Source organism: Macaca mulatta, chromosome 13 (assembly GCF_049350105.2).
Source record: "Macaca mulatta isolate MMU2019108-1 chromosome 13, T2T-MMU8v2.0, whole genome shotgun sequence".
Taxonomy (NCBI): domain Eukaryota; kingdom Metazoa; phylum Chordata; class Mammalia; order Primates; family Cercopithecidae; genus Macaca; species Macaca mulatta.
This window is the reverse complement of record NC_133418.1, coordinates 17,050,834-17,122,467: the sequence shown is the minus strand read 5'-3', so window position 1 is coordinate 17,122,467 and position 71,634 is coordinate 17,050,834. Positions and strand designations below refer to the sequence as shown.

The 71,634-nt window shown below is 48.8% G+C and overlaps 1 long non-coding RNA gene and 3 pseudogenes across 2 annotated transcripts; 1 reads left to right on the top strand and 3 right to left on the bottom strand.

The window, feature by feature from the left end:
* LOC144333636 (uncharacterized) overlaps window positions 1-6,363 on the bottom strand; it is a 7,293-nt pseudogene extending 930 nt beyond the window's left edge.
* A 21,643-nt stretch (window positions 6,364-28,006) lies between these two features.
* Window positions 28,007-61,192, top strand: LOC106995686 (SH3 domain and tetratricopeptide repeat-containing protein 1-like; annotated as a pseudogene). Its single transcript, XR_013402564.1, has 10 exons — window positions 28,007-28,014; window positions 28,136-28,173; window positions 38,460-38,501; window positions 40,232-41,888; window positions 51,205-51,386; window positions 52,586-52,732; window positions 55,630-55,752; window positions 56,459-56,614; window positions 57,569-57,765; window positions 60,814-61,192. The product of XR_013402564.1 is annotated as an SH3 domain and tetratricopeptide repeat-containing protein 1-like (transcript).
* Window positions 43,892-44,574, bottom strand: LOC106996047 (uncharacterized). The gene is made up of 2 exons (XR_001442463.3): window positions 44,129-44,574; window positions 43,892-44,034 (listed from the first exon to the last, which is right to left on the bottom strand). It is a non-coding gene; the product is annotated as an uncharacterized LOC106996047 (long non-coding RNA).
* On the bottom strand, window positions 44,738-45,468 carry LOC722986 (B-cell CLL/lymphoma 7 protein family member C pseudogene; annotated as a pseudogene).
* Window positions 61,193-71,634: the final 10,442 nt, after the last annotated feature.

The following is a 71,634-nucleotide window of genomic DNA, read 5'->3' as shown; positions in this document are numbered from 1 at the left end:
TATCATATGAATTCTGTAAAAAAAAAAAAAAAAAAAAAAAAAAATGACAAGCACATTATTATTGGTTGGTTTAATAACTTTCTACTTATTAATAGGTCTTTGACTTACACTGCTACCAATACCAAGGAAAATGCTTTTTTTTTTTTTTTTTTTTTTTTTTTGCCATGACTGAATTATTTGAAAGTAAAAGGGTTACTACTGAAAACACAGCTACCACCTGCATGGCTATGACCAAATTAGTAACATTCATGTACACAATTTTGTAGTACTATTTTCAAGTAAACTGTTTTCCAAACACTGACTGCTACACTGAAGCACATTACATTTTGGGTGAAATTTTTCTAAAAAGAAATAAATTTCAAGTGACTCTTATTTGTTTTGATCGCTTGTTTTTAAGTTCATGACTAGCTAAGATTCCTTCAGAGGACTTTATTTCCTCTTCTCAGTGCAAATTATCTTATCTCTTTCCCAGATTTTTCAAAGTGATCTTCAATATTCTGGCCTTTCCATTTGTTTCCTAAAATACAGACCCACAAAATTATCATAAATTATTACAAACTATAGAAATATTACTAGATTTCATGTTCATTGTACAGAGTGCCCATGCCTGATTTCTTCACCAAATCATTCCCTTGCCACATTCCAAATCACAAATAGCACTGATGATAGGGAAATACTTCTGTAATTAAGTGAAATGTGTTGTCATTCTCACCTACAGAAGCCAGGTTCCTGCAGGTTTCCTGCATCACTTCTCTGCAGAGAATCTTCTGAGAAGAATCTAGCAAAGCCCATTCCTCCTGGGTAAAGTTCACAGCCACATCCTCAAAAGCCACGGGGTCCTAGAACATCCCACACATGTGGATAGAAGGATGGGTGGGACTGACAGCACTGGGAATCTATACTCAATCCATACGCTGTTTACATGATTCTAAAATTTCAAGCATTTATTCTGTGACTTGATTGTCACAACTCTTACTCTGTTCACACATACTCCCTCCCACACAGCAGTACGAATGCTAGAATTGAACTATTCAAAAAGGCAACAGCAAAGTAGAAACTCCCATCTTATTAGAGAATCCAGGGAGTAAGATGTGCTGCTAGGAGTTACCATTTAACTTCACTTTGTACATTTCTAGTATCTGTCATAATAAAGTCCTACCTGATGTGCATAAGAGAGTTAACATTATCAGTCCTGAGACTACTTATTCTTAAAAACGCCTGCTCACAAAGTTCCATCTTTGTTTGTATTAGTAACTTACATTTTGAAAAGGATTCCACCAACCCAAGTAATAAGAATGACTCACTGCATCTAAATGGCTTATATTTGCCAAAACTTTTTCTGCTGAAGGTCTATTATTTTGTGTCACTGCAGTGGTGCTTAGGGAACCAGACACCAAAACACAGTCTGAACACTAAGTGTTCAATGAGTTTCCCTGGTAGACAATATTTTACAAATGCTGTCACTTGTTAACTGAGGAGTTGAGCCCATGCCATGTGATTACACCAAGACAGAGTAGGCTCATTAGATTTAACTGAGTAGTAAATAAAACCAATAATTGATATTTGGTAATACTAATGCCACAATTTTAAAAATTTCTATTGCACAATATCAAGGTAGAAAGGAATAAGAGGAAATGCGACACATGTTTTTTAAAATGACATTTATATCACCACTTCCAGATGTTATTCCTATGAAATCACAAAAATTCCCAACTCAGGTTGTTTTTGGGCAAGAAAAACTACTTTTTCTTACGTAGTAAAAATGACAAATGTCTAATGATTTTTAGTCATCTAAAAAAAGACTGATGGCTTGTCTAACATACTTCTAAGATTTTCAAACGAAAATATTCAGGACAGCACAGTATTAGCAGAGAGATGAGCAAGCAGATCAAAGGGAAAAAAAAGTGTTAATGACCCAGCATTTATATGGAAAGTTGATGAATGATAGAGTAGGCACTGTAGAATAGAAAAAGAAATCACATGCATTTTAAAATATGAGACAAACCAGGCTGGCATCTACTTGGGAAAATGCATTGTATTCTTCTCTATTCCATGAACCATAATCAACTTATTATATATTCAAATGTGAAAGATAAAACCAGAACACTTTCAGAAGTCACAGGAAGATTTTTTTTTTTAACGAAGGATTAGGCAGAATTTCTTTTATGTAAGAAAACAGTAACAAAGGAACAGACAAACTCAAACATATTAAAATTTAGGGAATAAAAAGAAAATAGAGTGGGCAGGGCATGGTGGCTCACGCCTGTCATCCCAGCAGCTTGGGAGGTTGAGGAGGGCAATCACCTGTGGTCAGGAGTTTGAGACCAGCCTGACCAACATAACAAAACCCTGTCGTTTTGTTGTTTGTTTGTTTGTTTGTTTTTTGAGATGGAGTCTCACATTGTCGCTTGGGCTGGGGTGCAGTGGCAATATCTTGGCTCACTGCAACCTCCACCTCCCGGGTTCAAGCAATTCTCTTGCCTCAGCCTCCCGAGTAGCTGGGATTACAGGTGCCTGCCATGAGGCTCAGCTAATTTTTTTGTATTTTTAATAGAGACAGGTTTTCATCATGTTGGTCAGGCTGCTTTGGAACTCCTGACCTCATGATCCGCCCACCTTGGCCTCCCAAAGTGCTGGGATTACAGGCCTGAGCCACTGTGCCAGGCCTAATACCCCATGTTTACTAAAAACTCAAAAATTAGCTGGGTGTGGTAGTGGGTGCCTATAATCCCAGTTACTCAGGAGGCTGACACAGGAGAATCACTTGAACCCGGGAGGCGGAGGTTGCAGTAAGCAGAGATGGCGCCACTGCACTCCAGTCGGGCTACAGAGCAAGACAGTGTCTCCAAAAAAAAAAAAAAAAACCCTCAGGTATCCAGATAAGAGGATACAGATGTGTCCACTGTCATAAATTCTTCACCATGCTGCAAGAGGGAAACTGACATTTTGGTGAATCTTTGTAAATCATCAATTTATCTATCACACTTTTATTTCAGCGGTAGCATTGACAAAGCTAAGTCTTACAATTCCATTTGAAATTACCTTTGAAAAGAACAGACCTTTAAAACTTACTACACTCACTCTGGGGAAGAAATAAATACGAATTTTTAGCAAATAAAATACATCATTTTACCTTGCCTCTTTGGAAATAGTATGTTTATCTTTCAAGCTGTACAGATAAAATGTATCTTACAGTCAATGAAAAACTGAAACTCAAATAAGTGGAGAAGCCTTTTCAAGGTAACAAATTCAGGGAGAGGCAGTGCAGACTCCAACACCTTTCTAAGTGTCACGGCAGGCCATTCTATCCCTCGGGACACCCATCGTGTTCAGTAAAGTGCTCAGTGACCACCTAGGAGGCACTGGCACTGCTCTTTGTCCTTCTGTGCGCCTTCAGTGCATTTTCATGTTCAGGTTGTTGCACATCCTCTCTGGGGTGGGTTTTCCTTGTCCTTTGGGACAGTTTTTCTCTCTTCACAAGTCTGTGACAATCTAGAGAGCAGAAACCATTTTTGCCTTTTCCTCTCAATATCAGCATCCCATTGGCAGACCATCAATGTGTCTCCGAGGAATCAAAACTCCGGCTGGAAGAACAGTTTTAATGACCTAGCTTTAATCACATTACGTTGTATTGTCCATTCATTTTAATGTCCTAAAATTTTAATAACCCTAAGGGGTCACCATTTTAGATGAAACTATACCAGGAGATTCCTCTAAGGCCAAGAGCATCCAGCTACTCCCCTGAGAGACTCTACCCCCTACCTCAGGCTGTCCTTGGCGATGAGGTGACCCCGGGGCTGATACTCACTAGACCCTCCAACAGACATGGCCACTGTGGGTATCCTGGGTCATCCCCAGACAGTTCTAAAATACCAGGACTAGGAAAAGACAGGAGGGTGGTTGAGAACTCAACACCCTGTAAAGTTTTCACGTGGGGACCTCAACCTAAAGACATTTTGGTAATATGTACACTTAGGAAAGATGAAAAGAAGAGAGGCACAAAGATTTTTTTTTACAGTAGAGTGTCAGATGATTTATTCTCCGCTTTCCTCTCATGTAAAGTGCTTGGAAACAGAAAAATATTTTGACCAGCACTGTATTCCCAGCACCTTACGAGGCCGAGGCGGGAGATAAATTAAAGTCAGGAGTTCGAAACCCACCCAGCCAACATGGCAAAACCCTGTCTCTACTAAAAATACAAAAATTAGTTGGACGTGGTGCTGGGGGCCTATAAGCCCAGCTACTTGGGAAGCTGAGGCAGGAGAATCGCTTGAACCCAGGAGTCAGAGGTTGCAGTGATCTGAGACTGCATCATTGCACTCCAGCCTGGCTACAGGGCGAGACTCCGTCTCAAAAAAAAAAAAAAATATATATATATATATATAAAAAATATATACATTTAAAATTATTACATGTAGATAGTATTTGAAGTCATGGGACTGACTGTAGGTAGAAACAAGAGAAGGCAAGGAAAGTTTTTATATTTATATATAATTATATAAAATTAATATACATAATTATAATATATAAATATAACATATAGGCTGGGCACAGTGGCTTACACCTGTAATCCCAGCAATTTGGGAGTCCGAGGTGGGCAGATCACTTGAGGTCAGGAGTTCGAGACTAGCCTGACCAACATGGAGAAACTCTATCTCTACTAAAGATACAAAAATTAGCCAGGCATGGTGGTGCGTGCCTGTAATCGCAGCTACTCAGGAGACTGAGGCAGGAAAATCACTTGAACCCGGAAGGTGGAGGGTGTGGTGAGCCCAGATTGCATCATTGCACTCCAGCCTGTGTGACAAGGGTTAAACTCCGTCTCAAAATAAATAAATAAATAAAACAAGAAATATATATTTACGTCTAAATATATAATTGTAATACATAAATGTATATATAAATATACATTTATTATAAATTTATTGATGTATGAAATATGCTTATTTCTGAGATAGGGTCTGGCTCTGTCACCCAGGCTGGAGTGCAGTGGCACTATCATAGCTCATTGGAGCCTTGAACAGATGGCTCAAGCGATCCTCCCACCTCAGCCTCCTGAGTGGCTAGGATTGGATGCACACACCACCATGCCTAGCTAATTTTAAAATTTTTTGTGGAGACAGGGTCTTCCTTTTTTGCCTAAGCTGGTCTTGAACTCCTGGGCTCAAATGATCTTCCTGCCTCATGCTTCCAATGTGTTAGACGTGGGCCACTGCATCTGGTCTAATGCATTTTTTAATTTGCGAGTTTATATTATTTAATATTTTGAAGTACTGAATGTGTTGAACAACCAACTTGCAGAATTCCCGAACAATGGATAGTCAGCTCTCATGTCCTGGTTCCAATCGCCCCAGCACACCATGGCTAGAAATCTTTCAGCCAACTTCCACTTATATGTCCCGGGGCAGGACAATGTCACTTGGCCAATCCCCACTAAGAGGGACTCTAGAAAGGCAAGAAACTATTCTGTTCTCTATAATGGAACCTCACCAGGGAGAAGGCAGCTGAGAGGGCCAGCTGGGCCCTTCAACCAGAAGCTTCCACCATCGACCCACTGCCCTAGAACTACACCGTGCTGGGCATTTGGGGCACTGTTATGAGCAAGAGTTTCCATTTTTCTTCTCATGGGACCTTCAAGCTAGTGGCAAGAGACAATTTTTTTTTTTTTTTTTTGAGACGGAGTTTTGTTCTTGTCACTCAGGCTGGAGTGCAATGTTGTCATCTCGGCTCGCTGCAACCTCTGCCTTCTAGATTCAAGCAATTCTCCTGCCTCAGCCTTCCGAGTAGCTGGGATTACAGGATTGCACCACCATGTCTAGCTAATTTTTGTATTTTTAGTAGAAATGGGGTTTCACCATGTTGGCCAGGCTGGTCTGGAACTCCTGAGCCACTGCACCCAGTCAAGAGGGAGATTTTCAATCAATAACTATAATTGTGATGAATGCCAGAAAGAAGAATGTGTGTGATGGGGAAGGGACCTAAGTTATTGTCTCATATTTTAACACTTTCACAGGCGATAACTATAAACTTAGAAGGTTAAAACAACACACACTTTTAAGCCAATTTTGGCAAGCTAAGAGTTGAGCGCATTTTAGCGGGTCCTGTGCTTGGGATCTCACGCTAAGCAGCTGGGCTGCATCCTCATCTGAGGCTCCACCAGGGCAGAATGCATTTCCACATCCGCTGAGGTTACTGGCAGAATTCACTTCCTCGGACCCGCTTGGCAAGGGCCCAGCTTTTTGCTTCCTTGCCTACGGGGCCCCTCCAAAGGTCTTTTCTCAGCACATCATCTCCCTCTGGCAGCCCCTGCAGGAGGAACCTTTCTCTCAAGTCTGCGAAGGTGATGCACTGTGACAGTGACATCCCATTGCTTTTGCCAGGCTCTATGGGTTAGAAGCCAGTCACTGGTTTTGCTCGTACCCAAGGTCAGGAAGACTATACAAGGACATAGGTTATTGGGGGGTCAGCCACTTTAGGGTGTGGCTGCCACCACTGAACTTGGTGAGAATTTAAGGGTTGGTAGGAGCTGGCCAGGTACGGGGTGAGGGTGTGTCAGGCAGGGGTGAGGGCATGCAGGGGGATGCAGAGGCCTGCACCCTGGAATGTCCTTTCACTCCCTGAGGGTTTGTTCTCTTGATCCCTGAGTACATCCCAGAACACGGTGGGGCCCTAGCAGGGGAGAGGTAGGGCAGCATGTGTTGTTCATCTGGAGACCTTGTTAGGCAAATCAGATTAGGGGCCAGGCTTTCAGTGGTGGGTGTGAGCGTGGGAGTGATGAGTGTTCAGGTGTGTGTGGGAAGAGCGATGGGGATGAGGTCAGCCTCAGCCACCATGAAAACCTTAACTGTGCATCCACCCATCCCAGCAGTATCCCTGAGTGAGTGCCTTCAGGGTGCAGGTCCTGTTTTACACAGGTCCCAGTAGCTGGGACCACAAGTACGCGCCACCACGATCGGCTAAGTTTTTGTATTTTTAGCAGAGATGGGGTTTCATCTTGTTGGCCAGGCTGGTTTCGAACTCCTGGCCTCAAGTGACCCACCTGCCTCGGCCCCACAAAGTACTGGGATTACAGGCGCGAGCCACCGTGCCCGGCCCTACTTCACTCCTAAAGCCCACCATACGTGCTTTCAAATGTTTGGTGAATCACAAAGTGAACGAGTGAATGGGACTACGTGACTTCGGGCAGCAGGCAATCCTATTCCTTGGACCTCAGTTTCACTTTTTGTAAAGCAAGCCTGTCTCTCGCTCTCTGCCCTAAAAGCCTGAGTTCTGGGCTTGAGATGAGCGCGTCCTGTAGACCAGACTGCAGGTGGACGTAGAGCTGGGTCTTCTAGGAGGCCAGGATCCGGCCAGCTCTTGGGTACCGTCCTCCCGCGGAAACCTGTACGCCCAATCCCAGCACCGCCCCGCCCAGCCTCCATTTGTTCCCCTAGGCCCCGCCCTCTCCGCGCGGCTCGCTCCCCATTGGCCGGGGGGCGGGCCCTGGGCGCCCGGCTCCGCTGGGGGCGGGGTAGCGGGCGGCAGGCGGGGCCCTGTGCACCTGCATGATGTGTTTTCCGGCCGCAGCCCGGCGCCAGCTGCAGCTCCTTGATCCGAGCCGGATCCTGAGCGTGGAACACGGGCTGAAGCGGCGGCAGCGGCCCCGCCCCGGGGCTCCGTGGTTGAGGCTGCCTCGGCTCTGTCGGCTGCTCAGCTGCGCTCCAGTCGGCCCAGGCGCCGCGGCGAGGAGCGAGCGCTCCGAGGCGGCGGCCTGAGGTGAGAACGGGCAACGAGGTCTCCGGACCGGGCGGGGGTCTCTGCCCCGGGCGAGGCGGCTCCGAGCTGGGTTCCGCAGGGTCCGAGGTCGGGATCCGGGGTCCTTGCGCCTGGGCTTTGTCTCGGCCTCGGGTGGTACCGGGGGCTTCGCGCCTGCTACGATACCGCGTGGGCCCGCGCGGGGGTCCCGGTCGTCCTGCCGGTAGGGGCCGGTCCCCACTGCTCCCCGGCTCCCCGCATCTGCCACGGAGGGGGCTGCATGGACCCGGGCGCTGGCTTCTGAGCCGAGATGGCGTCACTGCACTCCAGCGTGGGCGACTGAGTGAAACTCCGTCTCGAAGAAAAAAACCTGGTCAAGTGTTTTACCCAGCCTAGGTACGTGTGGCAGAGCCGAATGAAAGCTTAGAAAAAGACGACTTGAGAACTAACCTAGCAGAGGAATCAGGCGGGATGTGTTGTTACTAAGTGGAATTTGCACTGTTTTCTCCCAGGCCTCGCTGAGTTGTGTACAACAGAGAGCTCAGGTGTTGGGGGCAGTTGACCGGTTGAAGAATGCATTACTATTATGTGAGAAATACTGGCCTTTGAAAAAGCAGAACTGGATCCACGTTCTTGCCTGGTAACTCTATCATCTAGTTTGTAAGTTCACCGAAAAATTCTTATGACAGTGGGGAAAGGATTGGGGCGTCTGCATTGGTTTGTGTAATATAGGTCATATGAAAGAGCATTTAGGCTGGAGGGAGACTTTTCACCTCTCTAACTTTACTTTCACAGGACAATTCCATCATGATTTGAAGATTTTTGAGTGAAAACTACATTGTTCTGCTATGTGTTTCGGGGCAAATTTATACATACAATTTGCTTAAATATTTCAGATGATACAAGAATATATGTGTGGGCTAAAAAGCTGAAATTTGCATTCCCCCTTCTCTAGAAGTAACCATTGTGAATAGTTAAGTCTGTATTCCAGCTATTTTGTATACTATAAATACACTGTGAACATTTGAGTGTATATAGACATGTATGTTACACACAGTTTTAGAGGTGGAATATTGCTCTGTTGCCCATGCTAGTCTCAAACTCCTGGGCTCAAGTGACCCTCTCGCCTCAACCTCCCAAAGTTTTGGAATTACAGGCGTAAGCCACCGCGCCTGGCCTGCATGAGTATATTTAGTAATTGCTAAGTTACTCTGTCCAGTACGTGTCTATTGAAGTCCCCCATGTGCCAAGCATTATTCTGAATACCTTATATGCACCAATTCACTTAATTTTTAGAGCAGCTCTCTTATTGTGGCCCTTTTACAGTGAGGAAACTGAACCACAGAGAGGCTGGGGACGTCGTCTAACATCACACAGCCAGTGCTGTTGGAATTGAGGTTTGAACCCAGACAGCTGGCTTCAGATCTCTTAGCTGTTATCGTAGATGGCACACCCAAACCTTAGGGCCGCCTCCCAAGCCTTGCCTGAGCTCTGCCTGAGCTCTGCGAGAGCCGTGTATGTGAGGTTTCTTTCCTCTTTAAGAACACAAGTCTTGGAATTGTCCCAGACCCTGGTAGGACCTCTTGAGGACCAAAAACAGGGATTCTTCAAGCCTGTCCCAAGGGCCAGATCTCTGATTTAGCTACTTGGAAGGTAGATGTAGAAGAGAGTAATTTTACCAGAACAAAAAGTCAGGATGGCTGGGCTGACTCGGCCAGATGCAGTGGCTCATGCCTGTAATCCCAGCACTTTGGGAGGCCGAGACAGGTGGATCACCTGAGGTCGGGAGTTCGAGAGCAGCCTGACCAACAAGTTGAAAGTATGTCTCTACTAAAAATATGAAAATTAGCTGGGCGTTTTGGCGGGTGCCTGTAATCCCAGGTACTTGGGAGGCTGAGGCAAGAGAATTGCTTGAACCCGGGATGCAGAGGTGGCAGTGAGCTAAGATTATGCCACTGCACTCCAGCTTGGGTGACAGAGCGAGACTTCATCTCAAAAAAACAGAAGGAAGGGGAAAGGGAATGCCTGGGCTGACTCACAGGGAAGAGGCCCTACAGCAGCCGTAGGACCTTGGCCACTTGGGTGGAAAAGAAGGAAGGAAGAGCTTCACCCATGGCGGTGACCTGGACTGCAGAAACCACACTAAACAGTCCACATCCTGGAGCCTGGTCACCCCATTTGCTTCTCTTCTCCTTGGGTAGAGGGTATGGGGAGCTTTCTACCCCGGAGGCTGAGCAGCGCAGCTTCTAACCAGGGTAGGCGTTTGTCTGTCCCTGGGAATACAGACAGCATTCTCATAAGCAGCCCAAATACTCCTGAACAGCTTTTTGTAGGGTGGGGCAGGGCGGGGCAGAGGATCCTTTTGACTCCTAGGTACCTTTTCCACTTTCACTGCTGATAACTGTGTTACAGATTAAAGTTTTGTTTTTGATACTGAAGAGGGCTTAAGAGAGTGAGCTATTATGGCACATCTAAGTCTACTAAAATAGAACCACAGGGTAGTGTAGGAAAATCTCTTCTAAATTATGGATCATATATGGTGAACGTTAGAAGCCATGTGTACCTAAGTTGAAAAATCAAACCATGTCTTGTATTTGGGTGACCCCGGTAAGTCTGGATGTCACTGCGCCTTGTGTGAACACAGGATGCTGAGGTGCAGGGATCAACAGGCTTTTTCTGGACATCTTGCGCTTCTCCCTTGGGGTAAAGTGGGGCGGCAGTAGCAGCGCACAGCTGTAGGGCCCCTAATATTTGTCAGCTGGCTTACATGTGGGATTCCATTTAATGCAATCTTGGAGGTAAAATTATGTTATTGAAGATGAAGATAGAGGCTTAGAGAAGTTAAGAAAGTTGTTCAAGGTCACATCATTTGTTTTGTTTCGTTTTGTTTTTGAGACAGTTTTGCTGTTCTTGCCCAGGCTGGAGTGCAATGGTGCGATCTCGGCTCACCACAACCTCTGCTTCCCAGGTTCAAGTGATTCTCCTGCCTCAGCCTCCCGAGTAGCTGGGATGACAGGTATGCGCCACCACGCCAGGCTGATTTTGTATTTTTAGTAGGGATGGGGTTTTTCCGTGTTGGTTACGCTGGCCTTGAACTCCCAACTTTGGGTGATCCACCCAACTCAGCCTGCCCAAGTGCTGGGATTACAGATGCGAGCCACCACGCCTGGCCAAGGCCATGTAATTTCTTAAGTTGAAAGATGAAGTACTGGATGAACTCAGAAGTTTGACTTCAAGGCCCTTGATCTTTCCATAACACGTGGTTCCTTCCCTGGTTGGTCGGAGTGACTGAAGAACTCAAGGAAGCTGTGTTTTGTGGAAAGAGGACCTGAGGGGTGTATGGTCTTTCCAGGCTTGGAATCTGCCATGCTGGGCTTCTGAATTGTATAACTTGACCATATAGAAAGAAGCCCCTCATTTAAGACTTATTCTTTGGGGAAAATGAAGGAAAGCCGCCCACATGAGACAGGCAGAGGCGACTTTCTCAGAGTTGCTGTGGCAAGAGAGTCGGCACCGTCACTTGCGTGTGGCAGAGACTGACATGCAAGTGAGTGGCGGATGAGGAGTGAGGAAGCTTCAGGATGGAAAGAACGGCCCCCAGTGGAGGCTGTTGTGGGGGTTGGAGGCGGCTGTACAGAAGTGGGGTGTCCTATGTGATTGGGTAGGGGCATATTTGACTTTCTCTGAATGATCCTAACTGGAAACACTGGGCCAAAATTAGGGTGGCTGTCAGTTTTGAGTCAAGTCCTGGTCACCTGGGACAGAGTTGTGGTTTAGTTTCTGGGTTGTGGAGAGAGAGCAGTCTGGCTTCCTGTCTGATGTGCTAGCCTGGCTGGCCTCCTGGCTGTTGACTGTAGATAGGGGATTGGTTTCCTGGGTGGGCAGCTACAGGTTGTGATCTGAGTTCTGTCTTTCTACATATGATCAGGCATGGTCTGTTTGTATATTCAGTCCCTCATTTTTCTTGTCAGTAAAAATATCAAGTGACAAATTGGATACATTGGGAAGATTTTAGATGTCTGTGTCCCCTGGAGGAAGTTTTCACATTCACATTGAATCAGAATGAATATAAACAATGGGGCTATTTATCTTGAAGATTTAAAAGAGGAAATCTTCAACAATACTACCTCGGCGCCATTGCCTCTCTGTCCATCGTTAGGGAATGTGTTTTTATGCACCGCCGGCTCATCGTCCACCAGTTTGTGGTTGATCCAGTTCTCTATACGTCTTACCTTGTGTGTATTTCATTGTTTGCTAGTGTTACCTTTCCCCTTCATCAGTGTAGTTTATTTGTGTAGCCTCTGTTGATAGGAAGTTATTTGTGGAATTTGTGAATGGAAGGGACCTTGGAGGTCTGCTAAGTCAACCAAGTGATTTTAGAGATAAACGGAAATACAGGGAAATGTTCCAGCTTTTTTGGTGGCAAAACCAGGAATAGAAAGCAGTGTTCTTTGTGCCACAATGTCATTGGAAGACAGCTCAATGTGGGCCTAAAATGCAGAGTAACTAACTTTCATTTATCTCTGCTTCTGACTCTCGTTATCAGACATTTTAAATTGACCTAAATGTGTTAGCAGAAATATGAAAAGTCCTGACTTGTTTACATATAAGGTACTTTGTCGCCTACTCATTTGGTTGTTTTTTTCAACAGGATTGAAAAGACATTGTTATAAACTGAATGTTTATGTCTCCCCCAGATTCTTGTACTGGAGCTCTAACTGCCTGTGTGATGGTATTAGGGGGTAGGACCTTTGGGAGGTGATTAGGGTTAGATGAGGTCATGAGCATGGGCCCTGGTCTGACAGGATTAGTGCCCTTAGAAGAAGAGAAACCAGGCCGGGTGTGGTGGCTCACACCTGTAATCCCAGCACTTTGGGAGTCCGAGGTGGGCAGATCACGAGGTCAGGAGATTGAGACCATCCTGAAATCCTGTTTCTACTAAAAATACAAAAATTAGTTGGGTGTGGTGGCATGTGCCTGTAATCCCAGCTCCTCGGGAGGCTGAGGCAGGAGAGTTGCTCGAACCAGGGAGTCGGAGGTTGCAGTGAGCTGAGATTGTGCCACTGCACTCCAGCCTGGTGACAGAGTGAGATACTTTCTCAAAAATAAAAAGAGAAAGCAGAGAGCTTGCACTGCCCTGGTGTGAGGAAACAAGAAGAAAGGTGGCTGTCTGCAAGCCAGGAAGAGGTCCCTGTCCTGGAACTGAGTTGGCCGACACTTTGATCTTGGACTTCCAGCCTCCAGAGCTGTGAGAAATAAACTAATGTTTAAACCACACAGCCTATGGTGTTTTTGATGGTATTTGCCTACGGTATTATGGCCATCTGATTTGACTGATACAGAGATGGTTCCAGAATACTGTAGCCTGTATCTGAGTTGGTGATGCCATGAAAATAAATGTGGTAGTTCATTCCTTTATATAAAGATAACGCTGTGAGCCCAGGGCCTTTGCTCGTGTCTTAGTTGAGTCTTGTTTTCTTATAATAGCTTCCTAATTTCTCTTTTCCCCTTCTAATTTATATTATATAGCTGGATTAAATCATATATGGTATGATTTTATACTTTATGTCTGTACAAACTTGTAGCGATTTTATTTCATTTTATTTGATTTTTGAGACATGCCCTTGCTCTGTTGCTCAGGCTGGAATGCAGGCGTGCCATGACAGCTCACTGTAACCCTAAATTCCTGGGCTCAAGTGATCCTCCCGCCTCAGCCTCCTGAGTAGCTGGGACTACAGGTGTGCTATCCTGCCTAGCTAATTTTTAAATTTTTTGTAAGGACAGAGTCTTGCCGTGTTGTCCAGAGTGGTTTCAAACTCCTGGCCTCAAGCAGTCCTCTCGCTCAGCCTCTCAAAGCACTGGATTACAGGCATGAGCCGCCACACCCGGCCCAGTGATTTTTCATTGTTAAGATCAAGGACGGGTTCCCTGGCTTGGCATTCAAGGCTCATGATCAGGGCGTGATATGCAAGTTTGGGTTTCAGTGGTTCCATTCCCGCCATCAGCCTTGCACTCCAGCTTGTTGCCTAAGCCCTGTTCTGAAGCCCAGCCTGAGAGCTGCACTTAGAATTTATACCTTCTCATCTCTTCATCGTCTTCGCCTATGTTCTTATCTCCATCTGGGCCATGGTCTTCGCCTATGTTCTTATCTCCATCTGGGATATCGTCTTTGCCTATGTTCTTATCTCCATCTGGGACATCTTCTTCGCCTATGTTCTTATCTCCATCTGGGACATCGTCTTCGCCTATGTTCTTATCTCCATCTGGGACATCATCTCCACACTTCTGCCTCTTTAAATCTTCTCCATCCTTCAAGACTTGAAATACTCACTTCCTTTACATGATCCCCGCTCTGACATCCAAGCTAGAATTAATCTTTCTTCCTTTGAACTCTGATAGTGCCTGTTTTTCATCCTTTAATTATACAGCAGTTCTGTGTGTTAGATACTATTTTCCCAGTTTTTCATAGTTACTTTGAAAATATTTGCTGTAGTCATATATTTTGAATATGTAATATGAGCGACATTCAAAACGTACTGGAGAGTGAAAGGCAGTCCTACTCCCATCACTGCCCTGTGACCACTGTTGCCAGTTTTTGTTTGTTTGTTTGTTTTTCCAAGGCAGAGTCTTGCTCTGTCACCAGGCTGGCGTGATCTCGGCTCACTGCAACCTCCGCCTCCCGGGTTCAAGCGATTCTCCTGCCTCAACCTCCTGTGTAGCTGGGACTACAGATGTGCTCCACCATGCCCAGATAATTTTTGTGTTTTCAGTATAGACGAGGTTTCACCATGTTGGCCAGGATGGTTTGGATATCTTGGCCTCGTGATCCACCTGCCTCAGCCTCTCAAAGTGCTGGGATTACACGCATGAGCCACTGTGCCCAGCATATGTGTCTTGTTTTTAAAAACACAGATGTTGGCATAAGATAAACACGGTTCTCCACCAGTTCCCCACTGGTAAGTATTTAGGTTGTTCCCAACCGTTTGGATTAATCAATGCTGAGTTGTACATAATTCTTGCATATTTGCGTGAATATGTTCATAGGATGCATTGCTAGAAATGGAATTGTGGGATCCAGGGTTCTGCGCATTTTAAATATTGATGGGTGTTGCCGGATTCCCTTCCGTTAGGGCCATACCGTTATCTTACTGTCAATGTGTAAGGGCGCCTATTTCTATTTCCTTGCCAACAGTTTCTTCTCAACTGTTTTCTTTGACATCACATACACACAAAAATAGCCCACTTGTTCCAAAAACATGGACATTTTACATTTCTACTTAAAGTGTGCGCACACTGACTGAAGCTCTGTGTTGCAGTGATGTGTGCTGCTAGGATTGTGGCTCTGTTTTGAATTTGCTAGCCAGGCTATGGCTTTCCAGTCAGGTATTTCTTGTTTTGTTCATGCTGTTGCTGTCCTTGGGCTGTGTGAATTTCCCTCCACTGCCCAGCCAGATTTCCTTTCCTGTGGACGGGCTTAGTGTCTCATCCGGCAGCCCTGTTTCCTAGTGACCTGGGCCGAATGTCTCATCTGGCAGCCCCGTTTCCTGGTGACCTGGGCCGAGTGTCTCATCCAGCAGCCCTGTTTCCTGGTGATCTGGGCCGAGTGTCTCATCCAGCAGCCCTGTTTCCTGGTGATCTGGGCGGAGTGTCTCATCCGGCAGCCCTGTTTCCTAATGACCTGGGCCGAGTGTCTCATCCAGCAGCCCTGTTTCCTGGTGACCTGGGCCGAGTGTCTCATCCGGCAGCCCTGTTTCCTGGTGATCTGGGCCCTGTGTCTCATCTGGCAGCCCTGTTTCCTGGTGATCTGGGCCGAGAGTCTCATCTGGTAGCCCTGTTTCCTGGTGATCTGGGCCGAGTGTCTCATCTGGCAGCCCTGTTTCCTGGTGATCTGGGCCGAGTGTCTCATCTGGCAGGCCTGTTTCCTGGTGATCTGGGCTGAGTGCCTCCATGAGACCTTGCACCCATCTTCTCCAGGAGTGCATCTTTTCACAGCAAGCAAAACATTTTCATCACTTTTCTAGTGGGAGAGGCACTAGTTCTTTTCTGGGCATCAGGAGACCTGAGTTTGTTCTGGTTCAAGCAACAGCTGGTGAGTTACCAAAGACAAGTCGCATCTGGTCCCTAGTCCTTTGCTTTATAAGTAGAATCACAGTCCGAGTGGACATCACTGCCCTGGTCTCTATGCGGGGCTGAGTGTTGTGGGGATGATGGCTAAGTGTCAGGGTGCATTTCCACCACTAGGGGATTACAGGCCAGCCAAAGACACAGGAGGAAAGCTAACAGCCCCGGGCAGGTACACAGAACCAGAGGAGTTTGGAAGGGTGGTTCCAAGCTCCGTGGTGTGATTGATGTGATCACAATAAACATTTTATCTCTAAGTCTTTGGCCATTGGATCAAGAGAAGAGAGAGCTGGTGTTGAGTTGTAGTGAGAGGTGCGTGGTTCGTGTGCCTGCTGAGCCTGGCTTGGACTCAATTCCATTGAGTCCCATTCCATTTTACCTTCTGTTTCCACCTTTTTCATCCTCTTGCTTGTTTCTCCGGGAAAAAATTGCAACAAATTCCTTTCAAAAACTTTACAAAAGCCATGGATGCTTATCGAAAATAGTTCAAATGATATGGAAGACAGAAAGATAGGGAGAGTTTTTCTGTTGTGTGTTTGGATGAATGTGTCTTTGGGGTAGTCATTATTAACACTGGGTGTATTTCCTTCCAGATCTTTTCCAGTGTACCTACAAATATATATGTACACTTTGTAAAAAACAAAATAGTACCTGATAAACACTGAGTCCCCCTACTCCCACTGCGCAGTCTACATGGACATCCTTTCGTGGTGATACGATGAGACCTGATCGACTCCTTTTGTTCGCTGGACTGCTAGGTACTAATAGCTACAGACAACTCACCTTCAGTGGACGTTTGCCATGTGACAGGGTCTGTGCTCCAGGCAGACTACATGAAGTGGATCTTAAGGCTTTTTACAACAATGCTATGGGTGAACGCAGTAATTGTTAACATTTTGCAAATGATAGGATTGCAGTAGAGAGAAGCAAAGCTGCTTGCTCAAACTCATGGCACGATTCCCAACAGAGAGAGAGAACACTTTTAAAACAATTGTTGTTATAGTCAGGTGATTTATGATCATTTGAAGAAATAGTGCATTCAGTGAATACATTTCAGGGTCTGGTAGAGTCTGGGAGCTGTTCCTGAAAATGCACTGGGCTAGAGGTAAGGGAGCGGTCCATTGGCCCTGGGCCCCTAGTGCAAGGAGGGAGGTGCCGGGGAGAGGGGGCATGGAGAGGAGGTCTCTGAACAAACCTTGCAACGTCCATTTCTGCTGAGTCTGGTTCGAGGTGTGGCTCTTGACATGTACACTTTTCAGAGATACTTGGTTTCGATTTTTATCATGGTTCACCTGAGCAGCAATGGTTTCAAACTGCCTGGAGATGTGGTCTGGCAGGCCAGTGCTATGCCCATCCTTCCCGCTCCTGCAGGAGGGGAGTCATCCTGGGACTAGAGGGCTGCGCCTGTAATCAGCTATCTCATAATAAGTGGATTTGATGCTGGTTTCGCTAGGTCAGGAAATTTCCCATTTGGAAGGAAAACTGATACTTGTTTTTGGGTTTTGCTGAGGAGCCACAGGGTTTAGAACAGAGACTGGAAGTTTGTTGAGACACACGTGAGTGCACTCAAACATCTTCCATGAAACATGGAAATAAACAGTGTTCCAGAGAGGTTCCTGGCTTTGGGATATAAATATTTCTGTAACAGAATGGCACTGGATGTCTGCTGTATTTTTTTCTCTGCTATTTTGGCAAGTTTTATTTGGGTGTGTGTCTCCTGTACAGAAGGTATGACATCAGTTTTTGCCACCAAGTATTTACAGCCGTTGGTTACCTCCTATGTGGGTCACTTTTGTGCCGTGGTTTCTTTGAGGAAATTGTAGGTCTCCTACCCAAAGCACATTGCCCATTTCAAGGTGATCCTGGTTTCTGAACACCTGTGGCAGTGCCTTCCATGTGGGTGAAGCCCGCCGAGAAAGTACCCCCCCCTCCAGGAGGTGGGGACTGGTGATTGCCTGAGTGAGGAGGCCGGGGATGAGCCCTGGACTAGAACTTGTGACCGGCTGCTTTTCCTTCCCCTCGTCTCCCTCCTATTTTTCTACCACCCCCACTTTTTAAAAATTTCTTATAAAAAATTAAGCAAGTATTTTGGTTTCCTTTATTCGCTATTCCTTGCTAATCGTATGCAGAATGAGCCTGGGAAAGTGGAAAGGAAAGTTGTACTTAGCTTCAGATGATCCTACCAGCCCCGCATTGAGGGGCTTCCGCCAGGTGGCATTGTCAAGTGGCGTTGTGGAGGTTCTCCTTTCAGTCCTCAGCGTTAACCAGCAGAGGCAGGTGGCACTTATTCCTGGTTAATGTTGAGGAAGTTGAGCTCAAAGTGGCTAAGGGAAATTCCCAAAGTCACATAGGAAGTAGCAGAGTAGAACCAAACACAGATTGTCTCTGAATCAGGCAGGTCATCAGATTCCAAAATGGGCTCTTAATTTTTGGAGGTCAAAAAGCTGAACAGACAACGCTATTTCTTTTTTCTTCTACTTCTTCTTTTTTTTTTTTTTTTTTTTTGAGCTAGGATTTCGCTATGCTGCCTAGGCTGGTCTAGGCTCAAGCTGTCCTCCTGCCTTAGCGTTCTGAGTACTGGGCTTACAGGTTTGTGTCACCACACCCAACAGAACAGACATTTGTTTAAAGAAGACATACAAATGGCCAAAAAATATGTGAGAAAAATGCTCAGTATCACTTATAATCAGAGAAATGCAAATCAAAACCACAGTGAGGTATCATCTCACCTGTCAGGATGAGTATTATCAAAAAGACAAAAAATAACAAGTGCCGGTGAGGATATGGAGACAAGGGAGCTCTTACACACTCTAGGGGGGTGTACACTAGAGCAGCTGGCTGGGCGCGGGGCGCACGGTGACATCCCAGCACTTTGGGAGGCGGAGGCGGGCAGATCACCTGAGGTCAGGAGTTTGAAACCAGCCTGGCCAACATGGTGAAACCCCGTCTCTACTAAAAACACAAAAATTAGCTGGGAGCGGTGGATCACACCTGTAATCCCAGCACTGTTGGGCGGCTGAGGTGGGTGGGTCACTTGAGGCCAGGAGTTCAAGACCAGCCTGGCCAATGTGGTGAAACCCCATCTCTACTAAAAAATACAAAAATTTGCCAGGTGCAGTGGCGGGTGCCCATAATCCCAGCTACTCAGGTGGCTGAGGCATGAGAACCACTGGAACCCGGGAGGCAGATGCTACAGTGTGCAAGCCGAGATTACACTACTATACTCCAGCCTGGGCAACAGTGAGACTCTGTCTCGAAGGGAAAAAAGAGAAAGAGTAAGAGTAAGCTAAGGCACCCACTATGGCAAACAGTATGGAGGCTCCTCAGAAAACTGCAAATGAAATTACAGTGTGATCCAGCAGTCCCATTACAGTGTAGATACCCAAAGAAAAGGAAATCAGTGTCGGAGGGGCATCCACACCTCCGTTTCCTACAGCACTGTTCACCATAGCCAAGATATGGAATCAGCCTCGGTGTCCAACAGCAGATGATGGATAGAGAAAATGTGGTCTTTATACACAGTAGCATACTATTCAGCCATAACACAGGATGAAGTCCTGTTATTCTCAGCAACGTGGATGGAACTGGAAGATATTATGAAATAAACCAGGGACAGAAAGTTACACAGCACATGTTCTCTTATGTGGAAGGCAAAAAAGAGTGGATCTCATGGAAGTTGAAAGTAGACAGAGGATCCTAGAGGGTGAGAAGGGTGGGGGAAGAGGGAGATAGGGAGAAATTTGTTAAAGGATACAAAATTATAGCTGGATAGGAATAAGTTCTAGTGTTCTATAACATAGGATAACTATAGTTAACAAGAATATATAGTTTCAGACTGGGAGCGGTGGCTCATGCCTGTAATCCTAGCACTTTGGGAGGCTGAGGTGGGTGGATCACCTGAGGTCAGGAGTTTGAGACAAGCCTGGCCAACGTGGTGAAACCCCGTCTCTACTAAAAATACAAAAATTAGCTGGGCATACTGGTGAGTGCCTGTGTAATCCCAGCTACCAGGGAGGCCGAGGCAGGAGAATAGCTTGAACCTGGGAAGCAGATGTTGCAGTGAGCTGTGATCACACCACTGCCCTGTAGCCTGGGCAACAGAGGAAGACTTTGTCTCAAAAAAAAAAAAAAAAATATATATATATATGTATATATATATATAGTTCCAGATAACTGGAGGAAGGGTATTGAACGTTACCAACACAAAGAAATGATAAATGTTTCAGATGGTGGATATGCTAATTATGCTGATCACCTACAATACATGTATTATAACATCACCATGTGTACTACATACATATGTACAGTACGCAATTATGTGTCAATTAAAAAAAAAACTGAACTTAGATTGGAATGGCTATGAAGTAGCTAGCTTTTTCATATTTTTTATATAGACCCTAGGCATTTATTTTAAGTAAACTACCCTTGGCTTCAGGAAATGTTTAGTATTTGAATTTTAGCCTTGCATTTTACAATACAGAGAAGTAAAACTGTAGGCTTGCCTTAGATACAGTCACAGGGATATGCCGTGATGACCTTTTTATGTAACAAGGGGGAAATATACCTTAATTAATAGGCATACATGCTCAGTTTTCTCCCTCGTACACATTTTTAGTTGTTGTCCCGGCATTGTGATACTTATGTAAACAGTATGAGATATCTTAGGTAGGAATCAGAATTTTAAGGTAAGAATACTTAAAGTTATGTATTTTTCAAACTTCCAAACTGGATATTTTACATGTCCATTATATAACTGTAATTAAATTATCAAAAAGACAATACCTGTCTTTAATATGGGTGATGCTCTAGCTTTTCTTTTCTTTTTTTTTTTTTTTTTTTTTGAGACAGGGTCTCACTTTCTCCCAGGCTGGAGTGTAGTGGTGCGATCATGGCTCACTGCAGCCTCAGCCTCATAGGCTTGAGAGATCCTCCCACCTCAGCCTCCCAAGTAGCTGGGACCACAGGTGTACAACACCATGCCCAGCTAATGTTTAAAATTTTTTGCAGAGACAGGGCCTCCCTCTATTGCTCAGGCTGGTCTGGGATTCCTGGATTCAAGTGATTCTCCTGCTTCATCCACCCAAAGTGCTGTGATTATAGGCATGTGCCACTGCCTGGCCCCATATAAGTGGGATGATGACTTGAGCCTAGGAGTTCCACACCAGCCTGGGTAACATGGCACAAGACCCTGTCTCTACAAAAACTAAAAAAATTAACTGGTCATGGTGGCACCTGCCTGTGGTCCCAGCTACTCCAGGAGGCTGAGGCGGGAGGATAACTTGAGCCCAGGAGTCAAGGCTGCAGTGAGCTCTGATCTTGTCATTGCATTCCAGCCTGGGTGACAGAGTGAGAACTTGTCTCTTAAAAAAAGTTACTGGCTACCTGATTATTCATAGGAAAAAAACCTGAACTCTGCTCTAAACCTCATACCTCGTACAAAAATTAACTCAAAATGGATCATGGACTAAAATGTAAAATGCAAAATAAAGATGAAAAGAGGAGCTAGAGACTGGGAGAAACTATTTGCAAACCACATGTGTGATAAAGGACTCATATCTATAATATATAAAGAACTATCAAAATTCAGCAGTGAAACCGAATCATCTAGTTTGAAAATGAATAAAAGACCTGAAGAGACATTTCAGATAACATATAAGCACATGAAAAGCTGTTCAACATCATGAGCAATCAGAAAAATGCACACTAAAGCCACGTCACTATACACCTATCAGAATGCCTAAAATAAAAAGTAGTAACAAGACCAATGCTGCTGAGGACGCAGGGAAACGGGATCACTCACACTTGGCTGGTGGGAATGGAAGACGGTACAGCCATTCTGGAAAACAGCTTGACAGTTTCTTAAAAAACTCAATGTGCAATTGCCATAGGAGGCAGCACTCACATTCATGGGCAGTTATCCCAGAGAAATGAAGACTTATGTTGACACAAAAGCCTATATGTATCTGTTCATAGCAGCATTATTTATAAAGGCTAGAAACTGGAAACAACCTGGAGACTGCTCAGCAGGTGAATGGTTAAACAAACTGGTGCACCCAGGCCCCAGATACCACTCTGCAGTAGTTAATGACATCCGTGTTCATCAGTCTTTCAAACTAGAAACCACCATTATGTTTACTCCCCTTTTTTCCATCCTGGGTCTGAGTGGATTTCATTTTGCATTTCTTTCCAATGCTTTTTCCCTCTGTCCTTTCTGCTTGCGCCTCATGCCTCATTTGAACCGTTGTAAGAGCCACCGAATTGTTTCTCTGACTCATCATGGAATCCTTTCTACACTTCATGCCCCGCATTGCCATTGGAGCAATCTTTCCAAAACATGAAGAAACTAACTTAAAAGAAATATCCCAGGTAGCCTTCCAAATAAGTATAAGCTTTCTGTTAGAAGTTTGACTTCTTGTCTATAGGGAACCCCAGGACTGTAGAGAGACGGATTTGCTGTCTGCATTTTAAGATCAGGCAGAAATCCCTGGAGGGGCCCATGTGGAATAGTGGCACAAATACCGGTTCTAGAATCAGAAGCCCTCATATCCTGGTTCTAACACTAGCTGGATGTTCTTGAAAAGTTTTGATTTCATAACCTCAGAAACTCCATTTCTTAAGAAATGGAGATGGGAAAACATACTCAAGGGATCACACAAGGCTACTGGGAGGAGCAGATGAGGGGCATGGTGAACATGCTGTGTAATCCGTGAAGTACGTCGTATGTGTGAGAAGTGGAACTGTGTGGATAACGGTTCTGGAATCATTGTATGAAAACGATGGAAAGCACATTCGTAGTTCTGCCTGATGATACCACTGGGCACCTGTGTTGTACGTGACTGCAACATGGGTGAGGCCCGGGTCAGTACAGCTCACAGTTTGGTTTTCATGCAGTTAGAAAGGCCCGAGAGGACCCTTCCCCCCACCAGCTGTAGGAAGGAGGAGGCTGTCTCCTGCCTCTATTTGGTGGGATTGTCTGTGGCTCCTTAGGGACAGGAATGCAGGGAGTGGGGGAAGAAAGGCGGCCTGACTGCTAACTAGTCAGCCTTCCCCCAGGAAGGAGTGGAGGGGTCATTTCGTGGTAACTTGCCAAGTCTTTCTTAACCCATCTGCTCTTTGAAATGATGAGCATGACAAGTAAAAGACCCGTTAGAGACAGATGGGCTGTGTGTCCCGCGCGTTTATGGCTTTGTGGCCTCAGAGCTGCCAGAACTCGATAGCTTTCTGGGGAACGGTGGGTCAGCCAAGGGGCTGAAAATAGTAAGAGGAAGAAAATTCTCCCTCACTGCTCTGGTCTGGGAGTGATTACTGAGGAGAGCGGCATGGAGGGCCCAGCCGTGGGGTCCCTCTCAAACACACCCTCACCGCAGTGGGAATGCGGGTCTCAACCTCTCTAGGCCTCCGTGATTTTCGTCTGTCACATACTCACCTCCAGCAGGGATGTCTATGGTGATGAGATGAGGGAGCATCCTAGCACATGTGGCACTTAGTAGGCTTGTGGTGAGTGGACGCTGGCGTCAGTGGGACAGGAGACTGGGAGCTGCATGTGGACGCACTCACGTGCTGGTTGCATGAGTGGACAGAGGAGAGAGGGACGCTGTGCCGTTCTCCTTTTGGTCTGTCACTCCCGCTGTTGTGAACAGAATCCGTGAGTGTATTCTGTTGCCCCAGTCAACTTGGTAGGCTGATTGCTCAATTTTTTGCTTCCACTTTTGATTTCTTAAGAATGGGAAAAGGAATACTTCAGTTACTTTTCTGGTTGATGGCATACATTCCTTGATATCACCTTAATGCTTTTTAATTTCTATGTATTTTGGATGCTGGAGCTTGCCTGACATCTGTGTTTTTGTGCCTCACCCTCGTGCATAACTGTTGGCCACACCAGGACCAGAGAGAAGTGACCAGACCGATTGGTAGCAGGGCTAGGACTGGAATTCTCCAGCCTTTTGATGCCCAGCAGGCTCTGTTTTCTGTATTGCACTGCTCTTCCCTATTTCGACCCCTGTTAGGACAGTGGATGTGAAATGTAGCTGGGCGCTTTTGGGGGTGTGCTAGGAGTGTGGCAGATGCCTCAAACTGGCATTTTCCCCTGATTCTGAATTCTCGTGGCTCAGAGTCAGTCTCTAGGCTACTGACCGGGAAGATACAGGAAGTTGTTTTGTATGACAAACTATGCCAGGGCATTTTTTTCACCCGGCAATTTATTTGGTTTGGACTGGAATAAATCTCTGATATTGGTTTCTTTGCCAATATTATTAGGGAGTGGAGCCTGACTTGTTAACTTAGTCCGATTCATAGTGCTTAGAATCTCAGTGAGTGTGTGTTGAACGGAGCGGAAGTGTGAGAGCATCCTGGACAGTGGTTTGCAAACCTAGCTGCATCTGGGGGGCTGTGAAAAACACATGCGTGCTTACTCCAGATCAGTTGAAATAGAATCTGCAGGAATGGAGCCTGGGCAGCTCTAGTGCGGTTAAAAACTCCCAGGTGGTTCTGATATACCCTAAAGGTTGACTAAAGGTTGAGATCCACTGATCCACAGTGAATTGGAGTCCTGGATCATAGACATGCCTTACGCTTTCACCAGCTTAGAATGGCTCTTGTGCTTTAGAACTGTGAAAAAGTGTTATGCAAACAAGTGTGGAAATAGCCTAAATGCCACATCCTGTTACTACCTGTCATGAAGTACATTGACCAGTTATTCACTCTATTCTGATCTCTACCCATTCCACGTTTTCTTCATGGAACAATAATTTGACAGTTGGTTATGCAGAAGCATTTTAAGTCCAGTTTGATTGGCAGGAAACGATTTTGGGTATTAAGTACTCTTTAGGCATTTATTGAACTCTTGTTTGTACCACCGCTGTGCTGGACAGTTTATAAATATTACTTCTTTAAACAAGGCCTATGGAGTCAGGCTGCCTAGGTTTTGCTAACTAGCTGTGTCATTTGGGACAAGTTTTTAAGCATATATAAACCTGACTTTCATCTATGAAATGGGATGACAAGGGGTCATTATCATCTCACAGGATCGTGCAAATGTGTGTGTAAAGTGCTTAGTTTGGTGCCTAACACATAGTAACTACTCAGTAAAGTTATTATTACACCATCATCATCATATTTAAATGTAAATATTAAGAGCTAATAAATTTGTAAAAGGTACTATACCTTTACCCTTTGAACCAAAGACTACTTTAGTTTTAAGCGGTTGGGTGAATTTATCACTTAAATATTGGCCTCTTGAATACCTTGAATTTCAATTGAACGTAGCCAGAGGATTTCATAATTGGACCGTTGCCTCTGGAACTTGGAGCTTTGTTTGTTTGTTTGGTTTCACTTCCTACACTAAGCATGCGGCTGTGCACACCTTTATGATGACTTCTGGTACTGGGGAATCAAAGCTTCATTCGCTTCTTTGGAGGAGATGATCTTATGCTATATGAAGCACTCAGACTTTGTTAACTGTGTACCATCCAGACAAGAGCAGGTGCTTCCCATGGCAGCCTGTCCTTTTCTTAGCTCTCTCATCAATCTAGCCTGTTCCTTCTATTCCTCTTTATACTAGAACTTCTCTTTGAACAAGGAATGTTTTGTCACTACTAGGTCCCCAGCAATTAGTAATGCCTAGCACATACTAGGTGCTTCCTGAATGTTAATAGGTGATAATCTAGCAGAACACAAGATAAATCCACAGGTTGAGATTTAAGCTGAGTGGTATGAGCGCTGCATTAGCAAACTTATTAAATCAATTTTGTTAATACAAGTTTAACATATCTTAGTAACTGACTTAGTTCAGGAGTCATTTACTGAGTGTCTTCTAGGCCAGACATTGGGGACAGAAAGGTAATAATATATGATCCCTGCCTCATGCGCAGGAAGTCTAGTGTGATGGACAGACACGTGCCAATGGCTGCCATGGAATATGGTGAGCATTAAGATAAAGGGGCACCCTGTGTGCCCTTGGAGCATACAGCAGGGCTTGTGTTCTGGGAACATGGGCTCCATGTGAAAACACAATTTAAATTTTTTTTTTTTTTTTTTTTTTTTTGAGATAGAGTCTTGCTCTGTAGTCCAGGCTGGAGTACAGTGGTGTGATCTCGGCTCACTGCAACGTGCTCCCCCGAGGTTCAAGCGATTCTCGTGCCTCAGCCTCCCGAGTAGCTGGGATAACAGGTGTGCACCACCATGCCCGGCTAATTTTTGCATTTATAGTAGAGATGGAGTTTCACCGTGCTGGCCGGGTTGGTCTTGGACTCCTGACATCAGGTGATCCTCCCGCCTCGGCCTTCCAAAGTTCTGGGATTATAGGCATGTAAGTATTCATCCTTTTAAATATCTGCGGGTAGCACTTAACTTTAAATGGGTACTAATTAAACTATTGAATGACTTTAGTATGGATTGAATGACTTTGCTCGGGCCTCGTTTTTAATTTCCTTCATTAGAGAGAAAAAAAAAAATGCAGGTTGAATATCCCTCATTCAAACTGCTTGGAACCAGAAGTGTCTCAGATTTTTTTACATTTTTGGGTTTTTGAATATTTGTATTATACTTGCTGGTTGAGCATCCTGAATTCAAAAATCCAGAGTCTGAGCTGTTCCAATGAACATTTCGTTGACCGTCACGTCGGCACTCAAAAGTTGTGGATTTTGGAGTTTCTGGTTAGGGAGACTCATCCTGTATGGGTGCTGGATTGTCGCAGGAGTTCCGGACCAGAGGTTGGGTGACTAGGGTTTGGTTTTCACTTTGTTACTAAACAGGTTGTTTTCTTCCATACGCTCAGCTTTAGATCCCCCGGTTGTCAAAGAAGGGAATGGGCCATCTCATGTTTAAGGCCTCTGTTAGTTCTGACTTGGAGACACCTGGCTTCAGTTCATCTTCCTTAGGAGTGGACAAAGAATATGGGAATTTTGAAATTGTTAGTCAACATCTACAGGGTCGTTGCAGCCTGGTTTTGGGTAAAGGTCATCTTTAGTGAGCCCAGGGAGAAACAGTGGTTTAGCTGTCAGCTGAGAGGGGTAAGTGGTCCTATTAATTTTCCTCTGTGGTAGTGGAAGCATTGTTTAGGGTCACAGCGTCAGTGGAGCTGGCTGGAAAGAGGAGGGGAACTCACTCTTACAGGTTATATTGAATGTGTTTTCAGTCACTAAATGCTTTTAATGATATGTTTTTCAGGATTTACGTGTTGTATGATTTCTCTGTGTTAAGCACAGGAAATTTAACATCAGCAACAAAGAATGCTCTTTTTTTCTTTTTCTTTTTTTTTTTTTTTTTGAGATGGGGTTTCCCTCTTGTCATCCAGTCTGGAGGGCAGTGGCGTGACCTCAGCTCACTGCTACCTCGGCCTCCTGAGTTCAAGCGATTTTCCTGCCTCAGCCTCCCAAGTAGCTGGGATTACAGGTGCCCGCCAGCATGCCCGGTTAATTTTTGTGGTTTTAGTACAGATGGGGCTTTGCCATATTGGCCAGGGTGTTCTTGAACTTCTGACCTCAGGTGATCCTCCTGCCTCGGCTTCCCAAATTGCTGGGATTACAGGCATGAGCTGCCATGCCTGGCCTTGAATGTTCTTTCTATGGGAATCTACAAAAGCCAGGTTTTGAGTCTAGTGGCAGAAAACCTCTTCTTCATTGTTGAGCTGTGCTGGGAGCTTGGAGGGCTTCAAGGCCAGCTGGAAAAGCTGTAGTATTTTATGTCAGTTGGCTGTCTTGGAGAACTTAATGAGCACTGGGCTGGAGTGATACTGTCAGAGTTCATGAGCGGTTTGAGGCTCTCAAAGCCTAGATACTGGGGTCGCCCAAATACATCGGCTGGACTCACTATTTCTCTCGGGAGTCGGGGGTTGGAAAATGCTGTGGTCTTAACTCTGCTCTTAATTTGATGGTGCTGTTATGAATGGTAAGAATGATTTCATACGTTTGCATTTTGCTTTGTAATTCACAGGGAATTTAAAAATCTGTTATCTGATTTTATTCCCTCAGCAGTTCTGTGAAAAAGGCAGAGCAGTTTTCCTATCTTCTGTTTTCCCGTGATTCTCTTGTGGCTCACAGAAGCTAAGAGCCTTCACCAAGGTCATAGGGTGAATGAGTCGCAGAGCTGGGAGTAGAGGCTCAGGCTTCTAGGGACCCTGTTTCTTCCTCGAATAGCTCGCTCCCGTGGCGCTATGCTCAGGTAACGGCACATGCTCGGTTTGGTCTTTTGTAAATCCCTGCCCCATTTCAGGGGAGGTTCTTGGGAGGCTTCTATTCATTTTGGAGCATTTAAGTATCTTGTCCTCTCTCCCTCTTCCCAGATGCATGAGCATTTCTGCAGGCTCCCAAGCTGGCCCTTGTGCGTGGGGGCGTCTCCTGCCTCCACATTGCTTGCATGCCCCCTTCTGAAGGTGCTTTTCCCCGCATGGAACCCCCTCGTGCTGCCTCCACACTGCAGGCTGTTCGGTAAATGTTACTGACTGAGCATCGTTGTTTTCTAGAAATGGGACGGGGTACGGATGCCAAGTTCTTTTCTGTGTGAAGGCTGCGATTGTATCATCTTGCCTTCCCCGTGTGTGCTCCTTGAGGGTGTCGCTGTGCTGCGGTCATCTGTGTTCCCTAGGGTGCTTCCCTTGGAGTCCCGGCCATAGCAGACATGCAGTCAGTGTTCATGGCCTAAATGAGAGGAAGGCCAACAGAGCCATTAAATCTGGAGAATGACAAGTGAGGGAAAGGAATTTTTATTGAAGGCGTGTGAAAAAGAAATCTTTTTAGAAAAGTTGACCTGTTTCTCAACTGGAGTTGAATTTCAGCTCAGAAAAGCAGCTGTGTGCCCAGAAGGCTTTGGGATTTCAGTTTGTGACAGATGAATTGAATTCGTTGTTGTATGAATGTATTATCCTTTTGTGGTTTTATTAGGCCTTTCTCCCAAATGGAATCGATTTTTCTATAAAAGTCACACTTCCTTTTTGAGAAGTGTAACACTAATTGTATGGGATGGTCTCCCAAAAGATGACCTGCCAGGAACCAAACACTGCCTGAGACTCACGGCCCCTGGTTTCTGCCTGTGCAGCTGCAGGGCAGAGAGGCACGCTTGAGCTGAAATCAAGACGCATGTCTGCATCTTCCCTTTCTTGACTGCTGTTTCGTCTCTGAGCTGGCCTGCCTTCAACGTCTAGGAGCTTGGTGGGTGTAGACACATTACGGTACGGAGGAGGGATATGGTGTTACAACAGCCAGGAGACTCGCTGAAGTCTCTGTTCTCTTCCTGTCACTGCTCTGACTTTGTATAAGTCACATGTGTAGGGCTGTGCCCAGTGGCTTACACCTGTAATCCCAGCACTTTGGGAGGCCGACCTGGGAGGATCTCTTGAGCCCAGAGTTTGGAACCAGTCTGGGCAACATGGTGAAAGCCCATCCCTACAAAAAATAAAAATTAAAAAATTAGCCAGGTGTGGTGGCTCATGCCTGTAATCCCAGCTACTGGAGAGGCTGAGGTGTGAGAATCACTTGAGCCCGGGAAGTCGAGGCTGCAGTGAACCATGATCATGCCACTGCACTCCAGCCTGGTCAGAGCAAGACCTTGTCTCAAAGCAAACAAAAGCAAACAAAAACCCGTGTGTAATAGTGGCAGTAGTTAACTTTTGAAAGTTTGAAGAAAACTTCCTAAATCACCTGTGACCATGGACAACTTACTTAGCCTTTCTATGCCTCAGTTTCCTCATCTATGAAAAATGAGAGAATATGGTACTGATCTTGCAGGATTTCAATGAGAACTAAACGAGATCAAACTCAGAGCCTGGCACCTCGTGAGCCCACACTCAGTGTTATTATTTCAACATTTTAGAGGAAAATGAATGTTAATGGGTCATTATGGCTCAACATAGTCTATCACTGATGTTACTCATGGCATTGGAAGGAACGTGAATTCCATATAGATAGTGTGATGGAGAAAGTATTTTGGGCATTGGCAGTATTGATTCAAAGAACAAAGGACGTGTCTGTCCTGTGTGGAGAGCCGTTTCCGCTTGTTTCTTTAAATGCTATGGGAAAAGCCGTGGACCCTGTGCTCTCTGCCAGACAGCTTCAGTCTCCACGTATTGATTTGGCCAATTGTCGCTTGCTGTCATCATGGCAGCAGCAGTTGAAGGGACAGTTTGTCTTGATTTGCATTTTTGTGTGTTTGTGTTATTTATAGACAATTAAGACATGGAAGCCTGTTTATGGCAAGCTGGCAAATTCAGCAAAACTTGGAGAAACCTGTTAGCACAGTTTGCACGTGTGCGGGCACAGAGCAGCCAAATAAACACACACGTTTTCCTGTATTTTAAAACTCTCTGGAAAAAAAAAAAAAAAAAAAAAGACATTAAACCATTGCCCAGATGGCTTCTAGAGCTAGAGCTTTTTCCTTGAAGTACATGAGTATGGCTGTCAGACATCTGAAACCCGAAGCCATCTTAAAACATCATTTTGATGCTACCCCCTATCCGCCTTTTTTTTCTGTTTGTAAGGGACAAGGATCCAGGAAGGAAAGTAACAGCTTACAAAGGCTTTTGTTACAACTAATCGTTCATGTTCTTTCTTTTGGTATCTTATTCTCTGTTTACATTTTTTTTTAATTTTTACATTTTTTGAGACAGATCCTTGCTCTGTCACCCAGGCTGGAGTGCAGTGGCATGATCTCGGCTCACTCCAACCTCTGCCTCCCAGGTTCAAATGATTCTTGTGCCTCAGCTTCCTGAGTAACTGAGATTACAGGCATGTGCCACCACGTCCAGCTCATTTTTATGTTTTTAGTAGAGACAGGGTTTCGCCGTTTTGGTCAAGCTGATCTTGAACTCCTGAACTCAGGTGATCTGCCTGCCTCAGTCTCCCAAAGAGCTGAGAGTACAGGTGTGAGCCACGGCGCCCGGCCGCTGTTTCCATTTTGTAACGCTAGCGTCACCCCAGTGTAGGGTGGCTAGGCGTATTCTTCTTTCCTGTTTCCTGGTGTATTTTCCTCTACAGTATTGATCACTCTTTAACATACTTTTTGGTTGTCTGTCTCTACCTACAAAAATGTATGTTCCCTGTTATATCACCAGTGATTGGCACGTAGATAGTTAGTCAATATTTGTTGAATGAATGAATGAATGAATGAATGGGCTGAAAGAACCTTATTCTTCTTTCTTCTGTCACTTCCCACCAAATGCTTTTGGAAAACGCTATGTGAACAGGGATCGTAAGCAGGAGAGGTTACACACATGGCTGTGGGATAGCCCATCATCCTCAGATACTTGTCTGGAAGGAGGTGGAGTACTTGAGTAGAAATGATACAAGATAACTTCTTCAGAAAATCAGCCAAGTGTCACAGCTTTTCACACAGGCGTGTGATATTTGTGTATGTGTGTATGAAGAGCTGTCATGGCCTGGAATCACTGGCCTTTAGATCCCTTGTACAGATGGAAAAGTAAAGTCGGAGGCCCAGGAATGCTGTAGGCCACCGAGGTAGAGTCCCTGTCTGCCCTTCTCAGTGCCCAATCACTTCTCACTGCACTCCCCTCTTTACTGCTAAAGTCACATTCCCTGACTCTGAATGTGTAACCACGAGGGAGAAAATGTACTCCAGGCTCACAATTTGTGGAGAAAAAGCCCAGCAGCTGAAAATAATGTTCACAAAGTTTGTACCTAGAAAAAGTGGCCATTTCTATCATGTCTTTGAATTTCCTTGTTTCTTATACATTTTATAAACAAGACAGTAGAGGGAGATTCGGGAACAGCAACTTTAGAACAAGGGGGAAAAAATCGAACCTAGAGCGGTCCAGTTTCTGTTTTCTTCTCAGTTTAGGGCTGAGGCAATTTAGCTTCCTGTCTAAGGGACTACTCAAATCTGATTAGAAGCCATTGTGGGCTGGTAATTATCTGTAATTTTAGGAAGACAGATGCAGCACCAACTCTGTTCTCTAATAGCAGGCTTATTATTTTTAAATTTGCATGGCAGGAGAAGCAGATGGCGAGGTGGGATAAGCGTTCTGATGCTTGGTCATTGATAGCTTTTTACTTCCACGTATCACATGGGGATTTGGGACCCGGGAAGCCCGCTGAGAACTGATGATTGTCTGTCCCCTAACCAGCTGGGTTCTTTTTCATCCTGAGCTCAGAAAGATTGCTCCTACTGCAGCCAGGGAAGACAGGTTGTTGACTGGTTAGAAATCATGGCAGGTTATTTTCTCCACCCGCAGTTCGCAGTTGGAAAGCAGAGCTATCAAAAAGTGGTCTTCTCTGTTGTATTTCAAATCTGGGTGTTTAAAAAATTATGTAAGTAAATTAAGCATTTCTTTAACGGTAGTTGTGTGTGTTCTTTGAAGGGGTGGCCTGCCCCTCCACACCTGTGGGTGTTTCTCGTTAGGTGGAACGAGAGACTTGAGAAAAGAAATAAGACACAGAGACAAAGTATAGAGAAAGAAAAGCGGGGTCCCAGGGGACCGGCGCTCAGCTTACAGAGGACCCACGCCGGCACCGGTCTCTGAGTTCCCTTAGTATTTATTGATAATTATCTTTACCATCTTAAAGATAAGGGAGTGGCAGGACAATAGGATCATTGTAGGGAGGAAATCGGCAGTAAGACGTATGAACAAAAATCTCTGTGACATGAATAAGTTTAAAGGAAAATGCTGTGCCTTGAGATGCATATGCAAACATCTCCATAAACCTTTTAGCATTATTGTTTCAGTAATAATGGGGAGAAACCTTGGACAATACCTAGCTTTCCTAGGCAGAGGTCCCTGCGACGTTTGGCCGTGTAGGTGTCCCTGGGTAGTTGAAATTAAGAGAATGGTGATGACTTTTAACCAGCAAGCTGCCTTCAGGCACTTGTTTAACAAAGACACATCCTGCACAGCCCAAAATCCATTAAACCTTGAGTCACCGCAGCACATGTCTCTTGCAAGGACAAGGTTGGGGGTAGGGTCACAGATTAACAGTATCTCAAATACAGAACAAAATGGAGTCTCTTATGTCTACTTCTTTCTATATAGACACAGTAACAGGCTGATCTCTCTTTCTTTTCCCCACAGTTCTTGATGCGAATGAGAGGTGCATTCCCTTGTAAAATCCCTGAGAATTAATAGGAGGCTGTGAGCCTTAGAAGAGAAGTTGCTTTTCTAGATGATCACGTAGGTATGATGCTGAGCACTAGACAAAGATGTTGATTGAAGCGATTTTAAAAAATTTTGTCTGAGTTCAGATTTTACACCAATATTTAGAAAATCAGCAAAAGAACTTGGAGGAATGTTCTCAGGCATCCAGTTCAGCCCCCTGCGCACATTGTCATAAAATCCGAGTGTGCGTACAGGGAGACGCATTCCTTTCTGTTCTCATCACAGGTCCTTCCCTGGCTCTGCACCTACCTGTCTTGCGCGTCCGTGTGAAGAGCCCACCAAACAGGCTTTGTGTGAGCAATAAACCTTTTTAGTCAACTGGGTGCAGGCGGGCTGAGTCCGAAAAAGAGAGTCAGCGAAGGGAAATAAGGGTGGGGCCGTTTTATAGGTTTTGGGTAGGTAAAGGAAAATTACAGTCAAAGGGGGGTTGTTCTTTGGTGGGCAGGAGTGGGGGTCACAAGGTGCTCAGTCTGGGAGCTTTTTGAGCCAGGATGAGCCAGGAAAAGGAATTTCACAAGATAATATAATCGCTTAAGGAAAGGACCGGTCATTTTCACTTATTTTGTGGTGGAATGTCATCAGTTAAGGTGGGACAGGGCATTTGCACTTCTTTTGTGATTCTTCAGTTACTTCAGGCCATCTAGGCATATAAGTGCAAGTCACAGGGGATGCGATGGCTTGGCTTGGGCTCAGAAGCATGACATTGCCCTCTTCCCGACCTTCCCTACCTTTTCCCTCCTGTGCGGTTCTCTCACAAAGTGAATGGCCTCAGCCACAGCTTCTCTGCAGCTGCATCAGACTGTGGAGACAGGAGTGGTGGCTCCTGCAGGGCCTGCTGTTCCCACGGAGCCCAGTCTTGCTTGCCGCTGCAACCTGGTCACCATTTTGCACCGAAAGTATGTAATTCTACGGAATGAGAGCCAACATGCTGGGAATGGAGGCGTCTTTATCACGGTGCTCTGCATATTTTAATCTTGGGTAGAAAGTATGGAAAAGTAAGTGATACCTGTGGTTTGATGTCAGAAGGACGTTGTCAACTTGACATGGACTGAGGATGTTCAGGTGCAACAGGCACCCCGGCTTCATTAAATGAGACTTCTCCATCTCCCTGCCAGGCACGCACAAGTGTATGGCCACATCTTATGTGTTATCCTTATCTAGAGTGCGCCTTGTCGTCATGCTTAAAGTTACATGATGATATTCTTCCTCATAGAGTAGGTCCCAAGCCGCATTGAACACAGAAATGTACTCTTGCTGTTCTACATCGAAAGTGCTTTCATCTACCAAGTGGGAGAGCAGTCCTAAAATCTGGGCTGGAATCACAGAAGGAAGGCTTTGGGAAGCAACAGATTCCCTAGTCCAAAGCTGGGTTTTGATGAACCTAGAAACAGGACCAAGAGAAGTGAATTTGCCTAAGGCCCTGACAGTGTCTCACGGTAGCATTTGAACGTAGCAGTTTCTTGACCTATTTCTTTAAATGATTAGTCATGCTTCCTCTGATTCCTATATAAACATATTCCTCATTCATTCTTTTGTTTCAGTGAATTATTGCAGTGCTACCACGTAACAGTATTTGAGTCAAAATGTGGCAGTGTTTGTCCCTTTCCAACGTTTTTAGTTGCACAGTTTGTCAAAGTTGTGCTAACAGTTTCTTGTTGGTTGCAAGGTGTCCTTTCAGAAGCCAATTGTGTGGTGTATTTACATTGCTTGTTGGAGGTAGTTTGGTTAGAACCTACTTCGAGTGGCTGGCGTGGGCCTGGGGGACAATGACAGCTGCCTGCTTCATGGGCAGAGATGAAGTAATTGCTTCCTAGGAAGTACCATCCTCCTGGCCACACTCTCCAGCCCATTTCCTTTGTGGTGGTTTCCTCGCATCTGCACGTTTCTGGCTTCATGTGAGTCTCATTGATTTTAGCATATGACTTCAGGCTGTGGGGAAGAATGGCCATGTTAGCACAGAGATGCACACAAAGGAACAACTGGCTAAATGTGAGGGAAGACATTCTTACAGGGGGTTTCATTTCTTTTATTCTTTAACAGGCAGTCTGGGAAGCATTCTGGACACTTGGCCTGCACTGTCACAGCTCCTCCCTGCAGGATCGCAGATGTTTGGAGATTGTAGTGATAACTGTTATCATTGAGAATGTCATTCTCACAGGCTCTAATAAGTCAGGATTTATTCAGTGTTAATTTGTTAAAGACAACTGTGTTTCTACCAAATCCATGGGAGACGTTTCTCCTGGCAGTGTTGCTGGGGGTATTCCCGTGGCTTAGTCTTAGGGAAACACGCCTTTGAATACTGCTGAAGCTGTGAGTACCCAAAGCGCACCGGAGTACTTTTGCCATACGGGGTGTTAGTCACTGATACACGTCTCAGTCAGACCTGATGGATTCTTGACCCCTTCCTTTCTTAGTTTTTTAATTTTTATTTTTTATTTTTGTTTTTTAAGAGCATAACCTCTCAGGTGGCCACCATGAATCTCTGGTGTTTTCAGTTGGCTGCAGCCTATTTGCCGTCTCTGGTTCAAACATACTGGAAGCCTGATGATGCTTCCCTCGGTTGTTCTGCTGTGTGACCTCCGCGCCTGCAGGGTCCAAGACTGTCAGAGCTGGGAGCCACCTTCACAACTACCAGGGTTTCCAGAACCTCCTTTATCTAGCCCTGGGGATGGAAGAAGTGTCATCAGAGGCGGAGGCTTATTAGGTTTACATGCCATTGATAACGAATGAGGAGGTTTTCTTTTATATGAGGGGAGCTTCTTAGAACGTGCTTTAGTAGGGTAAAGAAGCTTTTGAGGTTTGCTTTCTCTGGAAAGATAATTTGTGATCCTGCTGTTGCTTTCAACAAAAATATAATTTGCATACCAGTGCATGTTGTATTACTGAGCACTGGCTGACAAATGGTTCTTAACTCGTCATTCACTCCGCCACTGTTTCTTGAATGGCATATGTTTGCCAGCTGTAGTAGGAACTTGCTAGGCTCTAGGACTAACCGTTATGAAACGAGGGTCCTGGGGGAAGCAAATGCATATAACTATAAAGGTTTGAGGGGATATCAGAGGGGGTGCCTATAGGTGGAAAACTTCGTTCATTCATTGTCCCATCTAGGAGGTTTTGTGTCTTAGCAACGTGTTCCATAGCAACACATCCCTCTATCAAAATATTCATCATATTAAATTGAAATTCTCTGCTTAGGTATGTATTTTTCCGAATAAGTTTAGAACTGGTTAAGGACAGGCTATGGGGTATGTATTATATATATCTACACACACACATATATTTATATATATACACACATTACCGTTGTAAATATACAATATATATTTATATATATACACACATATATATTTCTCCCTCTCTATATGTACATACAACCCACACATATATATGCACACACACATATATATGAAACACACACACACACACACACACTTCTACTGCCAAGCACAGAAAGTCAAAGCTAGGCAACATTTCTTTTAGTGTTCATGAAAAAATAGATGTGTTAGTTGAGAGCGTCCTTAAGTTGCCAGGGGAAAGACAGGATGGATTCACAAAGGGAGATAGTGTTTTTTTTTTTTTTTCTTTGTTTAATTCTTCAATTCGAAATAATCCAGACTTATGGAAAAGTTGCAAAAATAGTACGGAGAATTCCCATATACTCTTCCCTCAGATTCCCCAAACATTTCACCCCATTTGTACTTTCTCTCTCTGTGGATATAATTTTTTTCTCTTCTGAAATGTTTTAGAGAGGAAGGTAGAATGCAGGGCAGGGTGAAAGGTGGAAGGAGAGAGGTGGGTTGGGAGGCTTTTTTTTTTTTTAACCTCCTGAGATGGAGTTTTGCTCTTGTCACCCAGGCTGGAGTGCAACGGCACGATCTCGGCTCACTGTAAACTCTGTCTTCTGAGTTCAAGTGATTCTCCTGCTTCAGCCTCCCGAATAGCTGGGAGTACAGGCACCCATCACCATGCTTGGTTAATGTTTTGTATTTTTAGTAGAGGGGTTTCACCATGTTGGCCAGGCTGGTCTTGAGCTCCTGACCTCTGATGATCCACCTGCCTTGGCCTACCAAAGTGCTTGGGATTACAGGCATGAGCCACTGTGCCTGGCGATTGGGAGGCTTTTGCAGTAACTCAAAGTGCTATGATGAGGGCTGGACCTGGTTGGAAATGATGAGGAAGGTGAGAAGTGGTTAGGTCTGGCATATATATTGAAAGGAGAGTTTAAATGGGTTGGATGACAAGAGAGAGAAAAAGAAGTTTTCAGGATGATGTCAAGGATTTTGGCCTGAGTAACTGGAAGACTAGAGATGCTGTTATTGGGATCGGGAAGACTATGGGAGGAGTGGGTTATAGCAGGGGGAATCAAAAGTGTGTTTTTGGCATGCTAAATTTGAGGTCCAAAAAGAGATGTCAAGAAGTGTTGGCTGGTCGCGGTGGCTCACGCCTGTAATTCCAGCACTTTGGGTGGCTGAGGTAGGCAGATCACCTGAGGTCAAGAGTTCGAGATCAGCCTGATAATTATTAAAATCGATCATTGATGTTTACTAATTAATCATATTATTGCTCCTAATACTGCAGGGGGTGTACACCTACCTGTGGTGTTGTTCCTAATATCCAGGGACAGAGAACATGATCTTAGTTTTAGTATCGCAGTAGGTGTACACTCACCCTGTGATACTGATCCTAATATCCAGGGTGTAGAGTATGACATGACTCCCAACATAGCAATGAATGGACAGCCACCCGGTCACATTGCTCCTAATATTCATGGAAGAAGCACATGATATTACTCCCAATATCGCAGGGAGGGTACAGCTCTTCTGTGATATGGTTCCCAGTATCCGGATGGGGAGAGGATGATAATAGTTCCAGTATCGCAGGCTGTGTTCACCCGCCCTGTGATATTGTTATGAGTATCCTGGAAGGGATATGACTCCCCATAGAGCAGGAGGCGTACATCCAGCCTGGGATATTGTTCATAATATCCATGGAGAGGAGAGGCTGATATTACTCCCAATATGGTAGGGGGTGTACATTCACCCTGTGATATTCTTCTTAATATTCCAAGGCTGAGAGGTTGATATTACTCCCAGTATCGCAGACACCGTACACCCCCGTGTGATACTCTTCCTGATATCCAGAAGGGGAGAAGATGGTATTAATCCCCATATCGCAGGAGGTGAACACCCACTCTGATATCTTTCCTAGTACGCATGGGGAGAGGGGATAATATTATTCCCAATATTGCAGAAGATGTACATGCCCCCCCGTGATATTGTCCTTAATATTCCAAGGCACAGAAGACGATGTTACTCCCAATATCGCAGAAAGTGTACACCCCCCAGTGATGTTGTTTCCATGATCCAGGAGGGAAGAGGATGATATGACTTTCAACCCTTGCACCCTGCAATGCTCTCACCCTGCAACACCGACACCAGCTCAACCTGACATGGGAGCAGAGGTGCTGGCTGGGGGTGTTCATTGCTTCTCTTTTCTCCCTTGCCAGACTCAGTAGAGGAAGCTGAGACCGAACAGCCACAGGAACAAGGTGGGTTTTGCCAGTGGCTCAGGCTTCCTCTGGTTATGAGTTGGGCCTTGGGGTAATTCCGGGGGAGGGGACAGAGCTGAGTACAGTGGGCATTGGATGCGACAGTCACCCCTCTGTGGTGCGGGCTGGGGGCTTGGGGGACGTCGCCTGAGGTGGGCCTGAACCTCCCGTCTACTCTGGCACTGGAGGCTGTGGGGTCCCACACTTCTTCCAATGAACATGCTGACCCCCGCCTGGTCCCCGACCGAGGTGGGGCATCCTTTCCACTGCTGGGGCCCACACGTAGCTGTGGGTTCCTTTTTCATGACCTGGAGAAGTTGCAGCTTGCCCTGTGCTCTGCCTCAGAGATGGGAGGCCACACAGCCCTCAGCGGGGAGCAGAATTCAGAGCCTTAGGTTGCAGGGGCCTCGACTGAGGTCCCTGAAGGGTCTGCTCCTTCCTGAGGGGCTGATTCAGGGAGGCCCTCCCGTCTCCCCTGTGCGACTCTGTCGCTTCCCCTCACACAGGGCCCGCATGTGGACAGCCTGGTGATGTGGATGCACCAAGGGCCCTTGGAAGTTCCCTGGGAATGGGATCCATCCCAGTACATTTGGGATGCAGGCACAAGGTCCCAGAGGAGGCCCGGGAAGCCAGTGGGGAAGGGAAGGCTGTTGTAGGTTTGCCTCGGGGAGGGGGTGGTTCCACTCTCTGCCAAAGTCTCTGGAGCAAAGGCACGTGGCTCTCCAGCTGCCCCAGAGGCCAGGGTAGTGGCTGGGAGGGGCTGTGTGCCTCTGCCGGGTGGGGGAGATTTCTTAGCTCATCTAGTGTAGTCAAGTCACATTTGCCTCTAAATCATATTTATTTATTTTTTTAATTCCAAGGCTTTACAGATGAATAAGGAGACAGATTGTATTGAAAATAGTTTTTACATGTGAGCTTGAAACAGAGAGTCTGTTTAAATCTAGTTTTTTCCTTCCCAGTAATGCCTCCTTTCATCCCAGGTTTTCCAACAGGAAATGCGCTTGTTTGCTCACCTCTGGGAGGGGGCTTTGGCTAGGAATCCACCAAAGCCAGCAGACACCAGTGGGCTGCTGGAGCAGTCTGGCCTTGGTTAACCCTTTAGGAACTGTGGGCTTCAGGTTTTCAGACCATCCAAGGTGAAAGTGGCCACAGGGGCCTGGAAGCTTTCCCATCCTTCCTGCAGGGATGGTCCGTTTCCCTGCACGGAGCTGGGTACATGGGTACAACACCCCTGTCCTGTGCCGTCGGTGGCTTTACCAATTTTGCATAGCAGCTTTTGAGCTGATCCATAGCTCTGATTGGCTGTTGAGGATTTCATGGATTCCTGTACCCCACCGGGGGGCCCAACATGCTGACAAAAGTTACATTTGTAGTTGTTGTGCTGCATATACATGGGTCCAGTTAGAAGGCTTTGATTCTTTCTAAAGGGAAAGGCATCTCTGAGGGATCACTGAGCTGACATAGTCTCCTAAAACCATGGTGTGAAGTGGCGACAAAGCAGGACAGAAGGGTGATTTTGTAGGAGAGTCGGGCCACGGGCCTGCGTGTTCTGTGTGTCCCCGGAGTTCGTACGTGCTCCAGACCCCGGGTTTGCATTGCGCATAATTCTCAAGGGCTCATGGCAAGCTGCGCCAGGGACACAGAGGACGGGGATGCGGGGATCCTGCCCCAAGTGGACCAAGGACTCACTGTTGGACTCTAATCTGTCTAGGTGTTTTTGTGACTTGCAGAAATACCTCCACCTTGCCTGGGCCTGGAGCCACAGGAGACCCTGCCGAAGGTGAAGAATGTTCTGGAACAATGCAAGACCTGCCCAGGCTGCCCCCAGGAGCCAGCGTCCTGGGGTCTCTGTGTAGCATCCAGCAACGTGAGCTTGCAGGACCCCGAGGAGCCCTCCTTCTGCTTGGAAGCTGAGGACAACTGGGAGGATCCAGAGGCCCTGAGATCACTGCTGCTGTTCCTGAACACCTCTGGATTCAAGGCCAGCTTCTGTGGCCTGTACAACGTGGCGCTGCCATGGCTGAGCAGCATGTTCAGCAGCTTTAGCGACGAGGAGGAGCTGACTGGGCGCCTGGCACAGGCCCCAGGGGCGGCCAAGAAAGGTGGCCTCCTCATGGCCCTGGCCAGGTTCTGCTTCCTCCTGGGGCGGCTGTGCAGCAAGAGGCTCAAGCTGTCCCAGGCCCGGGTGTACTTGGAGGAAACACTGGGGGTCCTGGAGGGCAGCTTTGGGGACCTGTTCCTGGTGGTGGCTGTGTACGCCAACCTGGCCAGCATTTACTGGAAGCAGAACCAGGAGAAGTGTACACAGGTGGTTCCCAAAGCCATGGCCCTGCTCCTGGGGACGCCCGGCCACATCTGCAGCACCGAGGCAGACGGGGAGCTCCTGCAGCTGGTGCTGCAGTGGGCGGTGGGTGGCCAGAGCCAGCAGGTCTAGGCTGGGGCCTGCTTCCTGCTGGCCAGGCACCACGTGCACCTCAAGCAGCCTGAGGAGGCCCTGCCCTTCCTAGAGCAGCTGTTGTTTTTGCACAGGGACTCGGGAGCCCCAGACGCTGCGTGGCTCTCAGACTGCTGCCTACTCCTGGCTGACATCTACAGCCGCGAGTGCCTGCCCCACCTGGTGCTGACCTGTGTCAAGGTGGCCTCATTGAGGACACAGGACTCGCTGGCTGGTTCGCTGAGGAACGTGAACCTGGTGCTCCAGAACGCCCTCCAGCCCCACAGCCTCCCCACCCAGACTTCCCACTACCTCAGGCGAGCGCTGGCCTCCCTAACCCCAGGCACAGGCCAGGCACTGCGCGGCCTTCTCCACGCCAGCCTGGCCCAGCCGTACAGCCACCATGGCTACCATGGCCCAGCCATCACCTTCATGACACAGTCGGTGGAAACCAGTGCTGTTGCCGGAGTCCGTGCCATCGTGGACCCCCTGGTGGCCCTGGCCTGGCTGCATGTGCTTCATGGGCAGAGCCTGGTGGCCCTGAACATCCTGCAGTCTGTCCAGGATGCAGTGGTAGTCAGCGAGGACCAGGAGGGTGTGATTGCCAGCATTGGTGGCCGTGGCTCTGAAGAGGACGGGACGGACGAGGCAGGCAGCCGAGGGCTACTACCACGCCCTATGGGTGGCTTGGGACCTGGGCCAGCGGAGGAACCAGGCAGTGTTGCTGGCCAACTTTGGCACCTTGTGCCTGCACGCGGGTGCCAGCAGGCTGGCCCAGCACTACCTCCTGGAGGCTGTACGTCTGTTCTCGAGGCTTCCCTGTGGGGAGTGTGGCCGGGACTTCACCCACATACTCCTGGGCTACCTCTTCACCCGCCAGGGCCCGGCCCAGCAGTGCAAGGGCTGCTAGGAGTGGGCCCTTCTGGTCGCCGTGGAGATGGACCACGTGGAGAGTGAGTGCCCCAGTTCCTCCTGTGCGCCTTCTGGGACCACTTGGGTCAGGGCACACCTAGGGTTTGTGATTCGGAAACAAGTGGTGGTTTTTCCACCATCGAAAGTGCTGAGTCATGGCCAGCAGCAGATGTTGGCAAACGCCCTGGAGATGTTGGAACTGAACTGTCGATTCCTTCCTGGGCAGGGGTCACCGCGAAGGATCACCGACACGAGATTCACAGCAGAGAGTTATTTATTACTAGCGCGCTAGGGTCCCAAGCTCTAAGTTGGCCCTGGGACCCCGACTGCTTGTTACAGGCTGTTGATATAGGCAAACACAAATTCAAACATAGCTTAGGGCGCGAAATTCAAACAAAGCTTTAGGCTTGTGGTAATTGGGTCTGTCTATGGCCTGAGCAAGGTGTCTTGTTCTAATTGGTTAGAGCAGGACCTTATGAGGTTTTTTCCTGGAGTTGTTGATTCCGGGAACTTCGAGGCAGGGTGGGACCCCCGGAATTGGCAGGGTGGGACCCCATGAGGTTGTTTCCCGGAATTGGCAGGGTGGGACCCTATCAGGGTGGGACCCTATTGAGGCAGGGTGGGACCCTATCCAGAGCCACCTGGTGTTAATTTTTTAAGTTGTTGTTGTTGTTGTTGTTTTTTTTTTTTTTTTTTTATGAGGCCTAGTTTCTAAGTTTTATGCGGCCTAATTTCATTCCCTCCTCTTTTTGTGTCAGAGGCTGAGCCTCTTCTTCAGTCCTGAGGGTCTGGTATTGTTGGGTCAGAACTATAGCATGTACTATGTTTATTTTATTTTTAATAAGGGTGAGTAAGCGGTTGAGGATGTATGGCCTGAAAGTCAGGATGAGCGTGAGCAGGATGAGGGGTCCTAAGATGGTGGAGATTAGGGTGCTAAGCCAAGGGGATTGGTTGTACTAATTTTTATTTTTATTTTTATTTTTATTTTTATTTATTTTTTTTTTTTTTTGAGACGGAGTCTCGCTGTGTCTCCCAGGCTGGAGTGCAGTGGCGCGATCTCGGCTCACTGCAAGCTCCGCCTCCCGGGTTCACGCCATTCTCCCGCCTCAGCCTCCCAAGTAGCTGAGACTACAGGCGCCTGCCACCTCGCCCGGCTAATTTTTTGTATTTTTAGTAGAGACGGGGTTTCACCGTGTTAGCCAGGATAGTCTCGATCTCCTGACCTCGTGATCCACCCGCCTCGGCCTCCCAAAGTGCTGGGATTACAGGCTTGAGCCACCGCGCCCGGCCTCTTGTACTAATTTTTAAACTAACTTTGTTGAGATTTTCTCTTTTTTTTTTCTTGTCTAATCTTTTTCTTAGTTTTGCCATAGAATCTTTAACTATTCTTGAATGATCTGCATAAAAACAACATCGCTCTTTCAGGGCTGCACAGAGCCCGCCCTCTTTCAGAAAGACAATTTCTAGTCCTTGTCGGTTTTGTAATATAACTTCAGACAGAGAAGTCAAGGACTTTTCAAGTTTTGTGATAGATTGTTTTATGGCTCTAAGGTCTTTATCTATGGCTACTTTAAGTTGTTGCAGATGATGGTTATCATGCACTAGGGCTGCTGTCCCGGTCTTAACTCTAGCCGCTACCTTAATTCTTAACATGTCGGCGAGGGTGAGGGAGATTAAGGGCGGGGAGGTGCTTTGAGGAGCTTTTAGTTGGGGCTTCCCGCGGCTGATGGACACCTTTCTAGCCTGTCCTTTCTATTCTTGTCTATCCTGAGGAGTCTCTAATAGGACTCCTGTGGGACCAGTAAACCGGGGGCCTGTGTCTTTTATCTTTCCTGATATATATATATATATATTTTTTTTTTAGGTTGAAATAGAGGTCTGGAAACCAAGTCTTTATAGGAGCATTCTCGGAGGTCTTATTTAAGACCTCTTGATTATTAAAATTAATTATCTGTCAGGTCAGGCTAAATGGCCGGTGGGGGGTTAGCGTCAAAAACTATACTAGAGACGGCGCAGGGAAGAAGGGCAAACAATAAGCAAGGAGTTAGATACGAGAGAGTCTTATCTTGAGCGGGTCCGCGGAGCGTCGGAGTTTCCATGTCTTAAGTGGTGTTGGTCCGGACGTCTCTGGAGCAGCCTTGGCGTGGGATGCGTGGATCTAAGTGGAGATTCCGTCAACCTTTATGGCTGTGGGCGTGGTCAGGAGAACAATGTAGGGTCTTTTCCACCGAGGCTCTAGTCCTTGAGTGCGGTGCCGTCTAATGTAGACAGAGTCTCCCACCTGGAAGGGGTGACTGGTCTGTGGATGTCCTGGTTGGTACAGTTCTGCCAAGGGGGCCCAGATTTGGGCCTGTACTGCTTGGAGTCTTTTTAGCCGAGCCTGTAGGTCAGTTTTAGGATCGGAGGGGGAGAAGGAGTTAAGCAAGGTTGACAAAGGGGGAGGTCCTCCGTAGAGGATTTCATATGGAGTGAGCCTAAAACGGTTAGGTGTATTTTGGGCCCTTAACAGAGTTAAGGATAGGAGGCGTCTCTAATCTTTTAAAGCAGTCTCTAAGGTCAATTTAGTAAGGGTCTCTTTTATTGTTTTATTTATTCTTTCTACCTGTCCTGAGCTCTGGGGTCTATAGGCACAATGTAATTTCCAATTAATCCCCAATATCCTGGCGAGCCCCTGACTTACCTGAGAAACGGAGGCCGGCCCGTTATCTGACTTAATTACCTTGGGAAGTCCGAATCTAGGAAAGATCTCTTCTAAAATTTTCTTGGCTACTATGTGTGCCGTTTCTTGCCGGGTGGGGTAGGCTTTTACCCATCCTGAAAAGGTATCTACAAACACCAGTAAGTACTTATATCCAGCATAGTGAGGTTTTACTTCTGTGAAGTCTTTTTCCTAATAGACTCCTGGGCGGTTACCACGAGTTCGTTTCCTTTCTGGCACTTGGGTAGCCCCAGCGTTTACCTGCTGACAGACCTTACAGGCAGACGTCACTTGTTCTACGAGGGTACTTGCCTTTGGGATTAGAAAGTCAGTTTTTTCAATCAGTAATTTTAGCTTTCGATTACTCAAGTGTGTCCAGGCATGCATCTGCTGGATCATTGCCAGGGCCTCCTTGGTCAGCATTGGGGGTTCGTCAGTGCTGCCAGCAGTTATGCCCCCGGGATTTTTCTCTTGGCCCAGCCGTGGGGGCTGAGCCTCCTCAGGGACCCCTTCTGGGGGTCCGGCAGGTGACACAGGGCGGCTGGGCTGGGGGGTGCCCCCAGGACTGGGCTCTGTGCCTTTTTGCAGGGAACCTTCCGAATGGAAACTCTGGTTGCTGTTCTCATCATTGAGATCCAGCAGGATGAGAGGGCCACCCCCTTGGGGACTGGCGCCCCTGCCCCGACGTTCCCAGCCACGGGATCTCTTTGCCCCGCCACCTGCCCGCCTTCGCTCCTCCTCCTGGGGGTCCACCACTGGCACTCACTTGAAGATATGAAGGGAAGTGTCGCCCACAGTCACTCATTGCTTCTTCCATTTCCGGACCTTCTCGATGGTCGCCATTACCTTCTTGATGTCATCTTCGGCCCGGCTCCGGGTCTCGGCCCGTACGGTCCGGCCGGCCATGCTGGCGGGGCTGGGGCTGGAGCCGAGCCCGCGGCAGGGCCGCCTCCCGTCCGGCGGGCTCAGGCTCGGTGCCAGGCCCGGGCGCCGCGCTCTCAGCCTGCCGTCCCCCCGGGAGTTGGCCGCGCCCTCTTTCGTCCTTAACGCCTCCGCGAGTCCCCTGTTCTTTGCAGTAGGCACACTGGTCTTTTTCCACTTTTGGCCACCTCCACTTCTCTCCTTCTCTCCCTGGTCCTTTCTCTCTCACAACTGCCGCCAGGATTTTTGTTAAATGCTTATCCTTTACTCGGTTCTTACGATCCTCTCGCTCTATCTGTTCCTTCGCTAACCTGGCTTCCCTTTCCTCGGGGGTTTCTTTCTTATCTTGGCCAAATTTGTGGGGCGCTTTCCTGCCCCTTTGAGACCCGCCAACAGAGCCTGGCGATAGATTTGGAGACTCTCCCTACCTGGTGCTGTTTCATAGTCCTAGTCTGGGCGGGTGAGGGGAAATCCCTCGTCTATTTTATTGGGAAGTTGGGTTGGGAGGCCTCCTGGTCCTGGCACATTTTTCCGGGCCTCCAGGAGGACTTGCTGCCTTTCTTCAGTGGTTAGGAGGACCTGCAAGAGTTGCTGGCAATCATCCCAAGTGGGCTGGTGAGTGAGGAGAATGGATTTTATTAACGAGGTTAGGGCCTGGGGGTCTTGGGAAAAGGAAGGGTTATGGGTTTTCCAGTTGTAGAGGTCAGAGGCAGAGAAGGGCCAGTACTGGACAGTGACAGTACGGAGGGGAAAAAGGGAGGATTGCTAAGTGGAAGGGCCTTCTGGGTCCTCAGTCCGCCGCAAGCGGAGACGAGGAGGTGTCGGCGGCGGCGTCCGAGGGGTGAGTTTGGGCGGGGCTGGAGAAGGAGACGGGGTGGAGGGAGGGGCCGAGGGAGAAGTTGGAGAAAGGGTAGGGGCCGAGGCGGTAGAGGAAAGAGTTGGGGACAAGACAGGGGGCAAGGGTGAAGCGTAAGGTGGAGGTCCCAGAAGGGGGTTCATCTGGGAGGACTGGCTTATGCGGGTCCGGATTCCGATTCTTTGGGGCTTCTAAGGCAAGGAGGGTAGATTGGGATGGGGAAGGGGAATGGAGGAAGGGTTTCACCCAAGAGGGAGGATTTCGGACCAGATCCTCCCAAATAATTATGTAGGCCACCTGGTCCTGGTGTCCGAGTGGCCCAGGATCCATCACTGTTGCTTTAACCTGTAAGATAATTGGGAGGTCCAATGTTCCGTCCCGGGGCCACCCAACATGGAGGGTAGGCCACTTGGACGAGCAGAATTTTCGCCATCGCCCCTTACGGAATTCTATGGAGAGGTTGTGGGCTCGAGCCCGAACGTCAGGGAAGTGAGTCAGGGTCAGAGACAAAGGAGTCGTCAACGTCTGTCTTATTTCGTCCACGTATAACAAGGACAAAACGAAAGTAACAAAAACAAAGACCAGACAAGTAAGGAGAAGCCGCGCGGCCAGAGAGTGGCGCCACAAGATCACAAAATATTCAGACGGCAGGGGCGACCTGCCTACAGATTTGAGGAGGCTGACTGAGTCGTCAGCCTTCTCCCAGACTACCGCCAGGGCGTCCCCCGGGGCGGAAGTGGGAAGGTGCCGGACACGTCTGTCCCCCTTCCCCACTTAATTCAGAAGGAGTACTCCCCAGAGTTCAGAGTTAGCCGGCAAGACAGACAGAACAAAACGAAAGTACCTGGTAGGTCCGTTCAGTCAGCAGTCCGTGGCCCGGGCCAGATGGGTCTCTGCCGGATGGGTCGGGGGTCCTCGGACGACCCCACTTCCTGGCCAATGCACCAAATGTTGGAACCGAACTGTCGATTTCTTCCTGGGCAGGGGTTGCCGCGAAGGATCACCGACACGAGATTCACAGCAGAGAGTTATTTATTACTAGAGCGCTAGGGTCCCAAGCTCTAAGTTGGCCCTGGGACCCCGACTGCTTGTTACAGGCTGTTGATATAGGCAAACACAAGTTCAAACATAGCTTAGGGCGCGAAATTCAAACAAAGCTTTAGGCGTGTGGTAATTGGGTCTGTCTATGGCCTGAGCAAGGTGTCTTGTTCTAATTGGTTAGAGCAGGACCTTATGAGGTTTTTTCCTGGAGTTGTTGATTCCGGGAACTTCGAGGCAGGGTGGGACACCCGGAATTGGCAGGGTGGGACCCCATGAGGTTGTTTCCCGGAATTGGCAGGGTGGGACCCTATCAGGGTGGGACCGTATTGAGGCAGGGTGGGACCCTATCCAGAGCCACCTGGTGTTAATTTTTTAAGTTTTTTTTTTTTTTTTTTTTTTTTTTATGAGGCCTAGTTTCTAAGTTTTATACGGCCTAATTTCAGAGACAGGCCGTTCCCATGCAGGGCCAGGCCCTCTGTGCCCTACTGAAGCAGCCAATTTTTCCTGGTTTGCCCAGGGACCATCCTGCCTTGAGCGTGGAAAGTCCTGCATGCTGGGAATCCCTAGACATAACCCTGGGATCAAGGCATGTTGTGCTGAGCTGGGACTTGGGGCCCCTCCATGAGTCAGGCTCTGAACGCCAGTTCTTGTGCCTGTGTTTGCTTGGAATCTCGGCAGCCCTGTGTACCGGTCATCCCACTTCACAGAGGACACGGGGCGGGTGATTGCCCAAAGCCACGGAGCAGTTCACGCAAAAGCAGCTTGTGCTGAGTGTGTCAGGCCACACCCACAATGGGGCTTGTGCGGTCCTCGGGAGGGAGGTGCTGAGCGTGGGAATGTGAGCTTCAGGCCAGAGAAGCCACAAAAGGGTGAGTGGCGTGATGGCGGGGCAGCACTTGGCCCCGGATGAGGGAAGCCTCTTTAGTCTGGGACCAGAGGGTTGAGAGGATTTAGTCAAGTAATAGGTGTGGATGAGGGGCTGGTGGTGTAGCCTGTGTGAAGGCCCAGGGGTGAGAGAGTGGGGGTGAGTCAGCGAGGATGGGTGGGGTTTGAGTGGTGGTGAGTGAGCGGGAGTGTGAGTGGGGATGAGTGGGGTGTGAGTGAGGGTGAGTGAGCGGGAGTGTGAGTGGGGATGAGTGGGGTGTGAGTGGGGGTGAGTGAACGGGAGTGGGAGCGGGGATGAGTGGGGTGTGAGTGGGGGTGAGTGAGCAGGGCTTATGCAGGGAGGTGCAGAGTTGGGAGTAGGTGGGCTGGGTGCTGGATAGTGAGAAGCTCTTCTGGAGAGCTAAGCAGGGTCTGGGGCCTCAGGCTGTGGCTTGGCCTTTTCCCCAAGAGCACTGGGGAGCCATGGAGTGCTATCGAACAGTCAGTGCAGACCGAGCAGTGAACGGACAGTAGGTGGGCAGGGCTGTCCGAAATGTAGGTCGCAGAGAATAGATGAGGAAGTTGAGTGCAGGGAAACGGCTGAGACAAGGGATACTGTTGACTCCCCTCTGCCTTGCAGCGCTTTGTCATGGCATAGTGAGACTACTCAGAGGTGCCTCCTGTGGTCTGGACCAGAGCTCCAGGGGCTGTGCCCAAATCTGAATGTGCTCATTTCCCAGCACAGGCCTGGCACCCACTCTTGGCCCTAGGAGGGATGAGATTTTGGAAAGGACCGTGTGAAGGGGCCCCGGTCCCACACATCTGCCCAAGGAGGGTTGGGGGGTTCAGACCCAGGCTTCTTCCCCAGGGGCATTCTGTGACTGGAAGGAGACCCTCCAGGAACCCAGCGCCCCAGCCCCCGCTGCAGCCTCCGGTGGCTCCTGGCACAATAGCCTGTGGCACCTCCTCCTACGAGGCCCTCCCCTGGGTGCTGGGGGATTCAGACTTGGAAATGCAGGCCAGGGAACGGGGATCATGCTTCCCTGTCTCCCCACCCTGCGCTGAACGGTCGAGGAGACCGAGGGCGGGGCTGACACCCCACATGCTTCCTTGGGGTCATTTTTGAGTCACTTTCGGTAGTTTGTGTCCTTCTAAGAGTTTGGCTGTTGTGTCTAGATGGTCTGGTTTCTTGGTGTACAATTGTTCGTAGTGTTTTTATGGAATCCTTTTATTTCTGTCAGGTCGGCAATAATGTTTCCTCTTTCATTTCTGATTTTAGAAACTTGGGTTTGTAATTGTTTATTTATTTTTATTAGAGATGGGGTCTTATCATGTTCTCCCAGGGGGGTCTTGAATGCTGGCCTCAGCGATCCTTCCCCCTCGGTCTCACAAAGTGCTGGGATGACAGGCGTGAGCCATGGTGCTCAGTCTCTGATTTTAGTCGTTTGTGCCCCATCTTTCTTTTCTTGGTCAGTCTGGTGAAAGATTTGTCAATTTTGTTATTATTTTCAAAAAACCCACTTTTGGTTCTGTTGATTATCTCTTTTGTTTTTCCATTCTCTGTATTTTTACTTCCCATTTCCACTCTCACGTTTATTATTTTCTTCCTTTTATTCACTTTGGGTTTAGTTCATTTTCTAGTTTCTCAAGGTGGAAAGTTAGGCTTTTGATTTGAGATTTTTCTTCTTTCTTTGAATGTAGACATTTACAGTTATAAATTTCCCCTTCAGCACTGCCTTAGCTACATCTTGGTGTTTTTGATACACTGTGCTATTTTTTTTCTTTTTAAAGTTTTGCTCTATTGCCCAGGCTGGGTTGCAGTGGTGCAATCTTGGCTCACTGCAACTTCTACCCAGGTTCAAGTCATTCTCATGCCTCAGCCTCCTGAGTAGCTGGAATTACAGATGTGCACCACCACACCCGGCTAATTTTTGTATTTTTTTTTATAGAGACAGAATTTCACCATGTTTCCCAGGCTGATCTCAAACTCCTGGACTCAAGCGATCCTCCCGCCTCGGCCTCCCACAGTGCTGGGATGAGAGGCGTGAGCCACCGTGCTGGCCCGGGCTGTGCATTTGTTTGTATTCTTTTCAAATTAATTTTCAGTTTCCCTGATGGTCTCTTCTTTGACTCACTGGTTGTTTAGGAGTGTGTAGTTTCCACATATTTTTGAATTTCCCACGTTTCCTTCACTGTCGATTTCCAGTTTCGTGCCAGTACAGCTGAAGAACACCTCTGCTTTGGTCTCGGTCCTTCTCCCTTCACCGAGGCTCATTTTGTGGCCTGGCACATGGTCTGTCATGGGGAATGTCCCATGGGCGCTCAACAGGACTGTGTATTCAGCTGTTGTTGGGGGCCGTGTGTGACAGATGTCCATTTGGCGTACCTGGTTTCCAGTGTTAATCTTCGCAATCAGAAGCTTTCCACCGTTCCCAGCGCCCTGGCTTTGGGAGAGGCCAGCGAGCCTGTGGGTTTGGAGCCTGGTTGCATGAGAGAAGCATGTGTGGAAATGCCAGGGGCCGGCTTTGAACCCCATTCCCCCAACATGATGCCATGTGTGGCAGACATGACGCTTGGCTTTGCTCTCTCAGGGTTCCATCTGCGACAGGGGCTACTTGTGCCCCTGGTCTCATCATCTCAGGCTGAAGACGGCCCTGGTCCTGGCCAGAGGGGCTTTGTGAAGCAGAAATAGATGGCCTGGTGCAGGGGCCGAGCCTGGCCAGGACCTTGGCCCTGGGAGTTGTAAAGAAGGCCAGCCTGTACCATGAACATGTGCACCAAGCTGTGCCCATGTCACGGTGTGCTCGGCGCCTGCCCTTGCACAGGTGCATGGCCTGTCTGAGCCCAGGCTCCCCGCCTATGGGGCCCAGGTTCACAGAGGTGTGAAAGAGACAAGCACAGAGCAGGGGCCTCCGAACCCAGCCAGCCTCGCTTCAATGCTGGGAGGCTGACGTCTTCCATTTTGTCTTCTGCCCAGGCCAGCTGCGGGCCGTCCAGTGGCTGTGCTACTTCTACAGCGTCGTCATGCCCAGCGAGACCCAGTGTGTCATCTACCACGAGTTCCAGCTCTCCCTTGCCCGCAAGGTGGCCGACAAGGTGCTGGAGGGGGCAGCTCCTGGAGACCACCAGTCAGCTCTACGGGTCCCTGGGCACCGAGCGGTGAGGGCTGGCTTTGCAGTGGTGGGGGTGTGGAGGGGGGCAAGGGGGTTGGGGGGGCTGGGAGGGGGGCACAGGGAAGCTGGCCCAGGGCCTCCTCAGCCCCTTTCCTTTGGATCATTTGGTTCCTTGGCATCAGATGCTTTGAGCTGGTGGGTCTGGGGTCGTCCCAGGGCTGCTGCTGGCTTGTGAGTCCCAGCTTGAGTCTCCCTTGTTGGGTCAAAGGTCATCTCAACCCCAGCAGAGACAGTACATGCACACTGGGCTGTTCTTCCTACTATGGTGGCCTTTGTCATCTGACCTCTGCCTGCCCTGAGTCTTCACTCCTGGCCTTCATCTGTCCCCTTAAATGTGACCACAGCAGCCACCTGTGGCTTCTCTCCCACAGAAGACAGAGCCAATTGTGTCACCTGCTTCCCTGGGGCAGGGTTTCAAGGTCTCACGTCCCATATGTGGCCCACTGGTCTTCCCCCGAGCATGCTGACCTGGTGGGGTAACCATGGCCCTGGCCACCCCACCCACAGGGCCTGGTGACATTGCTGCAGTCACAGCCCCTCAAGTGTTGGACTTACTGAGAGAGCAGGTAAGGGGCCAGATTCCATGGGGACCCGGGAGACTGGCTCCAGTCTTGGCCTCAGGTTCACAGAAGGAAAATGGGCCAGTGTGCTAGAGCCATGCTTCTCAAAGTGTAGTCCCTGGACCAGCAGAGCAGCATCCATGTCACCTAGGAGCTTGTGGCAAGTGGGAGTTCTAGGGCCTGCCCCAGGCCTGTGGAGCCGGAAGCTCTGGGGGCAGGGCCAGCAAGCTATAAGGACAGTCCTCCGGGTGACTGTGATGCCTGCACACCTTGAGAACCATCGGCCTAGATAGCCTCTGAACACTAACGGCTCCTGGTGCGTCTGGAGAAGACACAGGCCATGTCTGGGAGGCCGGGGAGATGGACTAGCATACTCCTCCTGCCACAGGGCAGCATGATGCTCGATTCCCTCAGAAGGATGTCCTTCATCTTTCCCATGCCGTGTGTGTTCACCCTGGCCCTCCCAGCAGCCTGGGAAGGGCAGAACACTGCACACACAAGAGGGCCGTTCCCAGTCCCCACATGCCAGATTCATCTGTCACCAGACCCACGGGAGGAGGCAGACTGGTTCCAGGAGGATGAGAGCCCTTGTTCTGACACCTGTGTCTGATTCCAGCGATTCCAGGGCCTACAAATCCGCTCTGGACTACACCAAACGAAGTCTGGGCATTTTCATTGACCTCCAGAAGAGAAGGAGGCGCATGCCTGGCTGCAAGCAGGGAAGATCTACTACCTCCTGCGGCAGAGCGAGCTGGTAGACCTGTACATCCAGGTGAGTGGCAAGGGATGCAGGAGGGCCCCTGTGCTGTTCACTCTCTGTCCATCCACCCATCCACTCATCCTTCCATCATCTATTTACCTGTTCATCCTTCCATCCATCCATCATCCATCCATCTGTCCTTTCATCCATCCATCATTCATCCATCCTTTTATCATCCATCTATTCACCTGTCTATCCATCCATTCATCGTTCTGTCATCTATCTGTTTACCTGTTCATCCTTCCATCCATCCACCAACTATCCATCCATCCATTCTTCCATCATCTTCCCATACACCTGTGGGTCCTTCCATCCATCCATCCATCCATCCATCCTTCCATCATCCATCCATTCACCTGTTCGTCTTTCCACGCATCCATCATGCATCCATCCATCATCTATCCATCTTTTTATCCAGCTATTCACCTGTTCGTCCATCCATCCATCCTTCCATCTATCTTTCTGTCATCGATCCAACTGTTCATCTGTCATTCATTAATCTGTTCACTTGTTCATCTATCCATTCACCTGTTTGTCCATCCATCCATCCTTTCATCCATCCTTCCATTATCCATCCATTCAGCTGTTCATCCTTCTATCCATCCAACCATCTTCCATGCATCCATGATCCATCCATTCACCTGTCCATTTATTCATTCATCATTCATCTTTTTATCATCCATTCATTCACCTGTCCATCCATCCATTCATTCACCTGTTCATTCATCCATTCACCTGTTCATCCATGCCTCCATCCATCCTTCCATCATCCATCCATTCACCTCTTCATTCTTCCATCCATTCATCCTTTCATCATCTATCTACTCACCTGCTCATCCTTCCATCCATCCATCCTTTCATTATCTATCCATTCACCTGTTCATCCATCCCTCCATCCATCTTCCATCCATCCTTCCCTCATCCATCCATTTACCTGTTCATTCTTCCATCATCCATCCTTCCACCATCCATCCTTCCATCATCTATCCACTCGCCTGCTCATCCTTCCATCCATCCATCCACCCATCCATCATCCATCCATTCACCTGTTCATCCTTCCATTCATCCATCCATCATCCACTCATCCATCCATCATTCATCCATTCTTTTATCGTTCATCCATTCAGCAACCATCCATCCACCTGTTCGTCCGTCCATCCTTTCATCCATCCATCCTTCCATCATCCATCCATTCACCTGTTTGTCCTTCCATCCATCCATCATTCATCCATCCATCATTCATCCATCCATTTATCCATTCGTCCATATATCCATCAATCTATCATCCATCCATCCTTCCCTCATCCATCTACTCACCTCCTGTTCATCCTTCCATCATTCATCCATTCATCTATTCATCCTTCCATCGATCCATCCGTCCATTTATCCATCCATCCATTTATCCAACCATTCATCCATCATCCATCCCAGTGTCCATTCATCCATCCATCATTCATCCATCCTTTTATCATCCATCCATTCACCCGTGTATCCATCCATTCACTTTTTCATGTGTACATCCATCCATCCATTCATCCTTCCATCATCCATCCATCCATCCTTCCATCATCCATCCACTCACCTCCTGTTCATCCTTCCATCCATCCATCGTTCATCCATCTATCCATCCATCCATCCATCCTTCCATCATCCATCCATTCATCTGTTCATGCTTCCATCCATCCATCCATCCATCATCCATCCATCTGTTCATTCATCCATCCATTCACCCGTCTATCCATCCATTCATCTGTTCATCCATCCATCCGTCCATTCATCCTTCCATCATCCATCCATTCACCTGTTCATCCTTCCATCCATCCATCATCCATCCTTTCACCCATCCATCCAGCTGTTCGTCCATTCATCCATCCATCATTCATCCATCTACCCACCAATCTACCTATTAATCCATCCCTGCATTCATCTATCTCTCCATTTGTTTATCCATACATTCGTCTATCCACCATCTATCCATCCACATGTACATACATCATCTACCCTCCACCCATCCATACATTGTCTATCCACGCATACATACATACATACACACATCATTCCACCCACCCATCCATCCATCCATCCATCCAAGCATTAATCTATCCACACACCCATTCATCCATCCATGTGTCTACATCTCATCCATTCATCCATCCACCCACTCATTCCTAAGCCACTGCTGAGCACCTGTTGTGTGCCTTTTCCCTTCCTCCAACTGGTTCCCTCACATCCTCCCCCGGTGGCCAGCATCTTCTCCCTGAGGGCAGAGGCGCGGCCCCTCACAGTGCACAGCACCTGCTGGTATACAGCACATGCTCAAATAATGTGACCACTCAATTAACACACAGAAGAACTTGCTCCAAGCGACATGTGGCACATCTACTTACAAAATGAATCTATCATAGTGGCTGTTTTCAGAGGCTTTCCCAAACACAGTGTGATCTGGAACAAATTGTGAAGCCCACGAGACTGATGAAGCTTTCATTATTGAGCACCTGCTGTATACCTCCTTGAGCTGAGGAGAGGGATGAAGAGCTTATGGCCAAGAGGGGACCAGGCCCACCCACAAACACTGCTGATGTGGCAACGCAGAAAGGAGCCAGGGGCTGGGCTCCCAGCAATCTGGGGGCCACGGAGACTGGTTTGAGTGCAGGGGGAGTGGGCTAGGGCTAGCCCTGGTGGTAGGATTCACAGGTGTCGGGCTCCTGGGCTGCAGCTGCTCAGTCACTTCCTAGCACTCAGGAGCATCAGTTCATTGTCCTCATGCCAGTGGTGGGGGCAGCCCTCATGCACAGGTTCTGAAAAATGCTCAAGTGTACCTGTACTGTGGGAGAGGAAGGAGCCTGGCAAAGATGCGCATAGCCACCTCGCCAGGTGTGGGTCTTGAGGGATCTTCTGTCTCCTCTCAGGTGGCTCAGAATGTGGACCTGTACACAGGCGACCCCAACCTGGGGCTGGAGCTGTTTGAGGCAGCTGGAGACATCTTCTTCAATGGGGCCTGGGAGCGGGAGGAAGGCATGTCCTTCTACTGGGTGAGCTGGCCTGTGGGCTGATGTGCGTGGGCCTCAGTGGGGAACCTGGAGGGCTGAGGCACAGGTGTGGCAGGGTAGAGGCCTCCCAAATGGAGGCAGGGCCACCCATGCACATGATGAGTTTCCAAGTGGTCTGACCGGGAATGATATTGACCATGCCCCTGCCTGGGACAAACTCTCGGGCCCTGGACGTGATAATGGCTCTACCCTTGTACCTGATCACCTCAAGCAACCATGAGTGGGAAGTCCTGTCCCCATCTTCCAGATGAGGAAACTGAGGCTCAGAGAGGCACAGGGACATGTCAAAGGACACACAGCATATCAGTGGGAGGCCCAGGTCTGCACGCATCCTGAAGTGGGACGGCTTCTCCCTTCCTCTGAGCTCACGGTGTGGCTCAGCCCTGGGCACAGATCAATGTGGTGTTTTTAGAGCAGAGAGGAGTGCTGGCTCCCCCCAGTCAGACCTCCGGTGCCCAGGTGGGAGAGGCTGGTCTGCGGCTATCGGGTGTAGCTGGATGGGCCTCAGGTGACTCTTCAGCCCCCAACTTGGATGTCTGAACTGTGTGTTATCCCAGAGCACAGAGCTGTGTCGAGGTGCAGGGGTAGCTGGGGTGTGGGAAGCTCGAAGCACGTGTTTGAGCTCTGAGGAGGGCGCTGGGCAAGGTGGGTGCTGCGGGAAACCTGACCCCACCTGCCTGTGTGGTAGGACCGGGCCCTGCCCCGGCAGTGACTACGGGCAACCGCAAGGTGGAGCTGCAGCTACAGCTGCGCAACAAGCTGGTGTCACTGCTGGCCACACTGGAGGAGCCCCAGGAGGACTTGGAGTTTGCTTACATGGCCCTAGCACTCAGGATCACTCTGGGTAAGTCCCCTGAGCCCCCGCCCTGCGAGGACCCACACTTTGCCAGAGCCCAGCCTCCAGGTCTGCAGGCCAGGAGCTGCTGGATTTTCCTGGTCTCCTGTCCAGGCAGGCAGATCTGCCCAACTGGCTTCCCCGTCAGGCTGTGGGGCACAGCCCGAGGTCTCTCACGCAGTGCAGAGCTCCCTGCCTGACTGAGCTCTGCTTCCTCTGCCTGTTCCCGCTGCTGACCACAAGGGCCGTCCAGTGTGCCCTCTGCCTTCCAGACATGCCAGGCATCTCGTTGGTCCCTGTATGTGCCAGACTGAGTGGCACATTCCCTTTCTCTTGTGCCCTTCCCACCCTCATCAACCACACGGTTCTCTGGCTGATAAAATCCCAGTTCCCCTTCCAGCAGTCTGCCCCTTAAGGCCGTGCATCTCTTGGTGCTGTGCCAGGGTTGTCTGTCCCCCTCCAGAGACAGGGAACCCTAGGCAGGCCACATGCCTCAGCGCCTTGTGCCCCGTGGCCCAGTACACACTAGGTATGCAGCTGACTCCCCAAGGTAGGGGGATCTGATCATGACACACCCAGGAGGAGTCGGATGTCACGTCTGTGGGTTGCCTGGAGCCGGGGAGCCCGGGAGCACCTGCACTGCATGGCTTTTGGGCTCCCCTGGTTAAAACCAGTGAGCAAAGGCAGGTGGCTATGTGTAGGCACAGAACTGGGCCATCCAAGTCCGACTTTGCCAAAGCCTCTCAGTAGACAGGGGCAGGCCTTATTAGTTCTGCTTTGCAGATGGGAAAGTGAGTCTGGGAACCTGGAAGGGAATGGCCAGAGCTGCCCGGGTGACCACAGGTGCCTGGAGACAAGCCAGGTGTGCTGCCTGGGATCTGTATACCTGCTCCTGAGGGGCCTGTGCCCTCCCTGCCCCAGGGAGCCACATCCTCACACCTGCCCCTTTGGCCTGCACCCCAGGGGACCGGCTGAACGAACGCGTGGCCTACCACTGGCTGGCCGCCCTGCACCACCGGCTGGACCATGGCAAGCTGGCGGAGCACTTCTACCTCAAGGCCGTTTAGCTCTGCAACTCGCCGCTGGAGTTCGACGAGGAGACCCTCTACTACGTGAAGGTGTACCTGGTGCTCGGTGACATCATCTTCTACGACCTGAAGGTGGGTGGGGAGGAGCAGGGCTCGGGGTGTTCCTGGCCCCCTTGGAGTGGGATCTCCACCCGGACCCCAGAGGCCTGGGTTCCAGCCTTTCTTAGGAATGGCCCAGTGGCCTCCCTCGAGCTCTACACCCAGCTGGAGGAGCCGGCAAGGTTAGCAGGTAAAACCCAGCTCCCCAGATGGCCAGGCCCCACCCTCAACTCAGTCTCAGCCAGGGAGGCTGACACATGAGTGGGCAATGGTGGCCTCTGGGTAAAGAAGGGGGATTGTAGTCAGGGGGCCCTCCTGGAGGAGGTGACACCAAAGCTGAGTCTTGACAGTCAAGTGTCAAGGTGCATTTAACAAAGAAAACAGGGTCGGGAGAGTGACATTTCAGAGGACGGCATCATCCTCACATTGAATCCACGTTGCAAGATCCAACCCAAATCCTGGCGCCTCCTCTAGGAAGCCTGCCCAGGGTGCCAGCCTGCACTGAGCAACTCCTTCCTGGAGTCCCGAGACACCTTGAATCTTCACATCACCCAGGAAGGGTGGGGTGGGACCAGTGTCTTATCATTGGGTTCACAGATAGGGAAACCCCAGCTCAGGGCAGGTGCAGTGGGGCGGGGCCCCAGCCAGCCAGGCTGAGGCCTTGTTCGGTCGGGTGTGTCTCGAGGGGAGGTGCTGTGCTCCCTCTGCCCCCAGCCCTGTAGGGGTGGAGAGCTGAGATTGGCAGACTGAGACCTGTGGTGTCTCCACCCATCTGCCCAGCAGGCACCGCCCCTCCTTAGCATCACACCAGCCTCGTGTCAGTGCTCCTTACGGGCTGAGGGGCCAGGGCACTCCAGTCCAGGGGCCGAGATCTTGGGGGCCTTAGAACAACATGAGGAGCTGGGGCAGCCCTAAGACCCTGCCCCGTATACCCCACCGCAGGCCTGGGGCTGCCCGGGAGGCCCCCGCCCAGTACTGGCGACACCTGGTGGTCAGACGTGGTTTCTGTGGCCTCCCAAGTCCCAGCCAGACAGGGAGGTGCCAAGTATCAGGCCCAGGGGGACGCTGCTCACCGCTCAGGGGCTCGCCTGGGACCCAGGGGGACGGACCTCCCAGAAGAGGCCTTTATCTCTCTTGGTCAAACCTGCCGCCCACTCCGCCCGTCCAGGAGAAAGGAAAGCGCCAAGTAGTACCTGAGAGGCCAAAGTCCACGGTTGGGGTCGAGGGACAGAGGCCTCCTTCACCTCCTTCCCATGCACAGTCCTCCTTCCCATGCACAGTCCTCCTTCCCATGCACAGTCCTCCTTCCCATGCACAGCCCTCCTTCCCATGCACAGCCCTCCTTCCCATGCACAACCCTCCTTCCCATGCACAGTCCTCCTTCCCATGCACAGCCCTCCTTCCCATGCACAGCCCTCCTTCCCATGCACAACCCTCCTTCCCATGCACAGTCCTCCTTCCCATGCACAGCCCTCCTTCCCATGCACAGCACTCCTTCCCATGCACAGTCCTCCTTCCCATGCACAGTCCTCTGGGCCTCATCGTGACTATGCTGTCAGCACAGGCCAGCTTCCCAGAGGGAGGCCCCCTTGGAATTCCCCAAGGGCGGCTGTCTTTCCAAGGCTACACCCTCTTCCTTGTATAGGAGGCTCTGGACCCAGGGCCCAGAGGAGTGGGAGAAAAAGCCAGGCTTGATGGGACCTGGAAGGCTGGCAGAGAAGCAGGGGTAAATGAGCATCTTTGCCAATTGCCTCTAAAATGGGGTCCCCTGTAGTCTACACATGAGAGTGAGCCCTGGAATAGGGTGGATTAAGTGTTTACTGGCTCACGCTGTCACTCACTAGCTGCAGCACACACTACAGGCACATGGAAATGCACACGCAAATGCACACAGGCACACGCACACGCACACACAGGCGCGCGCACACAGACATGCACACACAGACATGCACACACAGACGTGCACACACAGACATGCACACACACAGGGACATGCACAGGAACACAAACACGCACATTCACATGCACAGGCACACGCAGAGACATATGTATTGCCTGGCTCCTTCCTGTTTAGTTGGGAAGCCCCCACCCCTTCAGGAAGCCTTTGCCTTCCACCCCCGGCTGAGTCTGGGGCCTCCTGGGCTTCCCTCTGCCACAGCCCGGGCCACCCTGTGTGGTCAGTGTTCACTCCCAGGTCCCTCAGACTGGAAGCAAGGACGTTAGGCTCAACCATGCACGCAGCACAGAGTCCAGTGTTCGGCTGGGCCAGGGAGCATTGGATGAGCAGTGGCGGTGACTCGGGGCCTTCTCACACCCCTGCTCCGTGTGTGGGGCGGGGCAGTGAGGGAATGGACTGCTGCATCTTGGACTTTGTCATTGGCCCTGGGAGCCATCTTGAGATGGTAAAGAGGGACAGGCAACGCATGGGTCTTAGAGAGGTCCCTTGGGTGACCGCCATGTGGAGGAGGTGCCTGGGGAGAAGCCGGGTGGGGGATGGGAGGGTGAAGGAGGAGGTCTGGGAGGCGGCAGCCCAACCCAGGGATGGTGAGTTTGAGCCAAAGACGCATTGACAATGGGAGTGGATGTCTGGGGAGTCACTCTCCGTGGATATTTCAGGGAACATTGCCAGAGAGGACACCTGTGAGATGGTTTTGTACCTGGCCTGGCCCGTGGAGGGCCTGGAAATGGTCAGCATGGACAGGGGCCAGAGGGGAGCCTGGGTCACTCAACACCGTGCCCCTGCTGTGGCTTGGAGCCACGGGTCCTGCATGGAACTCTCAGAGCAGGCAGGATCTGCCCTGACCTCAGCCCATGGGGAAAGCAGCCACTGCCTGCAGAGAGGGTGGCACTGGGGCAGGAGGCTTGGGGTGAGTGGGGCGTAGGGACAGTCAGGAAGGCTTCCAGGAGTGTCAGGGTCATCCCCACCTCCTGCAGCTGAGACCACAGCAGTGTCACAGGCTTCGGGGCTCCTGGGGCGAGCCAGCATCGGAAGGACATGTGGAATGACCGGGAGACAGGAACGGCCTCTGGGAAGACGGGTTCCGAGTCCCCCTTTTGCTGACCATGACCTGTCCCCTTCAGGACCCGTTTGATGCAGCCGGGTACTACCAGCTGGCACTGGCAGCCGCCGTGGACCTGGGCAACAAGAAGGCACAGCTGAAGATCTACACGCGGCCAGCCACCATCTCCCACAACTTCCTCCTGGACTGCGAGAAGTGGCTCTTCTTCTACCAGAAGGCCAGGACCTTCGCCACAGAGCTCAGCGTCCACAGGGTCAACCTACCTCCTCTGCCACTCTGCGGGTGGGCCCCCTGGTTGGCCTCCAGCCACCCTCGCTGAGGACAGTATCCGAGGGAGTGGGTTTTGTGCAAGGAGGATGATCTCCTGCCTCTCCTGGTGTCTCCCGTAGCTCATTTTCTGGGTAATGGAAGCATAAAAGCAGGGTTCAAATAGCAATAAATTTTTTTTTTTTTTTTTGCAAAAACATACCAAAGTCCCCATGGCATCCTTCCCTGTGTGCTTCCTGGGCTGTGTCTAGGGGCCAGCTCCTTCCCTGGTGGCAGCCCTCTGATCTTGGGGATGAGAAGGACCGTGAGTCCAACAGACCTGGGCCAGGTCACCATGAGCCTCGGTTTCCTCGGCGGCCAGAGGGGAGATGGTGATTGAACTCTGGGCAGCTCCCTGCTCTCCCTGCTCAGAGTTCTTGCTGTAGGTCTCATGCCACCCTTGCCTTTAACCTTCAGGCCACTGTGCCCGGATGTGAGAGCTGCTAGTGTCCCTGTTCGCCATTGAAGAAATAGAGGCACAGAGAGGTTAGGTGTCTGGCCCACCGTCACACAGCAGGTAGAGGCGGACACGCAGAGCCCAGTACACTGACCACCACACCACCCTGCCAGCCTGCAGCCAGGAAGGTGTCCCCCATTAGGACCCAAGGTCAGCTCCTGGACCTCTCTCGTGGTGTCAGGAGAGCCGCAGGCCAGTGAGGGTGGCCCCGGGGATCCCTCACTCAGTGTCCTTTGCTCCCAGACTTGGTTGGGCCGAGCCTGGCCAGTCCCACCTCTGGCCACTGGTCAGCCCTGCGGGAAGTGAGATGCAGGGATCTCCGCCTGTGTAGACGCTGCTACCCAGTATTGAAAGCCTTATCTGGGCTGCCCCCCAGCTGTCCCCACCCACCCCCTCCGCTTCCGGACCCCGGCCCTCATCCCAGTCCCAGGAATCCCAGGTTTTCCTTCTTGGAAACTCTTGGCCCCAGGGAATACAGTTCACACGGTCTCTTTGCCAGTTTACGCAAGGAAACTGACGTTCAGAGACTGTGGGTGTCCCACGTGATTCTCACATACACTGCACTCTCCCAGACCCCTCTTTTAAACACTTTAAATGAGGTGATTTTCACATCGCATGCAATTAACTATTTCCACGCAAATAATGTGGTGGCATTTGTACATTCACAGTCCTGTGCAATCACCCACGCCATCTAGTTTCAAAATGTATTCATCTCCCCAGAAGAAACCTCCCATCCTCACTAAGCAGTTACCCCTCCTTGGTATCCCCCAAGCCCCTCGTTTAATGGAAGGGGAAGCTGAGGCCCGGAGAGAGACTTGCCAGTGGGCAGCGCTCTGATAATAAGGAATCAGGCACCCATCTGCTGCTTCAGCCCTGGGTTGGTTTTCCACCCAGCAGAGGTGACAGAGCCAGGAAGTTCTGGGAGCGCCACAGGTGTCACTGGTTCAGTCCTGGGTTGGTTTTCCACCCAGCAGAAGTGACAGAGCCAGGAGCTTCTGGGACCCCATGCTTGCAGCCAGAGCCCTACCCTAAGCCTCCCCACCAGGGGGCAGCAGAGAGCTTTCCAGAACCGGCCGCGGGGCTGGCGGGAAGCAGCGGGTCAGAGCTGCTGACAAACCTCACGTAGACCCCAGATCGCTGTCTCTGTGGGTTGGGTTTGGGAATTGGAGGGGAGGCCGCATGATTGGAAACGTGAAGACAGCACGGCCTGGCTGGAGCAGCCGGAAGCGCCGTCACGTTGACTGAGGACACAGACCTCCTGCCCGCTGGGCCGGGCCTGCAGCCATTCTTCTCGGGGTGGGGCCCGTAGGTCCGGGTTGCTCTTGGTCCCTGACCTGCTTCAGAGTCCGGGGGGCTTTGGAACTCTGCCTCCCCATCTACGCCCACCCTGGCTGGTGCCATGAGGGGCCTGGATCCTGGGATCCTGTTCCTCTTGGGCAGCAGAGACTGGGGGACCGGAGGAGATGATGGGTCTTCAAGCCCCACATTCAAACCCCAGCCCCCCACTGACAGTCTGGGGGTTCGGGATGAGGGAGTTGATGTCTCTGAGCCCCAGTTTTGTCACCACTAAAATGAGGCCGATATAATGGGGCAGAGTGCCAGCCCCCGGGCTAACAGAGGCCTGTTTCCTACTGACAATACCTCTTACTCCTAGGAACAGCTCCAACAACCACACACTAGGGAACACTCAACCCAGGCCAACTTGTCAGAGGCACGTGAACCAGAGCGACTCCATCTTGAATGGGGGCTGGGTAAAGGGAGGCTGAGACCTGCTGGGCCGCATTCCCAGGAGGCTGAGCATTCTTAGTCACAGGATGAGATAGGAGGTCGGTACAAGATACAGGTCATAAAGACCTTACTGATAAAGCGGGTTGCAGTAAAGTCGGCCAAAGCCCACCAAGCCCAAGATGGCCACGAGAGTGACCTCTGATTGTCCTCACGGCTCATTATGTGCTAATTATAACGCATTAGCTACTACAAGACACTCCCAACCAGCACCGCGACAGTTTACAGATGCCATGGCAACATCTGGAGGTTTCCCTACATGGTCTCAGAAGGGAGGACAGAAACTCTCATTTCTGGGAATTGTCCACCCCTTTCCTAGAACACTCATGAATAGTCCAACCCTTGTTTAGCGTATGATCAAGAAATAACCATGAAAATGGGCAACCAGCGACCTTTGGTGCCTCTCTGCCTATGGAGCAGCCATTCTTTATTTTCTTTTTTCTTTTTTTCTTTTTTTTAAGATGCAGTCTCGCTCTGTTGGCCGAACTGGAATGCAGTGGCGTGATCTTGGCTCATTACAACCTCCACCTCCTGGGTTCAAGCGATTCTCCTGCCTCAGCCTTCCTAGTAGCTGGGATTGCAGACACCTGCCACCACGCCCAGTTAATCTTTTGTATTTTAGTGGCGACAGGGTTTTGCCATGTTGGACCAGGCTGGTCTCGAACTTCTCACATCAGGTGATCCACCTGCCTCGGCATCCCAAAGTTATAGGATTCCAGGAGTGAGCCGCTGCGCCCGGCCAGAGTAGCCATGCTTTTATTCCTTTTCTTTCCTAATAAACTTGCTTTCACTTTATGGACTCGCCCCGAATTCTTTCTTCTGTGAGATCCGAGAAACCTCTCTTGGGGTCTGGATCGGAACCACTTTCCAGTAACAAACTTGCTTAACCTCTCAGACCCTTCGTCTCTTCATCTGTAACCAAAGACAAAGCCTTCCCCGAGGTTCCAAAAGTGTGGAGAGAACGCATGGGAAATGAGGGGCACAGAGTTGGCGTGCAGAACCAATATCACAGACTGGGTGTCAAGCCACTGTCATACTGGAAGTAATATCATGCTCTCCCCCAAGTTATGAGGAACAATATCACAGGGGGGTGTGTACCTTCTCTGGTGGTGGGAGTAGTATCATCATCTCTACCTTTAGATGACAGAAACGATGTCACAGGGTGGGTGTACACCCCGTGTTTTTGGAAGCAATGTCATTCTCTCTTCTTCTAGGTTTTACGATTCACATCACAGGCGGGATGTACACCCCTTGTTATATTGGATGGAGTCTCATCCTCTTTCAACCTGTATCTTTAGAACAATATCCCATGGGGGTTGTATATCTCTTCAATATTGGTAGTAATACCATCTTCTCCTTTCCTGGATCTAAGAAACAATATCACAGGAGGGTGTACACCCCTTGCAATGTTGGTAGTAATCTCACCTCTCCCCTGTGGTTATTAAGGACAAAATCCCAGGGTGGCTGTACGGTTCCTACGTTATTGGGAGTAATAACATCCATTCACCCCCTGGATATCAGGAACCATATCACAGAAGAGTTGTCCGCCCCCTTCGATATTGTCAGTCATGTCATCTTCTTCCCGCCTGGATATTAGGAACGATACCCCGGGGCAGGGGGCGGTGTACACCCACTGCGATATCGAAAGTAAAATCAGCCTCTTTCCCGCTGGATATTAGGAACTATATCACAGGTGCGTGTGCACCTTCTGGGATATTGAGAGTACTATCAGCCTCCACCCCGCTGCATATGAGGAACAACATACAGGGGGCAGGGTGGTTACAACCCCTGCGATATTGAGAGCAATATTCTTCTCTTTCCCCTGTACATTAGGAACTACATCACAGGGGTCTGTACACCGTCAGAGATACTGGGATTCATGTTATCCTCTCCCCAACTGAATGCCAAAAATGACATCACAGAAGGGTGTACACCCCCTGCAATATGGCCAGTAACATCATCGTCTCTACCTTTAGATACTAGGAACAACATCACAGAGGATGTGTACACTCCCCTCAATATGGAGCATAATGTTATCCTCTCTTCCCCTGGATATTAGAAACGATATCCCTGGTGGAGGGAGGTGGAGTACATGAAGAACAACATCACTGGGTGGGTGTACTCCCCCTGCGATATTGGGTGTAGTATCATCCTCTATTGCCTAAGATATTAAGAATAATATCACAGGAGGGGTGTACAGCCAAAGTCCCTGCGTTATTGAGAGTAATAGCGTCTTCTCCCACTCTAGATATAAGGAACAATATTCCAGGGATTGTGTACATCCCTTGCTATATTGGGCATATTGCCATCGTCACCCAACGTGGATATTGGGTGCAGTGTCTTAGGGGGGTGTACACCTTCTTCGATATTGGGAGTAATATCATCCTCTTCCCTCAGGTTCGTAGGCTAAATATCGAAAGGGTTTTACAACTCGTGCGATATGGGCAGTAATATCCTCCTATCCCCACCTGGATGTTAGGAACTATATCACAGGCAGCTGTACACTTCTTGGCATGTTGGGAATCTTATCATCCTCTCCCATCTTGGATAGTATGAAAAATATTAGAAACGAGGTGTACACCCGCTGAGATATTGAGAGAAATATTATGCTCTCCTCTTCGGATATTAGGAACAGTATCGCAGGAGGTGTGTACAACCCCTGCGATATTGGGGGTAATATTCTCTCCCCTTGAATATAAAAAACAATATCACAGGAGGGTGTACCCCCCCTGTGATACTAAGAGTCATATCATGTTATTCGGAACAAAAGCACAGTGGGTGTGTAAAACCCCTGCGATATTGCCACTAGTATTATCTTGTCCATCCCAGGATATAAGGAACAATATCAAAAGGGGATGTACATCCCTGTGATATTGGGGATGATATCTTCCTCTCCCCGGCTGGCTATTAGTAATATCTTCCTCACCCCTGCTGGATGTGAGGGAAAATATCAAAATGGAGGTCCACGCCGCTTGCGATATTGGGAGTAATATCATCCTCTCGCACCCTGGATAGAAGGAATAAAATGACCGAAACGATGTAAAAACACTGCGGTAGATTCAATTATGTCATCTTCTACCCCCTGGTTATTAGGAAAAACATCATAGAGGAATGTACACTTTCTGCGATATTGGGAGTAAAATCATCTTCTCCACATCGGATATCAGGAAATGGTCCATTAATTATTAATATTAATAAATATAATAAAATTAATACTAATCATTGACATTAACAATGACAATAAAGATACAAAATATTAATAGGGATTAAAAATTTTAATATTAGTATTAATAATTAATATTAACACTATTAATAATAAAATAATGATATCAACAATTAATGTTACTTAAATCAAAACTAAGTGATACTGCAAAAAAATAATTCATATTACGAATTAATATTAATAAATGACATAATTATTAAAAATTAATTTTTGACATCCATCATCTAATTAAGATCATCAATATTAACAGTAAAATATTAATTGATAGCATTACTGATAATTATTACAATTGATTATTGATATTTAATAAATAATTATATCGTTTTCTGAGCAATACACTAAAGATGCACACAGGTCAGTGAAATAGATCATTATGTGCAGAGGTCGAGACGATACTACTCATAATATTCTAAACAGGCTGTGGGACCACCATGGCTCCCAATAGCCAAGGGGGGGAGAGGGGGTGGCTATTGGTCCCCACCTCGCGGGGGGTGGCTCACCCCCCTGCGAGGTGGCTCCCAGTAGCCAAGGGGGGGAGAGGGGGTGGCTATTGGTCCCCACCTCGCGGGGGGTGGCTCACCCCCCTGCGAGGTGGCTCCCAGTAGCCAAGGGGGGGAGAGGGGGTGGCTATTGGTCCCCACCTCGCGGGGGGTGGCTCACCCCCCTGCGAGGTGGCTCCCAGTAGCCAAGGGGGGGAGAGGGGGTGGCTATTGGTCCCCACCTCGCGGGGGGTGGCTCACCCCCCTGCGAGGTGGCTCCCAGTAGCCAAGGGGGGGAGAGGGGGTGGCTATTGGTCCCCACCTCGCGGGGGGTGGCTCACCCCCCTGCGAGGTGGCTCCCAGTAGCCAAGGGGGGGAGAGGGGGTGGCTATTGGTCCCCACCTCGCGGGGGGTGGCTCACCCCCCTGCGAGGTGGCTCCCAGTAGCCAAGGGGGGGAGAGGGGGTGGCTATTGGTCCCCACCTCGCGGGGGGTGGCTCACCCCCCTGCGAGGTGGCTCCCAGTAGCCAAGGGGGGGAGAGGGGGTGGCTATTGGTCCCCACCTCGCGGGGGGTGGCTCACCCCCCTGCGAGGTGGCTCCCAGTAGCCAAGGGGGGGAGAGGGGGTGGCTATTGGTCCCCACCTCGCGGGGGGTGGCTCACCCCCCTGCGAGGTGGCTCCCAGTAGCCAAGGGGGGGAGAGGGGGTGGCTATTGGTCCCCACCTCGCGGGGGGTGGCTCACCCCCCTGCGAGGTGGCTCCCAATAGCCAAGGGGGGGAGAGGGGGTGGCTATTCGTCCCCACCTCGCGGGGGGTGGCTCACCCCCCTGCGAGGTGGCTCCCAGTAGCCAAGGGGGGGAGAGGGGGTGGCTATTGGTCCCCACCTCGCGGGGGGTGGCTCACCCCCCTGCGAGGTGGCTCCCAGTAGCCAAGGGGGGGAGAGGGGGTGGCTATTGGTCCCCACCTCGCGGGGGGTGGCTCACCCCCCTGCCATACTTGGAGTAATGTCAGCCTCTCCTCTCCATGAATATTAGGAACACTCTCCCAGGCTGGGTGTACGCCTCCTGGTCTATCCAGGGTCATATCATCCTCTCTCTCCCAGGGTATTAATAACAATATCACAGGTCGGGTGTACACAGTCTGTGACACTGGAATTATTATCATCCTCTCTCCCTCCGGGTACTAGGAACCATTTCACAGAAGAGTTGTACTCTCCCTGGGCTATTTTGAGCAATATCATACGCTTCTTCCGTTATTATTAGGATGAATATCAGGTGGCTGTTGTTCGTTGTTATGTTTGGTGTCATGTCATACTCTTTCCCCATAGATATTTGCATTATTATCACAGCTTTAGTGTACACCTACTGCGATATTAAAACTAATATCATAATCTCCTTCCCTTGATATTGGGAACGACATCACAGGTAGGTGTACACCCCTTGTGGTATTAGGAGTAATAATATGGTTAATTATTAAACATCAATGATCGATTTTAATAATTATCAATGACACTATTAATTAATAAGATACCATTATTAATTTTGGATAACTATTTTATGTATATGATTATACACGCTTAGAATTAATTATTAATATTAATGTCATTTAACAATATGATTAATTGTTAATAAGAATCATTATTTTATTACCAACATCTCTTGGTAATGATTTCAGTGACATTAATTGATGATATTATTATTTTATTAATAATGATATTAGTATTAATTATTAATATTAGTAATTAATGTTTGTAACGAGTATTAATTTTTACTATCGTTATTATGATTATTAATATTCATAATTATTATTAATTTTTATATTTATTAATATTAATAATTAATAAACTTGTTCCTGATATCCGTCGGGAAGAAGATGATATTACTCCCAACATTGACGAAAGTGTACACCCCTCTATGATGTTATTCCCAATAGCCAGGAGGTATAGGATAACATTTTTCAAACTATCACAGTGCGTGTCTATCCCCTCAGTGGTCTTGTTTCTTATATTCTGGGTGGGAGAGCATGATATGACTCCCAATATCCCAGTGGGTGTAGACCTCCCCCGTGATCTTCTCCCTAACATCCAAAGGTGGAGAGGATGATATTTCTTCCCATTTCGCAGTGGGTGTACACCACCCCTGTGATATGATTCCTAACATCCAGCGAGAGAAATAGTCTCAATATTGCAGGAGGTGTACACTGCCGGGTGATATTGTTCATAATATTCAGGGATGGAGAGGATATCACCCCCTATAGAGCAGGGGGTGTTCACTCCTTCTGTGACATTGTTCCTGATAGCCAGCGGGGGAGAGGAAGACATTACTCCCAATATTGTAGGGGGTGTACACCACCTTGTGATATTGTTTCCTATATCCTGGGAGGGAGACGATGATGCCAGTGGTAATATCGCAGGGGGTGTACACACCCACTGTGATATTGTTCCGAATATCCAGAGGGAAAGAAAATGATATGACTCCCAATATCACAGGGGGTGTACATCTTCCTGTGATATTGTTTCTTATAATCAGGGGGAGAGGATGATATGACTGCCAATATGGCAAGGGTTGCACACACCTCCTGCGATATTGTTCCTAATATCCCGAATGGGAGAGCATAACATTTCTCTCAATATCGTAGGGGGTGTACACCTACTTTGTAATATTGTTCTTAATATCCAAAATGGGAGAGGATGATATGACTCCCAATATCGCAAGAAGTGTACAGCCACCTGTGATATAGTTCCTAACATCTGGGTGGGGAGAGGATGATATTACTGCTCATACCGCTCGAGTTGTAAAACCCCTTTGATATTTTGCCTGTAATCCTGAGGGGAGAAGATGATATTGCTCCCAATATCGAAGAAGGCATACACCCCCCATGACACTATGCCTAATATCCACTTTGGAAGACGATGGCACTACGCCCAATATCTCAGGGGATGTAAACCCACACTGGGATATTGTTCCTTATATAGAGAGGGGGAGAAGATGCTATTGCTCCCAATAGCGCAGAGACTGTGGCTGTACACCCCTCCTGTGATACTGTTCTTAATATGCTAGGGATGAGAGGATGATACTACACCCAATATTGCAGGGGGAGTACACCCACCCAGTGATATTGTTCTTAATGTACTCCACCTCCCACCACCAGGTATATCGTTCCTAATATCCAGAGGAAGAGAGGATAACATTATGCCCAATACCGCGGGGCAGTGTCGCACCCTCTGTGATGTTGTTCCTAGTATCCAAAGGTAGAGACGATGATGTTACTGGCCATATTGCAGGGGGTGAACACCCTTCTGTGATATCGTTTTTGACATTCAGTTGGGGAGAGGATAACCTGAATCCCAATATCACTGAAGGTGTACAGACCCCTGTGATGTAGTTCCTAATGTACAGGAGAAAGAGAAGAATATTGCTCTCAATATCGCAGGGGATGTAACCACCCTGCCCCCTGTATGTTGTTCCTCATATGCAGCGGGGTAGAGGCGGATAGTACTCCCAATATCCCAGAAGGTGCACACACACCTGTGATATAGTTCCTAATATCCAGCGGGAAAGAGGCTGATTTTACTTTCGATATCGCAGTGGGTGTACACCGCCCCCAACCCCGGGGTATCGTTCCTAATATCCAAACGGGAAGAAGATGACATGGCTGACAATATCGAAGGGGGTGGACACTTCTTCCTTGATATGGTTCCTGATATCCAGGGGGTGAATGGATATTACTCTCAAAAAAGTAGGAACCGTACAGCCACCCTGGGATTTTGTCCTTAATAACCACAGGGGAGAGGTGATATTACTACCAACATGGCAAGGGGTGTACACCCCTCCTGTGATATTGTTTTTTATATCCAGGAGAGGAGAAGATGGTATTACTACCAATATTGAAGGGATGGACAGCCCCCAAGGGATATTGTTCTAAAGATACAGGTTGAAGGAGGATGAGATTCCATCCAATATAACAAGGGGTGTACACCCCGCCTGTGATATGAATCGTAAAACCTAGAAGAAGAGAGAATGACATTGCTTCTAAACACTCACGGGGTGTACACCCACCTTGTGATATTGTTCCTGTCATCTAAAGGAAGAGATGATGATACTACTCCCACTACCGGAGGAGGTACATACCCCCCTGTAATATTGTTCCTCATAACCTGTGGAGGAGAGCATGATATTACTTCCAGTATGACAGTGGCTTGACGCCCAGTCTGTGATATTGCTCCTAATTTCCAGTAGGTAAAGTACAATGTTCCTGCCAGGAGAGTAGTGGGTGTACAGCCGCCCTGTGATATGTCTCCGAATATTCAGGGAAACACAGGAGGACATATACCCCAAATCTCCCAAAAAGCGTACACCCATTGTGTGATATGGTTGCTAATATCCGGAGGTGCAGAGGATGGTATTCGTTCTCCTGTCGCAGGCTGTGTACACACAACCTGTGAAATTCTTCCTAATATCCTGAACAAAAGAAACTGCTAGTAATGGACACACATTGCAGGGGGGAGTAATTGGCTATTACGATCCACATCGCAAGGGGTGAGGAACTCCCCACTATATGGGGAGTAATATCAACCCCCTCTCCCCGCTGGCTCTTACGATCCACATCGCAGGGCAATTCAGGACACCAGCCCT